At 36.0% G+C, this 72,089-nt stretch overlaps 1 long non-coding RNA gene across 1 annotated transcript; it reads right to left on the bottom strand.

Annotated features, from left to right (window-relative positions):
* Positions 1-26,055: 26,055 nt before the first annotated feature.
* On the bottom strand, positions 26,056-71,854 carry LOC125960434 (uncharacterized). Its single transcript, XR_007470102.1, has 3 exons — positions 71,822-71,854; positions 39,826-39,905; positions 26,056-26,107 (listed from the first exon to the last, which is right to left on the bottom strand). It is a non-coding gene; the product is annotated as an uncharacterized LOC125960434 (long non-coding RNA).
* Positions 71,855-72,089: the final 235 nt, after the last annotated feature.

The raw sequence follows: 72,089 nt of genomic DNA, 5'->3' as shown, positions 1-72,089 counted from the left end.
AATGTTACAATACCTCAACGTTATAGTTTAGGTTGCTGGCTAACAGTCCATAATGTAATAATATAGCACAGTAGGATCACTCAATAACTTACCTTCACCATGTAAAGGGGTTTTACAGCACAGTAAAACAGTCTTTTATTTGACCTAAAATATTCATTTTTATGATACAACAGATTGGCACCAAATAATTCTGTGCACACACAGACTAAACTCACCAACGCCAAATATGAACCTCAATTAAAATTTAATATGTTTGCCTTATTTGAAAATTTTCCTTAGATTTAAAACAGATGAAAAAGACTTGCTAGTTATATGACATTTGAAATGGTATCTGGCTAGAAGCCCCCAGTGCAACTTCTCCCCACCTCTCTATAAAAACTTATAAAGACAGAAATGAAAAATTAAAATTTTCAATAATACTGAAAAGAAAGACCATAGCCAAATGACAATCCCTAGATATTCTGAGGTAGATGACGTAAGTTTAGCAAAAACTATTAGTTTCACTTCTTGGCACACCTGGAAAAATGGGAAAAAGGATAACATGTACAAGTATTACATGTACATATTTACTTGTAAAATGTACAAATATACACATATTATAACAGATGCATACAACAGGTGGTTTTTAAAGAGCATTTTGGAAAGCCAGAACAATTTGTTTTGCTCAATCCCAAATAACATTTGAAAAATTCAATAGTGCATTTGCCATTCATAGTTTTGCATCTGAGAATGTTTAGCTGCAATTTCTAAATAGTTGCTTCCAATTATTCAGTAAGGGTGTTTAAATGTTTAACAATTAGCTTTCTAATCAACCAATCAAGCAATCCATTTGTGACCCTATAGCTTAGCATAGAGCTTGCCACAGTGTAGGTATTTAATGTTTCTTAATATCATTGCAAAGAAAAAGTTTTCTCAATTTAAAAAAAAGGTAAATACAAGGAGTTTTATAATCTTATTCAAGAATTCCACGATAACTGAATTTTAAAATATAGAAAAATAAATAAATACATATAGAAAAATATTTCAGAACCAACTTTCTTAATCATTATGTCATTATTGTGAATTAATTACCAGAGTCATATTGTTAGATTTGTGAAAACCACACTTTAACTTTTTGAATTGATATCAAAACGAGACAATTTATACAAATTTAGTAAAATTTCTAAAAAACATCCAATGTAAAATTTAGGTTTTAATTAGTCCTATAATTTAGGACGAATTCAAGAAAGCACAATTGCCATGACTAACTAATTTGAACTCTGACAATCTTGGGCTCCTCATTCTTTCCTGCTCTTTTTTTGGTTAATCCGTTATGTCTTATTCACCTTTTTGTTGTTTCCTGCCTTAATTCCACCACTCCAATCCAGGCTCCTCAAACCTGAATTATAATATCATTTGATCAACACTTCAAGATCACAATATTCCATTTCTTCCTATTTATAGCTGACAAATTAATCCTTGTTATTCTGTTTCTTCATTTTATTCTTATATTTGAAAATCTTCCAGGGTTTCCTTTGTTCACAGGATAAATAAAGTCCAAAGTCCGTGGTCACCTTTAAGACCCACGTGATTTGGAACCAATGGATCTTTAAAACTAACTCTCACCAATCCTCCAGTACATTAGGTTTGGTTTTCTCTTTGGTTTCCCAAATATGCCCCGCTTGTTCTGTCTCTTGCTTTCCTCTTCTTTTGTCGATTTGAATCCCATTCATTTTTCAGCTGCATCGAGTTAAATAGCTAATTTACACTGTTACTTTTAACTCCTCTATTTTGTTAACATTTTTAGTACACACTGTTGGTACCCCACTCATGTCTCCTTTGCACTCATTATTTCAATGCATCCCTACTGCATCCTAGTGCAAGAACCATTGGTGCTCTCTCTCTCAGTTCACACAGGGTAGAAATCACATCCTGGAGGAGGTGGTGGTTAATATTCCCAGCACCCACCCTTAGCCAAGGTTGGATGGCAGTTAGAGGATAAACACTCCATTTTTCTCCCCTCTCAGGAGGAATAATTCTGAGTTATAGTCTAGCGTCTCTTAGAGTTCCCCAGTTGATCACAGTGGGAACTGGCTATGGGAACCCACTAGATAACATACCCCTTCTTGGCTTCCCTCTCTTCCCCATCTCATGTTTCTTCCTCCTTACCAGTGTTTCTTGTGATTACCTCCCCAAGGCACTATTTACTCTCAAATCCTTGTCTATGTGGGGGGACTCTAACCTAAGATGACACTCCAGGATAGTAGAATCCTCTTTTCTTCCAGACTGCTGCATTGTTTACTCTTTGTATCAATCATTTAGCATGTAATTCTTTTCATCAACAGCATTTATCAACTATGTGTCTTTCACTGTTCTAAGCATTAGGGATACTATGCTGAGCAAGACTGGGGAAAGTTCTTCCCTCCTTATCTAGTGGGGGGGAGACAGAGATGCAAACTAATAAATGACAATAAAATGTCAGCATATACTGTCATACATAGGCATATTGCATTATATGCTGCCTCGTATTGAGCTGATTTGTTATAACCCTGATCAAAGCACGGTATGGTAGAATAAACACTGGTCCATCTGGATTCTCCCTCATTGAGAGTCAATGACTCATATCATGCTTTCCTCAGTTTGAGAGGCCACTTGCCAATCAATTTGGTTTGTTTATTCTGCTAGGGTCTTTCTTTTTACAACTAATATCTTATTTTCTTTCAGACAAGCTTTTAATTCAAGCTGGGTTAATAAGGCTAGTACTCTAGGTCTAACGGGCTCTATCGTTAGAACAACTCTAAAATATACTGAAAAGATAAAACCATAAGCCAGTAAAGGTGTAATTTGTTGATTGGAGGATAAATTCCAGTGTCAGGTATACATCTCCCTGGGGACTAGGAAATAATGACCCCATATAGATCTGATTGAATTACTGAGCTCATTTCCTGGAACATGTTGGACCTTTGGCTGATAGTTATATGCCTTTGGTGTTACTTAAATTTTAGACTGCCATCTCTCTGACTAGATTTTTAGTTTAAGGGATTGAATAGTACCTTTATAATTTTCCCACCACAGTATTTGGCACAATCTTCTTTAAATAGGCCTGTTGTAGGTACTCATTATTTTTGAAAGAATGGATTGATGAATAATATTAATATAAAGATCTCAGATGTATAACTGAATTACATTAGGAAAATTTTAACTGATAGGTCACATTCCATCTGTATTTTATGTTAACGGAAGACATAATGGCTAATACAGCTCTTTAAAATGTATATTATTTGCTTTCTTATCTGAACCTCACCTACCTTCAAATGATTTAGACATGAAATATACAGTTTTAAATTATGTCAAATTCAATAACAGAATAAAAAAAGAAGAGAGACAAGCTTAGAGAAGCATAAGGGGTTTATGTCACCAGATTTCTCAGATGACCTCATTACTACTGCTGGGCACAAAATCTGGCTTAGTTTCCTGGCAGCTAAGGCAAAAAAGGAAACATACTGGGCTAAGTAATATTCATGTCTGATAACAAAGGCATAAAAATTCCTCTGCAGGGGCAACTTATTTCTTGGAAATAAATTTAGTGAGACGTATATCATAGAGGTTTATGCACAATGGGCAGCCTGTAGATTTGATAATATCTTCGTTTTTGGTCGTATCAAAGGAATAAAAACACTGTCAGATAAAGAGTTTTTGTTTGACCTCTTATAAAGGTTTAGAGCAGAGTATTAAGTCAGAGGAAGGAACAGCAAATAACTCAGGCAAGGCATTTCTATGGGACACTAAGCTATTTTGGTTCAGGTACTTCATGTGACCCATGTCTAATTTATTACAGAGACAGGATTGACCAAGTCCAGATGAATGGTGACTTACCATCTTATGAAACTGTCATTCTCATATATCTATATTTTAAGATAGTCTTTAACAAGTGCTCTTGACAACTTTAACCATCAGATGTGAAGGGGCAAAGTTCTCATTCTTCTATGATTCTAAAACCTGAATTAATATTCTTACCTGAACAAAGGGCTCACTTACTTTGTTATGGATGTGGGTAGGAGGCACGTCTACAGAGGCCTATTTTCCTCTGCAAAAGAACAGCATATTCTCACTAACTCTCAAGAGTTCCTAATCTTATAACATGGAAGAAAATTTGGATGGGAAATGTTGAGGGAGTGTATGTTGACCGACTTCATAGTTCCAAGAATTTAAGGGTGGCCTCTTTAGAACAATCTGATTTCAAAAGATTTGCCTCTTGACTCAAATCTGCCAACTTTCTAGCTGGCATAATCTACTGTTGGGTTATTGAATGAATTTTTACCTTTACTTATTTAATTCTGTACTCCTATGTTCCATTTCATTTTTTTGTATAGAGATATCTTACCAATAAAGTAAGTTCAATTTATTGTCAATTCAGACATTCATTCATCAAACATTTACTGAGCATCCAGTGTTGAGGACATATCAGTCAACTAGACAGTCCCAGCTGCTATATTCACAGAGATACAATCAAACAGGGAAAATACATATTGAACAGTAACTATACTTCATTTTCCAGTAACATAATACATCAGAAGCCTAGAGAAATCCTTTTCATATGCAACCTAAAATTTATAAATAAAATATTTTTAAAATATAAGCCACAGTGATATTTACCATGAAGTTTATTGAAGCTTAAGTTTCAGGGCCCCTTCTAAGGTCCTAGCAAATTTGTATTTATTCTTCGGTATCCTTTATCTTAACAAGTCTCCTCCAAATTATACAATGCTCAGGTCCTACCAAAGTGATTCTTGCCTGTATCTATTCATCGATAAGTGAATGAGAACATAAGAAAAATATCTCAGAGGTAACATACATGGACAAGGTGTGAATCCAGAAAGGTGAATATCATTAAAACAGAACTCATCCTGGAAACATCTATGCAACCTCTGTGGCCCTGGTGGGAGAGACACAGCACACTTTGGATGGAAGTTAGATAGGAAAATCCCTTCACAAAATCAGGATCCCTAAAGGCGATATCTTCATTGGGTAAACCCAAAACAAACAAATAAACATACAAACAAATAAAACTCCCCAAACCAAAAACACACTACAAAAAGGTACACTGATGATAGTTGTCTGTTTGGGATTTGTTCTGGTGGAGTGCAAAAAAGTACTTCTTAAGAATTCCTAACCTCAAGCCTGACCTCAGGAGGATTTGGGGCCAGAATTAAATGCATTCGTTTCACCCCATGCTTAAAATTTAGTTAAAATGGCACACCAAATTCTGTTCACACACTAAGCAGTTATTTCTTGGGGCTCTTCTTCTCTTCCTTTATCATATGTTGCTAAAAGAAGCTAATGGACAATTCCAACATTCAGCTTGGAAACTGGTCAGCCTAAATCCTCAAGTTCACTAGGAATATTTTATATTTTAAAGTTACTGTGGATAACAAAATTTACCAATTGTTTTGCTACTACAAAAGTACAGCTCACCATGCTTTCAGTCTCTAGCATTGGATTTCTTATGACTCATTCAACTATACCATTTCTTTGCTGCCTTTGCAGCCTCTGCCCACTGCCCAGTCTCAAAAGTAATGTCACACGTTCCAAGTTTCGTTCCCCAATTCTAGTACCAAATTCTGTATCAGTAATGTATTGCTGCAAACTACCAAATTCTGTATAAGTAATGTATTGCTGCAAACAAATAACTCCATAACTTAGTGACTTAATATAGTAATTTAATCATTCTTCATGATTCTGTGGTTTGGGTGGGTTGTTCTTCAGCTGGTTTCTTGTGGTTCACTCATGTAGATGTACTCACCTCAAGGACTGACTGGAGGCTGGTCTCTGTCTCACATGGTAGAGGTAGAATTCCAAGAGGGGAAGCTCCATGCATAAGTACTTAAACCTCTGCTTGTGTCACATTTGCTGATATCCATTGGCCAAAGCAAGTCCGATGGCTAAACCCAGAGTCAATGTGGGGACCACACAAGATTATGAATATTGGAAAGTGTGATTCACTGGGAGTGGTTAGTGTTAACAATCTACCACAATGAGACAGAAGCTGAGCTGCTGCTTTTATATAACTACATAGCCAACTAGTTTCAATTTCTTAAAATTATTCCTAGTTGGAGGATATAAGGTTAATCAAAATAAGAGAGCTGGTGAATAGTTGGATCCATCATATCTGATAAATTGTAAACAGTTTAGTAGCAATGAATCTTCTTTGGAGAATTTTATCAATACTAAGTGACTCTGGTAAAATATTCTACAGTGGCTCACTCCCAAAACACAAGCTCTTGAATTTAAGAAACATTATTTTATAGTGGAAGGAGTAGAATTTTGAGTCACTTATTTGAGTTTCGTTCCACTTAGTATATTGTAAAATGAGAATGCAAAGCTTCTGTTATTATCTCCTCTGCAGTGGTCATGCTAGAAAGTGTCTTCTGCAAATGGAGTACATTTTCCCAACAACAGATCCACAATATCTCATAATATATTCTGACACTAGTGAGTCATTGGTATCCTTAACTGGTTTTCCTCATTTCTTTCTTTCCTTCTTCGTTTTTCTTCATTTTTCTCTTTTTCTTTACACAGTAGCACAGATACACATATGGGAACAAAATTATTTATAATAGCAATAATTATCAGATTGGCTAATTTTCTTATTTCCCAGGCAAAAAAAAAGTTGTTAGTGATTTCAAATTTTCTACTGTAAATAATATGTACATAAAGAAAAACAGTTCAAAAATAAGCTATGAAAAAAGTGATCTCAAATTGCCTTGGCATTTTTAACTCTTTTCCCAGAAATTTCACCACCACTCAATTATATTTGTGACGGCAATGAGAATGAATAATGCTGATAATTAAAATAAGATAAAGGCCAAAATGCTTAATTTCAGCATGGTTAAATATATTAATTTCCAAGATGAATAATCATAAAAGACAATATTTGAGAGCTTACCATGTGCCAGATACTATGTTTAGTTCTTTATATACATTATTTTATTTGATTCTTAAAAACAGGCCTATGAGTTATCATTTACAGTTTTTATTGTTTGTTTTACTTAAAAAAATTGAATATAGTGATTTACAACGTCATTAGTTTCAGGTGTACAACATAGTGATTTGATGTTTTTATAGATTATACTCCATTTAAAGTTATTATAAATAATTGGTTATATTCCCTGTGCTGTACATTACATTCTTGTATCTTACTGATTTTATACCTAGTAGTTTGTATCTCTTAATCTCTTTCCCCTATCTTGCTCCTCCCCCGATTCCTCTCCCTACTGGTAACCATTAGTTTGTTCTCTGTATCTAGGAGTCTGTTTCTGTTTTGTTATATTCATTCATTTTATTTTTTAGATTCCACATATAAATAAAAATATATGGTATTTGTCTTTCTCTGTTTGAGTTACTTCACTAAGCGTAATAGCCTCCAGGTTCATTCATGTTGTTGCAAATGGCAAAATCTCATTCTTTGTTAGGGCTGAGTAATATCCTTGCTGAATTCACTTATTAGCACTAATAGATTTTTAGTAGAAACTTTAGGGTTTTCTATATACAGTATCATGCCATCTGCAAACAGGGACAGTTCTACCTTTTCCTTTCCAATTTTAATGCCATTTATTATTATTATTTTTGCTGACTGCTATTGCTAGGACTATGGCCAATACTATGTCAAATAGAAATGGCGAGAGGGGGCGTCCTTGTCATTTTCCTGATTTTAGAGGAAAAGCTTTCAGTTTTTCACCATTGAGTATAATGTTAGCTATGAGTTTGTCATAAATGACCTTTATTATGTTGAGATGTGTTCCTTCTACACCAGCTTTGTCAAGAGTTTTTATCATGAACTGGTGTCGAATTTTGTCAAATGCTTTTTCTGCATCTATTAAGATGATAACGTGATATTTATCTTTTTAAAAGACTATACAAACTCAGGTTTAGCTAGCTTAAATAAAATACTGAAGGTCACAGCTGGTAATTGGTAGTGACCAAAATGTACTCAATTCTAATTTTAAGCTAACTGCCTTAACTCCTAAGCTCTATTATCATAAGGACTAATTAGTAAACAGTAAATAAATTTTGGCTTCTCTTTTAGAAAAGTATCCTTGAGACTTATCTTACTTAACATTATTAAATTGTATCTCATTGTATAAGTTACATGGTGATAAGTTACAGATTTCTTTGTACGCAAACAAAAGATGATTCCTATGAACAAACATTTCCTGAGTAATCTGTGCCACTATCTCTAACCCCCCCTTCCACACCTTTTCCTTGTTAGAGCAAAGGTGCTAGAAAAGTAGTGGAAAAAACAATTATAGTCCCTATCCTCATGGAGCTTACAGTCCAGTGGGGATACAAACAATATGTAAGCAAAAACTAATACATGTACAATCATAAAAATATAGTACATGCTCTGAAGCCAACACTCTGACCTGGAAATGTTCTTATCAATCTAGGTGAATCTGTTTCAGGTGGTCTGGGGACTTCACAGGGAAGATCCTGGGAGGCCTAAACCAAGGGTTACCAGACATGACTATTTAGCAAGGTCAATTGGCCAGCTTCCAGAAAAGGAAGATATTAGGGTTCCATCCCAATCAGCTAAAGCAGTGTGCTCCCAGAATCTGTATTTGTATTTACAGCAAGAACTGTTGAAAGAGTAAGGTTTAGGAAATGCTAGCATAAACAATCTCCTATGAAATACTTGTATAGCTACTTCCTGTTTAGTATGAAGGTTTTAAGTAAGTACAATAAAGAAAACATACAAGAGTACACTGAGTACTCACTGAAGGCTAAATGTTACTCCAAATAAAGATTGAAAGGAGGTATAAAGTTGTTAAGGTATTTACCTGGAGATTTTAAAGGCTAGAGCTAGATTTCTAGGAGATACTAGAAAACAAAAAATTTGATGAAGTAAGAATGCTTGAGGTCCTGAGCTCTGACAGAGATAAGGGAACAGGAAAAACATGCCCAGCTTCTAGTAAGAAAAACTACTCATCTGTACCAGGGCCCAATAATAGTAGTTCTTTCTAATAATAACCCTTAAAGTACCAGTGAATTAGCTATTGTTTGTTACAGCTCTGTACAACGTTAAGCATTTTGAAGGCACTGACTTTTTGATCTGTAAAGTTTTTTGAAGCAGTTTACTCTTATTATCCTCATTTTTTTAAGATGAACAAACTGAGGCTTGGAGAGATCAAATAACTTTCCAGAGGTCATACAACTTATATGTGGCAGAGCCACAATTTCAATTTGTCCGATTTACTACAAGGACAGGTTTGAAGGCTTGAAGGAATTGTATTCTTTCACTGATTTTAAGTTGCACATTGTTTCCATATTTTAATACCTAAAAAAATTAGACGATGTTTTATAATTACAATCGATAGCATTTTGGTCTTTCTTGGTGGAACATAAAATTGATAGTGCTGTTGCAATCACTGGCATTTTCAATTCAATAAATTGAGGTAGCAGGTCACCTTATGCAAATATTACCACACTAATAGTGAATAATCTGCCTCTCTCCATGCCTAGCTTGCTATTCTTTATTTTCTAATCACAATCTATTTTATTCAGAATTTTACTTACTTTCACGTTATTTTCATAAACATTTTGATACAAGCTTAATGTATCTTCTTGCAGACCTCAGCTGCAACTGTGAGGGATTGTTGATTACCATCAATCTACAGACAGTATTTAAACTGATTCCATTATATAAGGAGCTCAGTTTTTTTTTATAAGCCTACTACCCACCTACTCACTTTCCAGATAAAGAAACTGAAAATCAGAGAAAGTAAATTATATGCCCAAAGTCAGGTAGCTAATAAGTGACAAAACTAGATCTTAATCTTAGTTGACTAGCTCTTTGTTAAAGCGCTTTCTAATGTACAACACTACTTTCTACATCAAGATGTTGAAACTCATGTATATTATACTCCCTGTTCATTATTTAAGGAAAAGTCTTAAAAAATGTCACTATTTGTAGATAAAGACAAACTTATTTTAAAATTTTATGGAGTTCAAAGGAATTAAAATAGCTGGAACCATTTTGAAAAACAAGAATAAAGTTGGAGGAATCCTATTACTCAATTTTTTTTTTTCCAGTATGCGGGCCTGTCACTGTTGTGGCCTCTCCCGTTGCGGAGCACAGGCTCTGGACGCGCAGGCTCAGCGGCCATGGTTCACGGGCGCAGCCGCTCCGCGGCATGTGGGATCCTCCCGGACCGGGGCACAAACCCGTGTCCCCTGCATCGGCAGGCGGACTCTCAACCACTGCGCCACCAGGGAAGCCCCCTATTACTCAATTTTAAGACTTACCATGTAGCTACAGTAATTAAGACTGTGTAGTAGTGGAGGAATAAACTCATGTACTAATAGAATAGAATAGAAAACATAAATATACCCACAAAAACATGACCAATTTCACTCTGACAAAGAAGCAAAAGTATTCAAGGAAGAATAACTTTTTCAACAAATGCCACTGGAACAATTGGACACTGATTGGCAGAAAAATTAACCTTGACCTAGACCTTACACTGTACAAAAATTAACTCAAAATGAATCATAAATCTAAATGTAAAATGCAAAACTGTAAAACCTGTAGAAGAGAACATATCTAAAAAGTCATCATATACTTTTCCATTAAACAGATAACTTTTAGTGTTCTATTTTAGTTCGCTTATTTCTGTTACTATATATTTTTTAAGTTATTTTCTTAGTAGTTGCCCTGGGGATTATAATTAGCATCTTAATCTGCTTCACATTAATAACAACTTAATTTTAATACTATACTAAAACTTTGCTCCTAAATAGTGCCTTTCCCAACCTTCTTTGTGCTATTCTTGTCATGCAAAATACTTCTTATATATTATAAGCCTATTAACAAAATTTTATAATTATGGCTTTATGTTATCTTTTAAATCAGATAGCAGGAGTAAAGAGTGCAAACAAAAATACATATATACTGTATTTTTTTTTTTTTTTTTTTGCAGCACGTGGGCCTCTCACTGTTGTGGCCTCTCCCGTTGCGGAGCACAGGCTCCGGACGTGGAGGCTCAGCGGCCATGGCTCACGGGCCTAGCCGCTCCGCGGCACCTGGGATCTTCCCAGACTGGGGCATGAACCCGTGTCCCCTGCATTGGCAGGCGGACTCTCAACCACCGCGCCACCAGGGAAACCCTATACTGTATTTTATATTACCTATGTAGTTACCTTTAGTGGTGTTCTTTATTTCTTCACGTGGATTTGAGTTACTATCTATTGTCATTTGATTGTTTTTAACAAACGCCCTGAGGATAGGGCTCTTTTCACTGAGCAAGCTTAGGTTAAATACAGATGAGTCCTGTGAATGGGGCTTTTCCAAAGAGATGACAGACATGTCAAATAGTGACAATTCTCTGGGAATTAGACTTTTGAGGAAGCTTCAAAACAATTCTTCCCCCTTCAGTGTCTGCTAGTCTTTTGGCTTGCTCACACCATGGTGTGAGTCTGCTAGTTTCAAGGCTATGGTGGAACTAAAAAGAGGGTCATGGGAATAAAGCAAGTTAAGAGGCTATGAAACTCACTGTTCTTACTGAGATTCAGCCCTTTTTCTTGAATACACGCTCCTTGGATTATTATAAGCCTTCTGTTTAATTTCAGAAGTTCTGAAATTTAGATTCTGACAATTTCTGATAGTGTTCTCATTGCCTTTATGGAGTAATGAATTTTGAAAGGTTTTTTTTCTCTGACATTCTGAAAGAGCTTCTCCTGTGTTCATTTTTAAAATGCAACAATTAGAAACTAATATACTTCCCCAAAAGCAATTAGTAGCTTTTGAGAATGTGGAATGGAAGAATGGATGCTGGGAAGTCAGTTGGCAAATATTCACTACAGCAAGTGGTTCCCGAGGGTTTTGGAACCTCTCTATTAAAACTTTCATTTTATTGGATATTGTTCCATCCCTATAGGGTGAGAACAAAGAATCTAACTAATATGCTTGTTGTCACGATATTTGTTAATACAATGATTTATACATTAGAATCAGACAGAACTAGGTAGCAATCACAATCCCTTTACTTATTAAGTATGTGTTCTTGGGCAAGTTATTTAACCTTTATTAATTTTACTTCCTTCATCTGAAAATTGGAGATTATCTGAGAAAATCATGATATATGACAGGCACTGTAAAAATGTTGGCAATTTTAAGCAATCATTCAAGTTAAGAACATCTTTTGCTAACAGGTAATGTTAGCAAATGTTGTGATGTCTTTTTATAGAACTTGGCAAGTATATTAAAATAATTTCAGGTAATAATTGTTCCTGATTCAAAATAGGGATCATGACTTGATAAAATATGTGTTTTTTCTAAATGGTGAATTTATTTATAAAAATATTTTTAAAGTATCAAAACATTTGGTAGCTAAATATCCTTTGTTTGAAAGAAACATAATTTAATGGAGGATTAAATTGGATTGTCTTGGACACCCTAGGACATAAAATATTTATTCTGAAATATAGGTCATGGTTTAGTGTCAAAAACTGATTAAAGAAACATAATAGCTAGTATGTTATTACTAACTCCTGGTAAATTTACTTATTCAAAACTGAATTTCCAAAAGACGCTCTTTTTGAATTCCAAAAAATACCCCAAAACTTTACTTGACATTTCATGTTATGCTGCTTCTTTTTTTATTTATTGTTTTTTTTACATCTTTATTGGAGTATAATTGCTTTACAATTGTGTGTTAGTTTCTGCTTTACAACAAAGTGAATCAGTTATACATATACATATGTTCCCATATCTCTTCCCTCTTGCGTCTCCCTCCCTCCAACCCTCCATATCCCACCCCTCTAGGTGGTCACAAAGCACCGAGCTGATCTCCTTGTGCTATGTGGCTGCTTCCCACTAGCTATCTATTTTACGTTTGGTAGTGTATATATGCCCATGCCACTCTCTCACTTGGTCACAGCTTACCCTTCCCCCTCCCCATATCCTTAAGTCCATTCTTTAGTAGGTCTGTGTCTTTATTCCTGTCTTACCCCTAGGTTCTTCATGACTTTTTTTTTTCTAAATTTCCATATATATGTGTTAGCATATGGTATTTGTCTTTCTCTTTCTGACTTACTTCACTCTGTACGACAGACTCTAAGTCCATTCACCTCAATACAAATAGCTCAATTTCGTTTCTTTTTATGGGTGAGTAATATTCCATTGTATATATGTGCCACATCTTCTTTATCCATTAATCTAATGATGGACACTTAGGTTGTTTCCATCTACTGGCTATTGTAAACAGAGTTGCAGTGAACATTTTGGTACATGACTCTTTTTGAATTATGGTTTTCTCAGGGTATATGCCCAGTAGTGGGATTCCTGGGTCATATGGTAGTTCTATTTGTAGTTTTTTAAGGAACCTCCATACTGTTCTCCATAATGGCTGTACCAATTCACATTCCCACCAGCAGTGCAAGAGGGTTCCCTTTTCTCCACACCCTCTCCAGCATTTATTGTTTCTAGATTTTTTGATGATGGCCATTCTGACTGGTGTGAGATGATATCTCATTCTAGTTTTGATTTACATTTCCCTAAAGATTAGTGATGTTGAGCATTCTTTCATGTGTTTGTTGGCAGTCTGTATATCTTCTTTGGAGGAATGTCTATTTAGGTCTTCTGACCATTTTTGGATTGGGTTGTTTGTTTTTTTGTTATTGAGCTGCATGAGCTGCTCTATAACTTTGGAGATTAATCCTTTGTCAGTTGCTTCATTTGCAAATATTTTCTCCCATTCTGAGGGTTGTCTTTTGGTCTTGTTTATGGTTTCCTTTGCTGTGCAAAAGCTCTGAAGGTTCATTAGGTCCCATTTGTTTATTTTTATTTATATTTCCATTTCTCTAGGGCATGGGTCAAAAAGGACCTTGCTGTGATTTATGTCATAGAGTGTTCTGCCTATGTTTTCCTCTAAGAGTTTGATAGTTTCTGGCCTTACATTTAGGTCTTTAATCCATTTTGAGCTTATTTTTGTGTATGGTGTTAGGGAGTGATCTAATCTCATACTTTTCCATGTACCTGTCCAGTTTTCCCAGCACCACTTATTGAAGAGGCTGTCCTTTCTCCACTGTGCATTCCTGCCTCCTTTATCAAAGATAAGGTGACCATATGTGCGTGGGTTTATCTCTGGGCTTTCTATCCTGTTCCATTGATCTATATTTCTGTTTTTCTGCCAGTACCATACTGTCTTGATTACTGTAGCTTTGTAGTATAGCCTGAAGTCAGGGAGCCTGATTCCTCCAGCTCCATTTTTCGTTCTCAAGATTGCTTTGGCTACTCGGGGTCTTTTGTGTTTCCATACAAATTGTGAAATTTTTTGTTCTAGTTCTGTGAAAAATGCCAGTGGTAGTTTGATAGGGATTGCACTGAATCAGTAGATTGCTTTGGGTAGTAATTTTCACAATGTTGATTCTTCCAATCCAAGAACATGGTATATCTCTCCATCTATTTGTATCATCTTTAATTTCTTTCATCAGTGTCTTATAATTTTCTGCACACAGGACTTTTGTCTCCTTAGGTAGGTTTATTCCTAGATATTTTATTCTTTTTGCTGCAGTGGTAAAAGGGAGTGTTTTCTTGATTTCACTTTCAGATTTTTCTTCATTAGTGTATAGAATGCCAGAGATTTCTGTGCATTAATTTTGTATCCTGTTATTTTACCAAATTCATTGATTAGCTCTAGTAGTTTTCTGGTAGCATCTTTAGGATTCTCTATGTATAGTATCATGTCATCTGCAAACAGTGACAGCTTTACTTCTTCTTTTCTGATTTGGATTCCTTTTATTTCCTTTTCTTCTCTGATTCCTATGGCTAAAACTTCCAAAACTGTTGAATAAGAGTGGTGAGAATGGGCAACCTTGTCTTGTTCCTGATCTTAGAGGAAATGCTTTCAGTTTTTCACCATTGAGGACGATGTTGGCTGTGGGTTTGTCATATATGGCCTTTATTATGTTGAGGAAAGTTCCCTCTATGCCTACTTTCTGCAGGGTTTTTATCATAACTGGGTGTTGAATTTTGTTGAAAGCTTTCTCTGCATGTATTGAGATGACCATATGGTTTTTCTCCTTCCATTTGTTAATATGGTGTATCACATTGATTGATTTGCGTATATTGAAGAATCCTTGCATTCCTGGGATAAACCCCACTTGATCATGGTGTATGATCCTTTTAATATGCTGTTGGATTCTGTCTGCTAGTATTTTGTTGAGGATTTTTGCATCTATGTTCATCAGTGATATTGGCCTGTAGTTTTCTTTCTTTGTGACATCCTTGTCTGGTTTTGTTATCAGGGTGATGGTGGCCTCGTAGAATGAGTTTGGGAGTGGCCCTCCCTCTGGTATATTTTGGAAGAGTTTGAGAAGGATAGGAGTTAGCTCTTCTCTAAATGTTTGATAGAATTTGCCTGTGAAGCCATTTGGTACTGGGCTTTTGTTTGTTGGAAGATTTTTAATCACAGTTTCAATTTCAGTGCTTGTGATTGGTCTGTTCATATTTTCTATTTCTTCCTGATTCAGTCTTGGCAGGTTGTGCATTTCTAAGAATTTGTCCATTTCTTCCAGGTTGTCCATTTTATGGGCATAGAGTTGCTTGTAGTAATCTCTCATGATCTTTTGTATTTCTTCAGTGTCAATTGTTACTTCTCCTTTTTCATTTCTAATACTATTGATTTGAGTCTTCTCCCTTTTTTTCTTGATGAGTCTGGCTAATGGTTTATCAATTTTGTTTATGTTCTCAAAGAACCAGCTTTTAGTTTTGTTGATCTTTGCTATCGTTTCCTTCATTTCTTTTTCATTTATTTCTGATCTGATCTTGATGATTTCCTTCCTTCTGCTAACTTTGGGTTTTTTTTGTTCTTCTTTCTCTAATTGCTTTAGGTGCAAGGTTAGGTTGTTTATTCTAGATGTTTTCTGTTTCTTCAGGTAGGATTGTATTGCTAGAAACTTCCCTCTCAGAGCTGCTTTTGCTGCATCCCATAGGTTTTGGGTCGTCGTTTCTCCATTGTCATTTGTTTCTAGGTATTCTTTTATTTCCTCTTTGATTTCTTCAGTGATCACTTCGTTATTAAGTGTTGTATTGTTTAGCCTCCATGTGTTTGTAGTTTTTACAGATCTTTTCCTGTAATTGATATCTAGTCTCATAGTGTTGTGGTCAGATAACATACTTGATATGATTTCAATTTTCTTAAATTTACCAAGGCTTGATTTGTGACCCAAGATATGATCTATCCTGGAGAATGTTCCATGAGCACTTGAGAAAAATGTGTATTCTGTTGTTTTTGGATGGAATGTCCTATAAATATCAATTAAGTCCATCTTGTTTAATGTATCATTTAAAGCTTGTGTTTCCTTATTTATTTTCATTTTGGATGATCTGTCCATTGGTGAAAGTGGGGTGTTAAAGTCCCCTACTATGAATGTGTTACTGTCGATTTCCCCTTTTATGGCTGTTAGTATTTGCCTTATGTATTGAGGTACTCCTATGTTGGGTGCATAAATATTTACAATTGTTATATCTTCTTCTTGGATCAATCCCTTGATCATTATGTTGTGTCCTTCTTTGTCTCTTCTAATAGTCTTTATTTTAAAGTCTATTTTGTCTGATATGAGAATTGCTACTCCAGCCTTCTTTTGGTTTCCATTTGCATGGAATATCTTTTTCCATCCCCTCACTTTCATTCTGTATCTGTCTCTAGGTCTGAAGTGGGTCTATTGTAGACAGCATATATATGGGTCTTGTTTTTGTATCCATTCAGCCAGTCTGTGTCTTTTGATGGGAGTATTTAATCCATTTACATTTAAGGTAATTATCGATATGTATGTTCCTATTCCCATTTTCTTAATTGTTTTGGGTTTGTTATTATAGGTCTTTTCCTTCTCTTGTGTTTCTTGCTTAGAGAAGATCCTTTAGCATTTGTTGTAAAGGTGGTGGTGCTGAACTCTCTCAGCTTTTGCTTGTCTGTATAGGTTTTAATTTCTCCATCAAATCTGAATGAGATCCTTGATGGGTAGAGTAATCTTGGTTGTAGGTTTTTCTCCTTCATCACTTTAAATATGTCCTGCCAGTCCCTTATGGCTTGCAGAGTTTCTGCTGAAAGATCAGCTGTTAACCTTATGGGGATTCCCTTGTGTGTTATTTGTTGTCTTTCCGTTGCTGCTTTTAATATGTTTTCTTTGTATTTAATTTTTGACAGTTTGATTAATATGTGTCTTGGTGTGTTTCTCCTTGGATTTATCCTGTATGAGACTCTCTGTGCTTCCTGGACTTGATTAACTATTTCCTTCCCCATATTAGGGAAGTTTTCAACTGTAATCTCTTCAAATATTTTCTCTATCCCTTTCTTTTTCTCTTCTTCTTCTGGAACCCCTATAATTCGAATGTTGTTGCATTTAATGTTGTCCCAGAGGTCTCTGAGACTGTCCTCAGTTCTTTTCATTCTTTTTTCTTTATTCTGCTCTGCAGTAGGTATTTCCACTATTTTATCTTCCAGGTCACCTATCCGTTCTTCTGCCTCAGTTATTCTGCTATTGACCCCTTCTAGAGTATTTTTAATTTCATTTATTGTGCTGTTCATCATTGCTTGATTCATCTTTAGTTCTTCTAGGTCCTTGTTAAATGTTTCTTGAATTTTGTCTATTCTATTCCAAGATTTTGGATCATCTTTACTATAATTATTCTGAATTCTTTTTCAGGTAGACTGCCTGTTTCCTCTTCATTTGTTAGGTCTTGTGGGTTTTTATCCTGCTCCTTCATCTGCTGTGTGTTTTTCTGTCTTCTCATTTTGCTTATCTTATTGTGTTTGGGGTCTCCATTTTGCAGGCTGCAGGTTTGTATTTCCCGTTGTTTTTCGTGTCTGTCCCCAGTTGCTAAAGTTGGTTCAGTGGGTTGTGTAGGCTTCCTGGTGGAAGGGACTAGTGCCTGTGTTCTGGTGGATGAAGCTGGATCTTGTCTTTCTGCTGGGCAGGTCCACGCCTGGTGGTGTGTTTTGGTGTGTCTGTGGCCTTATTATGATTTTAGGCAGCCTCTCTGCTAATGGGTGGGGTTGCGCTCCTGTCTTGCTAGTTGTTTGGCATAGGGTGTCCAGCACTGTAGCTTGCTGGTCATTGAGTGAAGCTGGGTGTTGGTGTTGAGATGGAGAACTCTGGGAGATTTTTGACGTTTGATATTACGTGGAGCTGGGAGGTCTCTTGTGGACCAGTGTCCTGAAGTTGGCCCTCCCACCTCAGAGACACAGTAGTGACTCCTGACTGGAGCACCAAGAGCCTTTCATCCACACGACTCATAAAATATCTTCATGACACGTTCATGTTATGTTTATAATATCCTATCTTCTTTCAAGTGGCCAATCTTTGCAGCAAAATTTTCTTAGTGAATCTTGATGAATTTCATTAATAATTTTTGAGATTTATTTTCCAAAGGCCTGATATGCTTCTTCTTTTAAAAACAAAGAACTCAATAATTAGTATCTATCTATCAAACTTTTTTTTTTTTGCGGTACATGGGCCTCTCACTGTTGTGGCCTCTCCCGTTGCAGAGCACAGGCTCTGGACGCGCAGGCTCAGCAGCCATGGCTTACAGGCCCAGCCGCTCCACAGCATGTGGGATCTTCCCAGACCGGCGCACGAACCTGTGTCCCCTGCATTGGCAGGCAGACTCTCAACCACTGCACCACCAGGGAAGCCCTTGTAGGCTATTTTTGAGCCCAACAACATGAGGTCTGATTTAGCTAATGAATGTCCAAATTTACAGCAGCAGAGACCATTTTTGAGCCTCTAATATGATACCATTCTACATGAGGCTACTTCTAGGAAAGGCCAGCAATTTGATCTGGCAGGAAAAATACCTTTTCTGAGTATGATTTGCCTTTCTTACCTGCAGATCCTCAACCAATCTAATATCACTATCTGAGGGTTTATGGAGTATTTAATTTCTGTCCTAGGATCTCACATAACATTGCATCAAACCAGGGGACCCAGTTTATTGCAAATGAGGACTGTGATCATGGGATCTACTAGCTGAATCACATACTGCACCATGCAGCACCTTTCTGAGAACTGGAATGTCCTGCTGGAGGCATACCTGAGGCACCAGCTTGGAGTTGATATCTTATAATGATGGGACACCATACTCCATGGCACAGTGCATGTCATGAATCAAAGACCTTTCTATGGCACCAGCCATGCTTACTCTAACTCCCAATGGCCCACTTGGGGATGTGTGCTGCCTGTACCAACAACTATGAGCTCTGCATGTTAGGGAACACTTTCACCAGGGGACACATGAGAGAAGCATTGAACTCTAAGTTATGACTGCCATGGCACTTCAGGATGTTTGTGTCCAGGGACCAGTAGGCAAGAGGAGGAGTTACCATCTTGCAGGGGTTATTTGCCCCAATTATCAGGAAGAGTTAGGGCTGCTGTTACTCAGTGGAAGTGGAGAGAACATGTTTGGCACCCAGGCAATCTGCTTAGGTGCCTCTTTTTACTCTCCTGTCTGTTGTGAGGGTAAATAGCTAAGTTCAGCATCCCCAACCTGAGAAGATCTTGGTGATTAGGGGCTCAGCCCTCTTAGGATGAAGGTAAGGTCTGGGTTGTGCCACCATATAAACCAGCAAAGGTAGTAAGGGGAATCTAGAATGGATGGTGATGAGAGATAAGTTTCAGTTACTGTGTGAGACCAGCTGCAGTACAATTTGAATTCCAAATAAACAGCAAACCTTTTTTTTTAGTATTATTACAAGCATGCTTTATGCAATACTTATACAAAAATTATTAGGTATTCTGTTTTTCACTTGCTAAAAATGGTAACCCTACCTCTGATGGACAAGGGGTATGCCTGTGTGCCTCCCAGATGTCTCATCAAAAGACTTGTCCCCGGTGCTGGGAATGCTGTCAGCAGATGCCTTCAGCTGTGGGCCCTTTTAGAGATTGCCTCAGATACAGAGACTTCAGCTCAACTGAGCTCACACCCGTCCAGGAATGTCTCACATCCCATCACTCACCGGAGCAGATAGATAAAAGTCTGGCCACTTTTACCCAATGGGCACAACTCTGATAGGACACTTCAGCTTGAGAGGTCCTGGTGGGGTCAGCTGGTGCTGTTGGGCCTCTGCTACATTCAAATAGTTCTGCTGCTGAATCCTGCTTCCCCCTTCTCCTTTCCACAGGTGTCGATCCCAAAGGAACCCCCAAATAAACATCCTTCACACACCAAACTCTGTCTCAGAATCTGCTTTCTGGTGGAAGTGAACTGCTACATTCTATTCCCCTGGACTTCCTTGTATAAGAGACAGAAAAAATACCTGTCTTTCCTTAAGTAATTTTTTATTGAGATATAATTTATTTGCATTAAAATTCAGAGATTGTAGGTGTAAAGTTCAATTAGTTTTGACAAACATACACTCATGTAACCCACACCGCCATCAAGATACAGAACATTTCCATCAACCAAGAAAGTTTCCTTTTGTATCTTCCCGATCATTTCCCTGACCTCCACAAGAAGCAACCACTGATTTGATTTCTATCACTGCAGATCAGCTTCATTGATTCTCAAATTTAATATAAATAGTCATGAACTATGTATTATTTTGTATCTGGCTTCTTTTATTCAGATTAAGGCTTTTGAGATCCGTCCATGTTATTAACAGTATCAATATTAGACTTGTTATTGCTGAGTTATTATTCCATTGAATCACAGCTAGTTAATCATTCTCCTCTTAATGGATGTTTCCCACTTGGGGCTCTCATGAGTAAAATTACTAGGAATACTTTTATCCATAGACTTATGTAGGTGCATGTTTTCATTCCCATTGGACAAATATGTAGTAATGAAAAAGTGCTGGCCCATATGTTAAATATGTTTTATTTTTAAAGAAACTGTTAGTTTTCCAAAGTAGTTGTACTATTTTGTATTCCCATCAGCAAGGTTGGAGGTTCTGGTGGCTGTACGTCCTCTCCAACATTTGGTACTGTCAATATTTTTCATTTTAACTACACTGGTGGAAATATACTTATGTCTTGTTGTGGTTTTGATTTGTATATACCTGATATCTAATAATGTTGAACACTTTTCATGTACTTATTGACCATTTGTATATGTTTTTTTGTGAAGTGTTTGCTCAAATCTTCTTATTTTTGAAACAGGCAAAAGATAAACATATATATGATGTATATAAGATATACATTATAAATATATGATATGTCATTTGTCATATACATGTGTTGTGTATATTTTCTCCCAATCTGTAATTCACCTGTACATTTTCTTAATGATGGATTTTGATGAAGAGAAGTTTAAAAATTTTGTTGGTGTCAAAATTATCAATTTTTCCTTTTATAATTGGTGCTCTCTGTGTCTTTTTAAAAGCCATATTTATTTTGAGTTCTCTTCATAAGAAGCTAAAATTTGTCCTAGCTGATATGCTTTTTCATAGTAACAAAATAAAATTTAAATATTTCAATTTTTAGTTTAAAACAAATATATATGTTCCTTAAGTGTGAATTTCTTTAATTTTTCTTAATCATTTTAGGTCTCAGTTGATAACTGGTATATGTGATTTCATATTTAAGCATATTTCATCATATCAGAAAAGAAAAACAGATTTTTAAACCTCATAAAATTTATATAGCATATTTAATTAACTAAACAATGTATTCTACTATTAGTGTAAATATTTGAGGACTGAGTATATAGTCAATATTTTGGAAATGTTTGTGTTTGACATACTTATTATATTATTAGTCTTTCCCTATATTATAAATGCTAAATAAATTTTCAACATTATAAATTTTCTGATAATGGTGTGTGTGTGTGTGTGAGTGTGTGTGTGTGTGAGTGTGTGCGTGTATTTGAAATGTGTGCATTTGAAGTGGAAAAATCCACTAAAGATTTTAAAATGAGTACTATATTTTTATACAATGGAAAAAAATAACTCAGTCTAAGAATATGTTCATTAGATAAGAAAAGCAAATGATAAGAAAGTTGTGCTCAGTAACATTATGCAGAAGAAATCTGCTTACATGCTAAAAATAGAAGACATGATATTGAGCAGGATAATATTTTCCATTGATTTACATACAACACTTGCATTTGTGCTGAAATGGGAGGCACTTACTTATAAAAGCACTAAGATGCCTTTAAGTAAAGCACTGAAGGAGGTTGGTAGTAAGTTAATAAAATACATTTCAAAAGGAAACACTTAAAATTTATCCTTTAAAAATTTATCTAACCACCAGTTTTTAATTTATAAGGTGACACCTATGGCTGATTTAAAAAATATACATAAAATATCTTTTCTCTAGGTCTCAATTTCCACAATGCCTTTCTTTCAGTTTTAAAAAATATATATTTTATGGTGAAGTTTATTTACACCCATTTTTTCCTGCTTTCTTCTTTTTTGCTATTATTAGTTTATCTTGAACTTATTTATTTATCTTGTACAAGTTCAAATCCTGGCTCCACTGAGCATCAGCTATGTGAATGTGAACAATTGATTAACATATGACACTGATATAATAATAATGCATAACTCACAAAATTGTGGTGGAAAGCAAATGAAATTATTCATGTAACTAGCTTAAAATAGCACCTGGGGCATTAAATAAATGTCAACCATTGTTACCAGTATTATATATGCATACATATATCTTAGTCTGCTTGAGCTGACATAACAAAATATTATTATAGACTGTTTATTTTATAGACTAGTTAGTTTATTATAGACTGAGTGGTTTGAAAAATAGAAATTTATTTCTCACTCTTCTAGAGGCTAAGAAGTCCAAGATCAAGGTGCAACTGATTTGGTTTCTGGTGAAAGACCTCTTCTTGGCTTACAGTTGGCTGACTCCTCACTGTGTCCTCACATAGTAGAGACAAAGAGAACTCTCTCTCTCTCTTCCTCTTCCTTTAAGGCCACAGTCTTATCTGATCAGGGCCCCACCTTTATGACTTCATTTAACCTTAATTACCTCCTAGAGACCTTGCTTCCAGATTCAGTTACATTGGGGGTTAGGGCTATGACATGTGAATTTTGGGGGAATACAGTTTAGTCCATAGGAACATATTTATAAAATATCTATCAATTATATTTATTTTATGGAAGGAGTCATATGCATATAATATGAATATATGTATATATATACAAAATATATAAATATTCCTTATAGAAATAAAAATATAATATACATTTGTATATAGTTTTGTTTATATTTGTATTTAATATATAAAGTAATAAATATTTCTTATAGAAATATAATTATTTCTACAATGAAAACTAGATTTTTTGCATCTATTTATCTACAATGATATATATACATATAGTTGATTCACTTTGTTGCACAGCAGAAACTAACACAACATTGTAAAGCAATTATACTCCACGATATAAAAGAAAAAACTACAATGACTGATTTTTAAAGGATGCCATAAAAGATGCTATTGAAATGCCTATAATGTTTATACAAGGCTAGATGACTCACACACCATTTCCTCCTCTTATTTTTTTCTCTTTTTTCCCCCACTTTTTTCACCAACATAGCAGTTTGCTATAAATGACAACACACTGGTGAAGAATTGTTCTATATGTTACTAATTTTTTCATAAAAAACCATATGCTCATATACTTCCAACTTCAAAAATAATCTCAAAAATAGATGGTCATTCTCTTCCTGGTGAATGGTGAGAAAGAAAATAAAAGCAGTTTGTGGTGGATGATGAAAGCAAATAATCACCCAGTATGTGTATTTGGGGTCAAATAAAGTAGTTTTTTCAAAATGATTTCAAAACTGTCCTAACACCTCTGTTTTATATCTGATAGGAATCCAAAGGGGTGCCAGTCGAGCTGAGCTGCTTGATGTGTTTAGAACATTTCTGGGTATGGATGCTGTTAACCCAACAGTGAATGTATCATAAAATTAACTTCCATTCCTAAATTTTTAAAAATAATATTTCTTATTCTTTGGGGTACTGGATTTTTTTCTCCATGTAGTTTTTATGGCTAAAATCAGGAGATTAATATAAAGTATTTCCTCCCATGGGCACAGTGGAAAAGTACAAAGTAAAGTATGCCATACATTAGAGAGAAGAAATATGGGTGATAGCTGGAGGTCTAAAGTCTAGAGTTTTTTATTTTTAAAATGTTTATTGAAATATAGTTGATTTACAATGTTGTGTTAGTTTCAGATCTCTCTCTCTCTCTCTCTCTCTCTCTCTATAGATATTCTTTCTTTGATTCTTTTCCAATACAGGTTATTACAAGATGTTGAGTATAGTTCCCTGTACTATACAGTAGGTCCTTGTTGTTTATTTTATATATAGTAGTGTGTATATTTTAATCCCAAACTCCTCATTTATCCCTTTCTCTCACTTGCCTTTGGTACCCATAAGTTAGTTTTCTATGTCTGTGAATCTATTTCTGATTTGTAAATAAATTCATTTGTATCATCTTTTTAGATTCCACATATAAGTGGTATCATATGATATTTGTCTTTCTCTGTCCGACTCACTTCCCTTAGTATGATAATCTCTAGGACCATCCATGTTGCTGCAAGTGGCATCATTTCATTCTTTTTTTATGGCTGAGTAATATTTCACTGTATATATGTACCACATCTTCTTTATTCATTCATCTGTTGATGGACCCTTAGGTTGCTTCCATGTCTTGGCTATTGTAAATATTGCTGCTATGAATATTGGGGTGCATGTATCTTTTCAAATTATAGTTTTCTCTGGATATATGCCCGGAAGTGGGATTGCTAGATCATATGGTAACTCTATTTTTAGTTTTTTAAGGAACCTCCATACTGTTCTCCACAGTAACAGCACCAATATTCCCACCAACAGTGTAGGAGGATTCCTTTTTCTCCACACCCTCTCCAGCATTTATTATTCGTAGACTTTTTGTTGATGGCCATTCTGACTGGTGTGAGGTGATTCAGACAAAATGAGGTGGCAGAGGAATATGTTTCAGATGAGGGAACAAGATAAAATCCCAGAAGAACTAAGTGATGTGGAGATAGGCAATCTACTTGAGAAAGAGTTCAAGTAATGATCATAAAGATGATCCAAGAACTTGGGAGAAGAATGGATGCACAGAGAGAGAAATTAGAAGTTATTACAAAGAGTTAGAAAATATAAAGAACAACCAAACATATCCAATGTATCATTGAAGACTACAACAAGTGAAATGAAAAACACACTAGAAGAAATCAATAGTAAAATAAATGAAGCAGAAGAATGGATCAGTGGGCTGGAAGACAGAGTGGTGGAAATCACTACTGCAGAGCAGAAAAAGGAATGAAAAGAAATGGGGACAGTTTAAGAGACCTCTGGAACAACATCAAGCACACTAACATTTGCATTGTAGGGGTCCCAGAAGGAGGAGAGAGAGAGAAAGTGCCTGAGAAAATGTTTGAAGAGATAATAGCTGAAAATTTCCCTAACCTGGGAAAGGAAAGTGTCACCCAAGTACAGGAAGTGCAGAGTCCCATACAGGATTAACCCACAGAGGAATATATCATGACACATTTTAGTCAAATGACAAAAATTAAAGATGAAGAGAAAATATTAAAAGCAACAAGGGAAAAGCAACAAATAACATACAGTGGAACTCCAGTATGGTTATCAGCTGATTTTTCAGCAGAATCTCTGCAGGCCAGAAAGCAGAGGCACAATGTACTTAAAGTGATGAAAGGGAAAAACCTACAACCAAGAATACTCTACCCAGCAAGGCTGTCGTCCAGATTTGACAGAGAAATCAAAAGGTTCACAGACAAGCAAAAGCTAAAAGAATTCAGCACCACCAAACCAGCTCTACAACAAATGCTAAAGGAATTTCCCTAGGCAGAAAAGAAAAGGCCACATTTAGAAACAAGAAAATTACAAAATGGAAAAGCTCACCAGTAAAGATAAACATACAGTAAAGGCAGGGTTTTAGATTTTTCCAGAATCATTATTTTTGGACAAAGCTGTTTGTAGAAGGATCTAAATATATATATATTTATCTGTCCACCATGTATATTTAATGATTGTACTGTAAGGTCAGACTACCTGAATTGTGTCTTGAATTTGCTCCTCATTGCTCTGTCACTTTCTCAGTCCTTCTGCCCTTGGTGTCCTCACCTGTAAAAGAGGAATAACAGTAGTACTTCTGTGTTAGGCTTATTATATCAATCAGTCCTTGAGATTATACCAAGCAGCCTGCCTGACGCTAAATAAAACAGTAGTGTTACATATTATTGTTAGCTTATTAACCATGTTTTCTTTACTGACTTCTCTGTTAAATCTGGTAACAGAGGTAGGTCGGTAATTCCGACCCTGGACAATCAGAATATTCCATTCTTCTTGTTGCACTCATGGGTTTGTTTGAAAATATTATCTGAAATGGACCAATCAGAGTCTCCTGTGGACTTATTTTATTTCTAAACTTTATTTTTCTTAAACTGAGATTCAAGCTTAGGGATTGTACCACTAGTATCCATCTTCCAAGGAGAGCAAGGAGAGAGGGTCTCGGTGGGGAAAGAGAGAATCTGATAATATTTGAATATCTAAATCCATTTATACCAGAAGGGAGGACAATTTACTCCTAGACCACTTAGTTAGTGGGCCATTAATTTTCTACCCTCCTGTCTTCCCTCCTTCCTTCCCTCCCTCTATTTCTACCTCCCTTTCTCCCTTCTTCCTTTTACTTTTCTTTTTCCTCTCTTCTTTTATTTATGCTCGTTTAAATTGGTTTTCTATCACTTGCCATTTGACCAATATATAATGAAGAAATTATAATAATAATAATTTTAATATAGATTTAAAAGATTTGAATGGGGACTAATGCAGTGCAGACACAGCACTGGAATCTGAGGTAATTGGGTTTTTTTACATAATATTGAATCAGTCTTGTGAAACAGTAGGGCATATTGCTTAATAAAAATTATTTATAGGACAAAAATCACCCTAAACATTGCCTGCTTATATAATGAAATTTATCTTGCTTCTTCAACTTATTTCTGCTTATTATGAAGGAAATCATTATGTGATAAACATTTATTCAAAGAATTCACTCTTGTGTATTATACATATTGAAGTTTAATGTCATTAATTGAATTTCAGTAAATTGTAGCCTCTTGTTTAGATGAGAATCAATCACTGAAGAAAAAGTCATTGATTTTCCCCCATAAGCATCAGATTAATATTTACAAAGGTAAAGTATACCAAGTTTGGAATCTTGTAGGCTTGGACTTATGATTAAAAATACATGACATACTTATAGACTCACAACAGCCAGATGGAGTGAGGTAATTATCTGATAACAGTTTTCACAGAAGATATCTTGGCATTTACCAAGATTCGTGGAAAACCTACTAGGATGATTACTATGGCAGTGAATGCAGAACATGACATTCAAAGTAACTGACAAAGTTCACTTTTCTTTGTGCGCTTGCAAGAAAAAGGACTTAGAAGAAGAAGGCTTACAATGGATCAGATTGAGTACCTTAAAATGTTGCTAGCACATAATGCCATATTGGATCTCACTCAAGGTCTCTTCACTGCCACATTGTTTAATGGAATATGTCTGTATGTGCATGGATCTGGCATATGTTCAACACATCCTTGTTAAGCCATCAAGAAAAATAATGGTTTCGTATTACAGGGAAGCAAGGAACGTTACATTTCAGGACTTAACATTTCGTGACTGTCAAAACCTCTCGGTTAGCTCATTGACTTTTCCATATCTTTTTTGTCTTTATTTTATTAAGAAGATACAGTTTCAGAAAATTTTTTGCTGATTTTACTTAGAAGAGATACTAAAAATGTTTATAACTCTAAGTCTCATTTATCTTTCAAATCTGAGGTTAAGTTCTACCTACTTCCCAAATCTTTGTCTGATTTACAGTAATCTTTCTTTGTTGAGATCCTCAGATAATTGTAAAGGTCAATTATCTTTACTAATTGTTTAGTACTCATTGTTGAGGCCACTGGAGGTGGCAACAGAAATCACATCTCTACCCCACCCAAATTCTGAAGCAATTAAAAAACAAGACAAATGGGGCAGACAGGGGATAAAAAATATCATCTTCATTACTGATAGACTTGATATAGGTAAATGTGTCTTATATCTTAGAGGCAAACAAGTTTACTGACAGTGCTCACCAGAATATTATAAATCTACTGTAGCAGAGATATCAGCTGCTTACCAAATCTGCACATGCTTTCAATATTCCCCTAGCTCCCTTGCAGTTAAACTGAATAATGTGATGAGTTCCAGACAATGCCTTATGACATATATGGTATGTCACTTCCAGGTTAAAGCATCTAAAAGCTGCTGTGCAATGTTTTGTCTTCACCTTAGCAACATTACCAGAAAGTCATATGCTCAAGTGGTACAATGGCAAGACATAAGCTGACTGGATTTCTGACTCATTGCTTGGAAGTGAATAGCTCTTGGAGAGCTGCTGAAGTCACTGAGATTTTGTTACCTCAGCATTGCCTATTTCAACAAAACAAAAACTCATTCCCAGCTAGTTCTGTATACAACTTGTAGAATGGGGCAGCAGAGTGGAACACATTTTTTCTGTAGGGAGAAAGGACAGCAAATGGCTGGGCTAAACATGCCCAACTTCTTTTCACCCACTCATGGATCATTGGTGGGGTGGAATGAGTGAAGAGATGCAATGATAGTGGAGCTCCTGCTACACATAAATAAATATCAAGAGTGTGAAAAAGAGTTCAGTTCCCCTAACATCCAGCTACTCTTGTTCTATTAGTCTACTGGGTTTATCTAATAAGCCTGTGGATCACCGGTGTTCCCTTTGGAGGGAAAACATATTTCCTTTGGAGGCCACAATAGAGGCCCGCGTACTGCAAAAAAAAAAATAATAATAATAAAATAAATAACAAAACGAAACAAGATGGCTCAATTTGAGGCTTTAATTCATTTGGATTTTGATGTCTTTAATTTTTGTCTCTTAATTTCTTCCTTGGAATATAAAATTGAGAGAAAATTTATTTCACATTTGGGAATGTCTACTGGCTACTATTATTGGAATATCCTAATTTGATTCTATTTGTAGAATCTTAGATAGTTTATGTTGGACAATATGAGTGGGTTTAATTTGAGATGGGAAGTAGAAATGAGAGGGTCCTGTTGGATTTAAGTACAAAATGGCCTTGGAGTTAATTCCTAGTGGAACAGGAAATGAGCAATCCTCCACTGCAATTAGTTGTACACAAGGAGAAAATCATCAAGTTCAACTTGTGATGGTACTGTGCCTTCAGTTTGGACATTGTGCAGTTTTATACAGTTATATAATTTTACTTATCACAGGAATGATTGGACTACTAAAAGTATTTTGCACCATAGATCATTTCTCTGATTAAATAAAAAAGAGTAGTTGCCTGGCTAAGTGGGTCATTAGCTGAAATTTTGCGAGTAGTTTCTTCAAGTTTGATTTGCAAGTTCGGCTGTAAGACTTCTAGATAAATCTGAGTTAAGTTTTTAAAAATTTCTGGGCCTAAGAATAAAGATTTTTCTTTCTCGTCATCAAAAGTAGTCTGTAAATATCCCTATTTCATAATAATTAGATTAGCCTTAAACTTTTCATTTTGGAGGGATTAGTCATAATTCTAAAATTTTTCTCAACCTATTTAATTAATTGGTATTTTAAATCATTTCAGAAATCTTGAGGAGCAAAATCTACACTGTCCACCAATGATTCCAGGAAGGTACTAAAAGAAGTAAAGTTTGGTAAAGGGAGAAGTCGCCTCATGAAATAGGAAAACTGTCAGGATCCTCCTGTAATCTCCATCAAAGGGGACAGGTAAATCCCCATTTAATCATAAGCTTAAGGTTTAAACTCAATAGGTTAGGAGAATTAATGGCTAAAGAAGATTAGTAGGGGGATGCTTCTTCCCTACCCCTGATATTTCCTTCTATCTGGAGGGAGTTCCAAAAGTGTAACCTTCCTAGCCTCTCTCCTAATCCCCCTCACTCACTTCTTCCCACAAACGTGGAGTGAGTTATTTTACTGGAGAGCTTGGAAAAAGGTAGTGTGCATGTGTATTTTAGTTCCCTTCTCTCTCTCTCTCTCTCTAATTCAGGTGATTTTAAAATTACTTAAAGATGCTCTTTAAAAATTTCTGGTCCCCCTTTCCAGAGATTTAATTCAGTAGGTCTAAGGTGGGCCCATGATTTTGCATTTTTAACAAATTCCCAGGTGGTGCTGATGCTGCCAGTCCAGGAACACCACTTTGAGAACCACTGCTGAAATACAACTCTGCCCAAAGAAAGTGCACATTCTGCTCTGCTCCTCCACCACTAACAGTTATGCAAAGGCAGCTTCTGTCCCTGTGGTAGGCTCAGCACTAGGATTACCTCCAACAAGGTTGGTGTCTGGCCAATCCTGGGTCAATATACGAATGCCTCCTTTGTCCCAAATGGAAGTGCTCTCCCTGATTTTGATTTTCTAGCTGTCTTAACATTTTGTCTATATTTTAACTTGATCAGAATTTGAGTAGGAAAGAAGGGTGCTATTGCTGCCTCTCCTCAAAATCTCAAAATTAATATCTATGCCCTCATGTAGTCTACCTGCCTGTATTTTAGGAAATGTAGAAAGATGATAGTTCTCTATCTTTGTAAAGTCAGTATGCAATCCAGTAATGCCCTTTGTGCACTTGAACCCAATGCTGATTAAAGAAAATCTTACAGACAAATATTATTGTCACCTCCCAGACAATGAAATATTTCATTGTTAGCTAGAATTTTAGAAGTTATCTCAAACACATGAAACTCTTTTTCTGTAGAGTGAACTATTAGCAACCTGTTTTGAAGAGCTAATGCTGCTGAAATCATTAGGATGGGACTTTCGGGAATGATGTCTAGTGCTCAGTGAGTAAGCCTTCTTGATATATGCTATCCCGGGAAGTTAATTTTTCAAGTTTGATTAATCATCGACTTTATTCCTTCAAGGTTTTCCATCTCATGCTGGGTGGATTACAGTCCAGTGACTACTCCTAGCAGCTAGCCAGCTGGTGATAATTGCTGTTAATTTCCTGGTATTTGGCAACCAATTGCTCCTTGACAACTGGAGGGAGATAACATAAGAAAGTGTCAGACGGGAACTGCAAAATAACATTTATTGTTTTTGCTTGATTATAAAAAGTGATACATTCTTACAGTTGAAAGTTTTAAAAACATGGAAAATAAAAGGAAAAAGTAAGAATTTAAACACAATCCTTTTATTCAGAGAAAAGCATAATTTTTGCATAATTTTAGTGAATTTCTCATCTCTCCATCATCTTTCCTTACACAACCTGATATGTACGTACGTACCACCACCATCACTACTACCACTTCTACTAAAAATTTAGTATCGTTCTGTTTTTCCAGCTCTGAATTCTACTTTTTTTCTATTTAAAAATCAATCCTCAGCATTTTCCATCTTTAGTTTTCAGAAGAATTATTTTTCATGGCACTACAATATTCTATTATATGGTTGTGGAGTATAAACCAGGAGCAAAAAGGTAATCAAACTGGCAATTTATCCTGAAATTCTTTGTAGAATCCAGGAGGAGTGATTCTCAAAGCAGTCAGATAATGTTATTTCACTTGATATACTTTAGCCTAAGGAGGGCCTATGCAGCCAAAGAAACAAGTCTAGTGTTGTGGGACATACGTTACGTTTTTACTGTATATATTAATCAGTCAAAAACCCAGACTTGAGGAAATGAGAATTTCTTTATTTTTTAGTAACTATATCTGAGTCTCACCTAGATCTATCTTTCTGAGTTATAAATAAATTCAGTCATTATTAGGAATTCCCTTTCTCCAGGTATACAGTGTTTCCATAGTCCAATGCAATATCAAGATATTTTCTACGTGTAAGTGCTGATTGAGGTATAATGCTTGTTTGTCCAGCCTACAGGAGCTCCTCCGATGCTTAAAAATTACTCTGAAAGATTGGTACTTGTATTAGTCAGGGCTCCTCAGAGAAGTAGAACTAATAGAATCCATAGAGATAAATGTGAGGAGATTTATTATAGGAATTGGCTCATGTGGTTATGAAAGCTGAGAAGTCCCACAATATGTCATCTGCAAGCTGGAGAACCCAAAAAGCTGTGGAATAATTCAGTCCTATCTAACGCCCGAGAGCCAGGAACTTTGATACCTGAGGGCAGGAGAAGATGGATGTCCCAGCTCAATAAGAGCGTCAATTTGCCCTTCCTTTGTCTGTTTTCCATTAGGGTTCCCAGTGGATTGAACGATGACACCCACATTGGTGAGGGGGGATCTTCTTTACCCAGTTTACTGAATTAAATTCTAATCTCTCCCGGAAATACCCTCACAGAAACACCTGGAAATAATGTTTTACCAGCTATCTGGGCATCCCTTAGGCCTGTCAAGTCCACACATAAAATTAACCATTACTGCACTCATTGGTGCTCCTGGGTGCCTATTCTTTGGGTGCATATCACAAGTATTTCTTTAGAGTCTTACCAACCTCCCCAGCTACTGCCCTAAAGTACCTAGGGGTGGAACGTACCTTCTGCCCTCCAAATTTATTTTAGTCTGTGGGAAATATCTCCTTTTATTTTCATGCTCTTTGAAGATATAATATTTTTAATGAAATACGTTGTTAATTAAAATAGGAAAAAGCACTGTTTTCCAATAGTTCCTGTTTTGGTGATCAAAAATCTCTAAGACAAGGAAGTATCAAGGACTTGGACCGAAGTGAAAAGGACGTTATATAAAGTTTGATATATATTTTTGAATACAAGAATGGATGAATGAATGGTTACCAAACTATGAATAACAAGGATTTCTATAATGTGTTATTATTTAAAAAATCACATGTATTGTCTTATTTTACTTCACAATGACTCTGAGGTACAGAGATCATTATTCCCATTTTTTAGAGAAATTGGTGCTCAAAATAGTTTTGACCTGCCCAGGGCAGGAGTTTTGATCCTAGGATAAATGTTCATTTTGCCAAACATGATTCATACAATGGAGTAACCACTAGAGAAAGAAGAAATAGTACAAAAGTCTAAGGAAATTGAGTATATAAAAATCCATAGCAAGCATTCAGAGAATGGAGACTGATGACTCAGGAATGAAGAGAACAACTGTGTACATTTCTAACTAGTACCTATGCTACTTGTTGCATCAAGGGAGACACTCAGGAGAAAATGTGCTTTGTAAAATAGGATGAGAAAATATTTGGAAATCAAAACAAAGCCACACAGATAAAGAAATTTAAAAAGTGATGTAAGTAGGAGAGTAGAGAAACAAACTGTTCTACTGGAGCTCTAAAAATCAATAAGCATGTTCTATTATAGGAAATCTAGATTTCTGGGAAAAACAATGTAACAATGTAATAAATCCCCTGAGTGCCATTGATTCCAAGAATTCAGTATAGTTCCTGGAAGGTACCTATGGTTGATTATTGACTCTCGACTGAGGGTTGTAGACCTAACATGAGCCACTGGGAGTTGTGCTCGTTGACAATAGGATGTAACAGACAGCCTGCCCCTCCTTAATCTAATCTGCTGGATGCTAGTTGTCCCTGCTAATTTACAAGGAGGTGAATGATATTTCCAGAGAAGGGCTCCCAAAATCTTAAAGAACTGTGCAAAGTGACTTTGAACAGAAAACTGAAGTACTTCAAAGAACAGTGATGTTTTTCAGTGAATTCAGGTATTACAAGAGGTACTGAAAAAGGGCATTTGGAGTCTAAATCATAATGTCAGAATCCTTGGCGTAGAAATTAGCTCACCTCACAGGAGTCAGAGAATGTGTTTGTTTTTTGCCTGCAGACTGCATGGCTTGTCCAAGAATGCACTGAGCTGAATAGGGAGGAGAGATTCAAATTCTAAGATAAAGGAACAAAACTGTGCAGAATAGAAATACTGGCTATTAATAAACATAAATAATTATTTAGAAGAGGCTAAAAAATAAACTTTATGGTCTCAAATGTCTATAATATACCAATTTTTAGCATATGGATAATAAAAAAACTAAACATGAGATTATTGCTTAAGGTGTAATGTTTAACCTCAGTGATGTCATAAGAGTTGTTGGAGTGGATTCACAAAGGAAATAAGTAACTGGAGCTAGTTAAAAAGCAAATACAAATCAGGAGAGGAGAACCAGCAGTAACTAACATCAGGAAGACATATGCTAATGTGTTGGATTGTAGAGTGGATTAGGGCTGTTACTGATACATAGATGTGAGTACATTCTCTTCCTAATGGCAGTATATATACTTTTACATCCATTCATCTTCATGGGGTTAGGACCTTCTTGGAGAAAACAATATCAACTATAGAAAAATGAAACAAATTAAAAACCAAACAAGCCTTGACTTTTTCAGTACTTAGAGTGTCAGCTAGGTAAGCACTACTGGTGAATTGAGGCATCAGGAGGCATCAGAAGACAAACTGTAAAGGAGTAGGGGGCTGGGAGTGGAATGTTTGGCACCTGAGAAAGAATTCTTTTAAAGGAAAGAAAATTTCTGATCATCAAAAGACAGCAGTGGCTTAAACTATAATTGGGAACTGGAAGAAAAGTGAATCTGTAACTCACTTCCTCCCATTTCCCCCAAGGCAGGCAATTTTGACTGGACCAGATCTCCTTGTGAATATTCTGGTGAAATTTGCCAGCTGGAAGATAAATGAAGGTCTTCCAGGAGCTGCTGTGTACTGATCAGGTATCCTTTTAGCAGACGATTTCTGTTTTTTTAGGGCTGTTTATTATAAATAAACCTACAATGGATTTATGAGACATGACTGTATTGGAGAACAGAAGTTAGTCACATAATCTTTGCAGTTGCATGATTAATAGTATATAAAGCCTGAGAGAACCCCAAGCTAAGTACCTTCTCTGTAAAATTTGTAACAGTCTTTGTCAGTGCTGGTTACTCTAACCTAAAACACACTTCAGAGTGAAAGCGATTTTAGGAAGGTGAATCTGATGGGGTTAGTGCATCCCAAATTTTGATTTGGCGTTGATTGTGGCTCCTCTCTTGTGACCTTTGTGGACTAGGAGTAAAGCTCAGTGCTGGATAAGACTTATTCTGTGTGAGTCTGATGGAGAATTGTGCCCTTTGGAGGAGGGCAGTGCTATTACTTGAACTAAAGATGAACTGAGGCCCCATAGCCAGGTATGTGGGATAAATGGGCTAGCAAAATCTAAGTCTCTATGATTTAGTGTTAAAGTGACTTCAAACTAGGGAGCATTTATGAGAAGGTAAAAGGAGAGAAGTGCTGAAGAAATATCATTATCATTTCAGAGCCAAGTACATAAATGCTGCTTCTCTACAATCCTTACATTTGAAGGTGACAGACTAACAGATGGAAGGAATGCATGATGCATTCCTGACACAAACTACAGAACTGGCACAGAGGCAAACTGAGGGACTTACTGAACATCTGCTGGAAGTCTCAGTTGGCTAAAATCAGAGTATCTGACAAGTTCTCGACCTGCTTTGCTGGTGACTTCATCTCCCAAAGGGTAAAGAGAGCAAGAACAGAAACTGCTATTCCAATTTTGACCCTCTCTTCAAAAGAATTGGTGGAATAGAAGAGATGGAAAGCCTTGAGGAAAAGAAACAATATTATTTTGTAAATTACTGTGCCATGAAGGGAAGACTGGGCCTAAACTGACCTATAATCTAGATATTGTGAAGGCCAGCTCCATAAAAGTCAGGGGAAAATAGGCTCACTTCCATGAGATAGAGCTCTACAAGGGAAGAGAGTTGTGAGTGTATTGGTTTTCTATTGCCGCTATAACAAAATTACTGCATAATTGATGGCTTAAAGCAATGTCCATTTATTACCTCACAGGTTTGTGGGTTAGAAGTCTGGGCACAGTGTGGCTAAACAGGATTCTCTGCTCAAGTCATTGGAAGGTCAAAATTAACATGTTGTTTGGGCTGAAGTCTTACCTGAAAGGTCTGGTGAAAATTTCACTTCCCAGCTCATTCAGGTTGTTGACCAAATTCATTTCTTTGAGGTTATAGGACTAACGTTTCTATTTCCTTGCTGGCTGTCAGCCAAGGGCTAGCCTTTGCTTTTAGAGGTTGCCTGTGTTCCTTCTCCTGCTTTTTATGTGGCTCCTTTCAGTAACACCAGATTGAGTCCTCTGACTTCTGCTGCATATTTCTGACTCCATCTGGAGAAAATTCTCTGCTTTTAAGGGCTCATGTGATTAGATTGGGTACACATGGATCACCCAGAGTAATCACCCTTTCTTCAGGTCTGTAACTTTAATTATGTCTGCAAAGTCCCTTTTTCATGTAAAAGGGGAGGGATTAGTGCATGGATATCTTCAGGGCAGCCATTCGGCACATTAAATGAGAATTTTCTTGATAAGATCTAAACAATACATAGGATCAAAGTAAGGCATGGAAAGTGCAGATAAAATTTCCCTTGAGCTAAAAATTTTAAAGAATATGTGTACAAAGTTTTTAGAAACTTACATTTTAAGAACAGTGTCAGGAAGACTAATACCCTAAATGAGCTATGCATCTGAAAATGTTTAATAAATACCAAAAGGACAATTACATTTATATTTTCATTAAGAAGGTAGAGAATTTTAGGCTTGGAGCCAGCTGAAAGAAAAGTATTAATGAATATCCAAGAGATGAGGGAATTTTCCTTTAAAATAAATTGTCTTCACACTGGAAAACAATTCATTCAGGAAGTATATGAAATAATTGTTTTAGCTGTTCAAAGGAGTTGCATCTCGATCTACTCTAGCTGAATTATATGCTAGGGCAGTGAGAGGATTTAAGAAAAAAAACACCAAACATAATCTTTGAGAAATCATATTGAATGGGAGAGATTCAAGAAATACAAAGCATGAAAACACTGACTCTGTCTTGTTCTGTTTAGTATGTTAGACAAGGACTTACACAAGAATACAGAAAGGTTTGCTTAGAATTATCTTGTTCTTTAGTTAGGAAGGGGAAAGTTAACACACATTAAACCTTCCCAAAACTCTGATTTGAATGTTTATTATTGGAAACTAACAATGAATACTCATTCAGATGTTATAAACTGATGTGGACACAAATGGTGGCCAGATAATATTCTTAAAAAGATAAGGGAGGATTGACAGTGCCTGCAGACTCGTTTTTTATGTGTGTGAAACAGAAATATAAAGATGATATATAACAAGTTCTCATATCAATCACTAGTTTTTCCACATTAAGGAACCAAAAACTTTTAACCAGAATGGAGAAAATAAATTTTCTCTGGTCTGACCTGTAGTTTTTTTTTCCAGAATTTGGTAATTAAAAAAAGATTGTGTCATGCTCTTGTCCTGAACAATTTGTATTTAGTAACCATTTTTTATTTCAAATTGAAAATTAAAATAATGTGTTCATTTTTTAGCAAGTGATTTTTGAATACCTGTTATAGATCAGAGTTGGCTCCAGGCAGAGTTGTACTCTTTCTTGAATCTCTGCTTGTTTGTGGGATCAGTTTTCTTATTACTGAAATGCATTACTAGGATAATTTCCCCCAGTGAAGGTCTGTTGAAGGTAAACTTCCTCAATTCTTATATGTCTGAAAACACCTCTATTTCACAAGCACACTTAGATGATAGTTTAGCTGGGTATAAAACAATATAATTTTATTATAAATAAAATTCTCTTAATTTATTTCAGATATTGAAAGGTATAATTCCTTTGTCATGAATTTTTTTGTTGCTGTTGAGAGTTCTGTCATCTATTAATTGTTATTGTTTTCTTGATAATCTGTTTTCTCTCTTTGGTTGCTTCTCCTTGTCTTTAGCATTCTGCAATTTCATTTTGAAGTATCAAAGTATGGATTTGGTTTTGTTTCATTTTTCCTAAATTGTTTTTATACTTCTTGATTGCTGATTTTTGATATCCTTTATCAATTCTGTATATTTGTTAGCTATTTTTTCCTTGAAAATTTGTCTATCCCCCACTCTCTCTACTTTTTACATTGTATACCTTTACAATTTGTCTTTTAGAGTCCTTAATCTTTTTATAGAAAACTTTTCTCTTCATCTCTGCCTACTACATTTCAGATAATTTCTCCAGTTCTAACTTCCATTTTACTAATTATCTCTTTTATTTCTTCCAGTTTTATTGAGATATAGTTGACACACAACACTGTATAAGTTTAAGGTATACAGCATAATGATTTGATTTACATACATCATGAAGTGATTATCACAATAAGTTTAGTGAACATCGATTCTCTCATATAGATACAAAATTAAAGAAATGGAAAAATGTTTCTTTCTCGTGATGAGAACTCAGGATTTACTCTCTTAACAACTATCATATATAACATAGAGCAGTGTTAATTATATTTATCATGTTGTACATTACATCCTTAGTACTTATTTATCTTATAACTGGAAGTTTATACTTTTTAACTACCTTCATCCGATTCTCCTTCTTTCCCATCCCTCACCTCTGGTGATGAAAAATCTGATCTCTTTTTCTATGAGTTTGTTTGCTTGTTTGTTTTTGAATTACAATTGACCTGCAACACTATGTTAGCTCCTGTTACACAACATAGTGATTCGTTATTTCTATACAACTAATTATCTCTTGAGCAATTGGTCTACTATTTGACCAAGTCATTAAAGTTTATTTTTATTTCAATGACTACATTTTCAATTTTTATAAGTCCTTTGGCTTCTCTTCCAAAGTTGCCTGGTTTTGTTTTCTATAGATTTCTTTCTCATATTTTCAATTTTATCTGTATAATTATTTAAAACATCCATTTGATAATATTTAAACTAATAATTACATAATCTGAAATTCATGAGAGTAATTACCATATGTGTTGCTTCCACTGACTCTCACAATGTTTGTTTCCTCCTATGTTATGGAAATTTGCATATTTATGTTTATTTTCATGAGAGCTTTATCTATGGAAATCCTACGGGACTCAATTGAATATTTGCTTCTGTTAGGCACCTATGGAATTTTATATATATATGAAATTCATACCCTGAAATTATATGATGGCAGGACTGGGAATTTTTAGGGGGAAACTTATTTGTTACTACCAGGATTCTAGACTGGACAATGTTTTATTTGTTAGGAATTAGTGATTTTTTGGATATGAATGTAAGAACCCAAGCTGGCTTATGCAGGAAAGTGGGGTTTAGTGGGGACAGATGAGTTACAGAAAATCCATAGAGTTAGTTACTGGTGGATAGATAAAACCCAGCTCACCTGTCTGTCTGTCTGTCTCCTTCTTTTCTCTCATTATGAATTATTGAAAAAGGGCATATTGGGTCAATTCATATGGTCTGAAAGCATGTTCACATCATATGAAATGGATTTTAGAGGACCTGCTCTTTAGGTAGGTAGAAAATTAAGGAAGGAATAATAATAATTTTGAGAGACTGGAAACTATTTTTTGGTGTAATGTAAGTTGACTATTAGCTCTCAGTTCCCAAATACTAGGCTTATTTAGCAAATCATATTGGACAATTGATGGTATCAGCACATGAACAGATATACCCAGTGAACATAAAAATTAGAGAGCAGAAACATCATGAAAAATCTAAATTATTATACCTAAGAAAAGAATGGAGATGGATTAAGTGTGACTATCCCAGAGGACTCCCTCATACATGGCATAGAGCCTATGGAGGGGGTAGTGATTCTCTGGGTGCCAGTAGTGAGCAACATACAGAGGAAAGTGTGCCTGTCATCACCCTCAGATGCTGCAGCACAGTGGCCAGAACACAGATGTATGAGATATGACACATGATTCCAACATAAATCCAACACATGAGCTCAAGCCAAAGGGTTGGTCAGCAGTATACTGTTGGTAGCTCAAAGCCCTGAACTCACCATGTGCCCCATGTCAGTGAGCATCACACACAATCAGCTTGTCAAGGCCATTCTGGAAGCTTAATCTTATATAAATAATCCTGTGAAAGAAATAATACACTGGCTTGCAGGGAGCAATTGTCTTTTTAGGCCACCCTCTAGGAAATAAGCCCCAGCCCAGTGGGCCCTGAAATGACTTCATAGGCATGAGGCCTGGAGCTCCTTGGGGCCTCTGGTTGAACCCATGCATAGGATTGAAATTTGGAAAGTGCCTGGAAAGGAGACATGGGGACCAGGGGCTATACAGGTCCTAATCTAGGCCTGAGACTTTCTATCTGTATATCACTGCAGACTTCAGCTGGCACAGGCACAGGAGGAGGACTTTGACAATTTTGAGAAAGATTCTTTAATATCTAGGGCCCCTTGAAGAGCAGAGCCTGAGGCAGGGTCCCCACTTGCCTGGAGCTAAAGGAGTTACTGGTCTCCATTATGAACTCCAAGAGGGCAGGAAAGAGAATGTTTTCTTCACTGTTTCCTCAGTACCAAACACTTGATAAATATTCAGAGAAGGAATGGACTGGAACTTGATTGCCACACACATGAAAGATTAATTAATCATGACAAAATTTTAACTTAGGGTCCTAGCCCTTAAATGTAAAGTATATATCATAATACCTTTCTCATAAGATTTAAAAAATATTACTGTGATAATTCATGTAAAGTACTTAGAAGAGTTACTGGCAGAAATGTATAATTAATACATATTAATTGAACATATAAATTATTTAATCCATGAATGAAAACGAAAGTTTTTTAGATTTTCTGCTTGTAGAGATTTAATTCGTCATTTAATTCATGACTTCTGACTCTAATGTGACTTAAAAAATTAATTTCAGAAAGGTAGGTCCTGGCCCTGATTTACCCTGCTTGGGTAAAGGCCCAGCCTTTACCTGGAGAGAATGTAGACTTTGCTGGAGAATACGTAGACTTCGTCTCCTGTCCTTTTTAATTTTTTCTTTATCAAAGAAAGGAACCTCTGGGGTGCCAGGCACCAGTATTTAGCTTAGTGTTTATATACAGTAGGGGCTTAATAAGTTTTTGTAGAACTTAGTTGATTTTACTGAAATAAAATTGATTGGTTATATTGATGTTGCTCTGGTCTTAGAATCTGCCAGGGTCTGTATAGAAGTTCCTAGCATTTTCTTATCTGCCCTATTTGTGTAGAGGCCTTGAAGATTCTGAGAAAAATCTGGGTCTAGGTTTAGAGACTTCCCACTAGAAAAGCTAGAAGTGAACTTAGAGGGGTTAATTTCCTTGGAGTATTTCCATTTTTTTCATATTAAAAATAGCACTCTCAAAGGCTCAAAGATTACAGGAAACATAACTTAAATATTTGAAGCATGTAGAATAATGCTAATTTTTCTTTTATTCTTAAGTTATGTACATTGTATAACAAACAGATAAATGTTGGATATTTAATTTATCTGTAGGACTCTAACTCATATTAATAAAAAATATGCTGAGAGTTGTTCATATCATACCTTTCCTTGGAAAGTCTTTGAGGGCTAAGATTATTCTTTTATACATACATAAAACCCTCATTCTCTGGTGTATTTTATCTTAAAATAACAACCACCGTCTGAAAAAAATGTATAATTCCTTTGTAGCTAAAAGCTAGATATATCTCTGCAGAGGTCTGGCATATTCCGGAGGAGAATAAAAGAAAGTCTGTAATTTTATTTGAATTTGAGATTAAAATAACCAAAATATGTACTCCTTTAAATTAAAAAATCTTTTTACTGTTTTTGTATTTAAAGTGTCATTAGTATATAATGACACACAACTAGTATCGTAAAACTTTGGTTACATGTTTCTCACCTTACATTGGACTGCATTAAGATAACAGCTGTCAGTATGATCTGACATAAATTGAGGAGTCTGCTCTTTTCCACTGTAGTCCCAGCTACCCATAAAGTCCCAGATACCCATGAAGATGGTGTCAACTTCAATAATAAGTACAAAACTGTCTTCCCCCGAGCATGTCATGATCCTCTTTATCACAAAGATTCAATCTGAACATTAATATCATGCTAACTGGCAACGTGAAGTTGATATTAGAGAGTTTACTTTGTTTCCTTTTCTAAGGAATAAAGGAAAATAAATAGATGAGTTGCACCATGAAGAATGCATAGCTGGACAACAGCTATTGTTCCCTTGATTGCTGATGACTAATAGGCATAGGAATTTCCCATCAACTAATTTAAAATCACTGTTTGAACAGTATAGCTTAAAATAATTCCCTAAATACTTTCTTATTTAGAAATCCTGAAACAGTGGCAATGGTCTCTATGCTTTTGATTGTTATAATGATCATCACTTTTAGGCTTAATTAATCTGAAATGGAGAGCACTTTTTGGCAAATGGCATTCGTTTCTATTGAGTCTCACCATCAGACCCGTGAAATATATCAGTACACCATGCATTGAATCACCTGTTAAGGTGGAATATGCTCAAAGATTGAGGGAGGGTGTCTTTTAGCTGCTTTTCTTGTTGTAATTGAATTTTGATAACTGAAAGCCTCTACATTCAAAATGTCTTCAAATGCCAATTGCTCCACACTGTATGCTTTTTATTCTTTCTTGAAATTGTAACTGGTTATAACATCAATAACTGACTTTTAGTTCACTTGTGTTCATTTGAGCTATTCCGATGTTGTGTGCACGCAATATGAATTATAAATGAAGAATTCAAAGCAATGATCTCACTAACTAACTAATTAGATCTTGCTTTTTAAATTCTATTGCTATTAAATGCAGTAGGTGTGTGTATGTGTGGGGTCAAATAGGAAAGAAAGCTACCATTATTGATACCATTCTTCTGGAACAATGTCATCAATTCAACCCAATGCATATTACCCACATCTAGACATGCCTAATGTTAAAGATATATGGGTATTTACAAAAAAGTAATAACATCTAAGTGAACAGCAGAAAAATTAGTGTCTATTTAAAGCAGATTAATAGATGAAAAGGAAGTTCTAAGCAGGTATTTGCTCCCTACATGTCTTACAGATTTCTGGATCTTATTTTTAGAAAAATGTCACCATTATTCCAGGCCATTCATCACTGAAATAAGTAAGATTACAGACAAAATGCAGCTGTAGTAACCTACTTTAGGCTTAACATATATTGGAAATTTAGGCTTAAAATTAATTTGGAAAAATTTAGAATTAAGATTGCTCCATCCCCAAGCTCCTTCAATATCCTTAGCAGAGGATATTCAAGAAGCTTTAAAGCAGCAGCTTGGCATCTAACTACTTTTGCTATTAGTCATGCTCTAATCTTTGCCTCAAAGCCTATATACATCTGAGCTCTTGCCTGAAGTCCATCTCTCCTAGGTGGGTCCCTGCCACAGTTTTGTGCCAATCTCTTTCATGTTGAATTTAACACTGACCTTTTACTATATTTTCTGGTTATCTTGTATTTCCCACCTTTTGGTCCCTGTATTAGCTTGCTGGGGCTGCCATAACAAAGCACCACAGACCGGGTGGCCTAAACAACTGAAATTTATTTTCTCACAGTTCTGGAGGCTGTAAGTCTAAGATTAAAGTGTCAGCAGGGTTGGTTTCTTCTGAGGCCTCTCTCCTTCACTTATAGATGGCTGTCACTTCCCTGTGTCTTCACATGGTCCTTCCTCTATATTGCGTTCTGTACATGTCTGTGTTGAAATTTTCCCCTCTTATAAGGATACCAGTTATATTGGATTAGAGATCACCCTAGTGACTTCATTTTAACTTAATTACCTCTTTAAAGACCCTATCTCCAGATACAGTTACATTCTGAGGTACTGGGGTTAGGATTTCAACATATAAATTTGGAGGAGGGCTATAAAAAGTTCCCATCCTTTCTTCTCCTTTTACAACAGCAACAACAGTTATGATTTTCATAGCTAACATTCATTGAGCGCTTATTAGAGACCAGACACTATTCTAACTGCTTCACTTCTACTGTGCCATAAAGACTAGAGCTCTGATCCCACACTTTAGATTGCCAACCTTGTGACATGAGTCTTGTTACCCTCTGCCAGAGTCTCTGATGTTAGCTGGTTGATACTTGACTTCGTAGAGACAGGATTGCCTAGTAGTTATAAGTGTGGACCTTAGAGCTGGACAGCATGAATTTTAATTATGGATCTGCCCTTTATTGGTTGATTGCTCTTGGGAAAGTTACTAACCTCATTGTATTTCAGTTTTCTCATCTGTGTGAAAGAGGAAATAATATTAGCTATAGAGTTGTTGTTGATGGTTAAATGCGTTAGTACAAGTAAAGTTCTTAGTTTTACTGGGTGTGTGGTAGGCACAGAGAAACAATAAGATTAGTGCATCCTACAGTAATGCAATTTTGGATAAAATGTGATTGGCAATCAGTTCCCATCCTCTGCAGAAGCCTTAGCCCAGTCATTTCATTAACTTCAAATATTTTAACTTCACATTGTACAGGTTATATTTTTTGGATCTCACATATGGTATTATGATGGAGTTTCACTGTACTTGCTATATTTTTTTTTTGTTTGTTTGTTTTGGGTTTTTTTTTTGCGGTATGCGGGCCTCTCATTGCTGTGGCCTCTCCCGTTGCAGAGCACAGGCTCTGGACACGCAGGCTCAGCGGCCATGGCTCACAGGCCCAGCCGCTCCATGGCATATGGGATCTTCCCAGACCGGGGCACGAACCCGTGTCCCCTGCATCGGCAGGCGGACTCTCAACCACTGCGCCACCAGGGAAGCCCTGTACTTGCTATATTTTAACTCTTATTACGGTTTCATTTTTTCCTGACACCGGGATTCCTGCTTCTGTTTCTATACTTGCCTTGATAACATCTGTTATTACCTTTTATGTAGGTATCACCTTCCTGAATTGCCACCTAACTGTTACTCTGTGAACACTATACCAGCCTGCTTTTGCTTCTGACTACTGCCTGTAATAGGTTTGCCCTACTCCATTGAATATGTCTAATTCCTCACCTGGTTTGGTCATTCTAGTGCTGACATCCCATACTGGAATAAGGCATGAGCCCTTAAGATTCACCATCTGCTGCAAAGAATTTTGCTATCTCTGTGTAAACACAAATAACCAGTAGGTGATCATGTTCACTGGACTGATAAAATTAGTTTACTCCAATTACTCAGCAATGTATGTCTTCAAGGCTCTACCATCTCTCAGTGTCTCATCCAATAGTTAGCTGTCAATAAAACTCTTTGTTGCCCTATGCTCGAAGTTGTGGGCATGGTAATAATATGTTTAGAAGGTGTTATAGTACATGAGTTAAGTCTATCACCTCTGGCGTCATATTGATGGGTCTGAGGATCAGCTCCACCATTTACTAGCCTAATGATTTTAGCCTCGGTTTTCTCATCTGTAAAACTGGCATATTTGGACCTATGGAGAAGATGCAGTGAAATAATTTACTAATCAATTACATGTGCCAAGTGCTCTACAAACATTATCTTATTTGATAACCATAACAACTCTCTGTGTTAGTTATTATTATTCTTGTTTCATTTACAGAAGTGTTGTGATCCAACCAGAGTAGACCCTGCCATTATTTCTACACTTTGGTACTTACTGTTTTCTTGTAAAATATCTTCTATTATTTGGATGTTCAGATATTATTTATGAGCTTTCTGGACAATGAAAATATGTTATGTTTTGCATCATGCTAAAACCAGCTCTTACTCCTGATAATTACATACTATATATTTTTTTAATAAGTAAATTAATAAATTTCCTGAAAGTGATTTTATAACAAAGTTTTATCACATGGGATCTGTCATGGCAAATAAAGAGAATTGTATTTTTTTACTTTTCTAACAGAACAGTCATATTTGAGAAGGTGTAGAAAGCCCATGAATAAGAAGGATGAAAGCAAAAGACACTGACCAGAAAAGATCATTGTTTTCAGTAGAGGTCATATTGGGACTATCTTTTTTTCTGGAAAAAAGTTGCATAGCTTTTAAAAAAAGGTCATTCATGGGATGGCACACCTCAAATTTAATTTTGTCTTATTTTAAAAAATGACAGTAGAAATCTTTTCAGAAAAACAACTATAGTAGAAATGTCACATATTAGAAAAAGGTGATACTATAATTGGCATCAGAACCATAGTCTATTTGGGCTGAGAATGGACTTGAGTGATGATCCAATCAAAGCTCTCAAGATAAAATGAGGAAACTGAGCTCTGACTATGCCATGTGCCTTGCTCAAAATCACACATATAGCGTCAGAGCTAGGTTTAGGAACTTGGTTCTATGTCCTTAAAAAATATAATATTAATGGATGTTGAGAAAAATGGTCCTTAAAACTTTGTGTACCTTGTACAGATTTATTCTACTATAACAAATATGTTAGACTTGCCTCATTAGGCTCACTTGCCATTAATGTAATTAATTCACCTACTGGTATGTGTATTTGTATCACAGTCACTCTCAGTTCTGCACTGTAGCTTCTTTGTCAAAACACTCATTTATGCTATGTGCAGTCAGTTTGCTCTTGATTGTACTTTCTTTTTTTTGTTCTATAAAGGTTACCTTCCTTTTATTTATTTATTTATTTTAAACATCTTTATTGGAGTATAATTGCTTTACAGTGTTCTGTTAGTTTCTGCTTTATAACAAAGTGAATCATCTATATGTACACATATATCCCCATATCCCCTCCCTCTTGCACCTCCCTATCCCACTTCTCTAGGTGGTCACAAAGCACTGAGCTGATCTCCCTGCGCTATGTGGCTTCTTCCCACTAGCTATCTATTTTGCATTTGGTAGTGTATATATGTCAATGCCACTCTCTCATTTCGTCCCAGCTTATCCTTCCCCCTCCCCGTGTCCTCAAGTCCATTGATTGTATTTTTGAATACATGAATGATGTTATGTAAACATAATTTCAATTTGAATTCCTTTAGAATAAAACCTAAAGCTAATTGAAGGGAAGCTGCCATGACATATGGAACCTGGAACACCTGTCTTTCTTCTTGAGAAGATGGTGATCATCTATCCAGGAATCGGTAGAAGGAGTCATTGTTAGGTTGACCACATTTCCTGCTATTGTTCCTGTTCTTATTCTCCTCAGTATCACCACATATGGACATTTCAGTGTATTAGACTTTTCTGAAGATGTGGGATTTAATACTATACCAATGAAAATAGCTTATAATTGAATATTAAATACGCTTTGTTCTAAAACATTCCCTTTAGCCACAAGAAAGTTCTCCTCTGGTTACTCTGTTGCATTCTCATTCTCTCTCACTCTCATCTCTTCCCTCCCCTCTCTGCACCATTCCCCCCACCAATCTCCCGTCTCATTCTCCTCCTCCCCCACCTTCTTATCTTCCTCCTCCTTCTCACCCTGGTCCTCCCCCTTTCTTCTTTCTTCTCTGTTCTTTTACCTTGAAATTCTCATCGATTTATTATGAAGTTCAGTTTAGCTATGGCTTTTGTCTACTTCATTATTGTATAACCTAGATTCAGCTTCCTCCCTAATGAGGTTACATCCCTCTACCAAATTTGGAAACAAGGAGTTTTGCTTCACATCTGCTGCTGAATCAGTTCCATGCTGCAGCTGCTAATCTTACTGCCTAGCCCTCTTCCTCCAAGTGATGTTTCAGGTAGATATTGACCTACACAAAGATGCCCCCCTTTTTTTACAAGCATCTAGGGCATCCATGTTGCAATAATAATGTTTTTCCATCTTGAATTTTAAAAATCTTGCTTTACTTTCTCTTTGTATGTGTCATTACTTGACCTTGATATTATCTAATCCACTGCTTGCTCCTCTGTTTACTGAATCAGGATATTTCTAATTCTTATTCTACTTGATTTCCACACCATTACAGCAGGTGGTATTTGATAGGCATTTATGTTTCTTGTTAGAGGAAAACACAGATGACTTATTATATGCTTCTGGTCTCTTAATTTTATCTCCTAACCTTTGGCTTTGGCAAATAGCATCAAGATTTAGTAATTATGGAGCAAGAACTTAAATACAAAAAGGAAATGGGTCCTTTGCTAATAATTAGTAAATGTTATATCTAATTTTATAGTTTTATGTCTATTATAGAATTACATAACATCTTTAACATCTTCTGAAAATGGCAAGACCCTGAGAACTCAAACAACTTCAAGGTTATAACCTGTAGACATGTCAAACTCATATCCAAAACCCAACTCATCATTCCTACTACAAGTTGCTTTTCCTCCTTGGTTTCTATGGTACTACCATACATGTTCCCTTGACCAACTGTAACACATGGGTTCATCCTTGACTTTGGTTTCTCCTTCACTTCTTAAATCCAAATCTTCTCCAGTGTCTGCCTATTCTAACTGTTGACTATCTCTTGAACCTTTTATTGTCAGTCTATCCCTACTGATAACACCTTGCAACAACCTGCTAACTGGCTTCCCTGTTTCTAGTCTTGATTTTGTTCATTCTATTCTTCACATTGAAAGAGGAATATTTTTAACATGAAAATCTAAGTGGCTTCTTCCTTTACTCAATTCAATGGTTCTTAGTTGCTTTTATGATACAATCTAATGTTACATGGTGAATACAACAGCTTAGCTGCTCATGCATTCAATTTTCCTTTTCCCATATCCCAAAACCCTTGGTTCTATTGGTTCCCTATGGTTTTAGTGATACTGATTCCAACCAGGCTCCAAGCATTGAGCAGGAGACATGGGTGAGACAAATCAGTCCCTTCTAATACCTAGCTTTCATATGACCTAAATTGACCCAACCAAAGTGAATTTCAGGATTTTTCTGTAAATAGGACTCACCTTCCCCCCCTTTTCTTTTTTTTTAATGCTGGCCGTGAAGAGGAAGCAAGTAGATTTGCAGAGCTGCTTACAGTTACTTTAAGACTATCAGTACCGGTATTGGGTTGCCAAAAGTGAATCAGTGGCGAAGTATTGGATCTGAGGAGAGGAAAGAATAAAATGGGTCCTACTTTAATTGTCTGCCCACCCAGCTGATGATTTAGAGGTGATTTTTCTGTTACTTGGTGCTGAAAGCATCTTAACTGATACCTCTTACCCTTAATTTAATCTCTACAATAGAATTGTATAGAATTTCATTCAGGTCACTCCTTCTCTCCTTTCTGGGTCATTGCACATATAGCTCGCCGCTGTTGAAGAGTTTTCTCTCTTTTATGTTCACCTTTTAAAAACTTGGCTAATCTCCAAACATTTTTAGGTCTGAGTTTTGATTTCAGAAAGCCTTCCTCCAATATCAGAGTTGGTACCGCTGTTTTGTTCTCCTCTCCCACAATATTTGTGATATTGGTTCCTGTAATTATAGACTTGTCTGTACCTTCAGTAAAATTAAGTGTTTTCATGATAGGGATCATGTCTATATGGTTCATTACTGCATCTTTGGCACCTGGTTCAGTGCATGGCACGTGATAAACATTTATTCATTCACTCAGTAAATATTTATAAAGTACCTAATATAAACCTGGGAGTCTTCTAAGATCTGGATTTAGAACTGTGTATATTACAGATCTTATATTAAGATCTGGGTTTAGAAGTTAGTGAGTTAGTGAGGTTAATGACTCCTCTTCTCATACAGTTTATATTCTAGTGGGTCGATATGAAAAATACCCCAACAAAACAATAAATATATAATAGGTTAGGTGGTGATAATTGCTGTGCAAATGAATAAATCAGAGCAAATGAATGAATAAACTTCAAGAAGTTGGGCTTTTGTTTTATGTTTATTATGGTATATGTTTATTATGCTAATTTAAGAAACTTAATTGTTCTGGTCACTGTTGACCTAAAATAGATTGCCAGATATTTCTCCAGCAAAGATGGGTTCATTTGGGATCAGCAGAAAATTGCAGTTTATGGTATGCAACCATGGCCAGCTATGTGTAAGTAACCCCACGGCAAAGGGAGGAGAACACTTTTATAGAGGGGAAAAGGAAGTTGGGAGGGCTGTAGCAAACAGAATCCATGGCTTTTCATTGGCTGGAAAGAAGAGTCTTTCTTCTTGCTGTTGGGCTCTGCTATTGTTAAAGGGAGTGAGAGCTCCCCCTTCTGGTCTCCTGACTACTTGAGGTTTCTGATTATTAATTTTTTACACATTTAAACTGTCCCTGACAGTTATTTTCTAAAGAAAATGCTTTACTTTTAAAAATAAATGTTCAGTAGTTGGAAGAGCATTGTTTAATCATCACCTCCCAACATTTCTCTTAAACCTCCCTCCAAGTCTACATTTTTAAAGCAATAACATTGTGAAGTAATATTTCTAAGAATCTGTTAGCCATCTTCTTAGCCTTTTATTCATTGTGTTTGAATAGTTCAGATTATTATTAAAGTATAGGTTATTATAACTTAAAATAATAAATCCTAGAGATTATTTATGAATATTTAAATTCCTCAATCATATCTTTGAACAAGTTGTCACTTTAAAATTGCCTTTAAAATGATATCTCAAAGTGACTTTTTCATTTTCTTTCCAGAATCATGAATTATAAATTATAGTATAGAAATATCTATGAGACAAGACTGAAAAAGAGGTAGTTCATAACATCTTTGAAGTGGTTTTAAATTACCGTAATTTCAGCTTTTGAGTCCTGATATAATTTTCATTGAAACTAGATACATATGCTATCATAAAGGAAAGAGGTTTTTGTTGTTATTTTTATGAATGTTGACCTTTCAAAAAGATACAAAAAAATTTCCATTTCTTTAAATTATAGGTATTTGGAAATATAAGTTTTTAGTTTGACAGCAATATTTGCTTCTTGTGTATGTGTTTCTTTTAAAATTTATGTACATATTTATTGATGTATAGTTTTTTTTAGAAAGTCCACTTTCCTTTGCAATATTAACAAAAATATCTAACATATCACCATATTTTATTTTGTTATTTTATATAAAAAGGAGTAGAAGGGTGTATTTATTTAATCAATAAATATTTAGAATGCCTAATGTGTGCCAATTACTGTGTGCTCTTTACTCTCAATTATTAAAATCAGAATATAACTATAACATTATTAAAAAGTATCAGCTAGAGTCTCATCAAGCTATCTCATTGAAAAAAAATTCTAACATTGTTTGGAAATCCTTCTGTACAACTTAGATGGATTCTGTAGCTCAGAGATTTAAAGAGCAGAGAGGCAAAGGATGTTTCTTCCAGAGGATAAACATGACTAAACTGGAGAACCCCCAAGAGTATCTAGAATTAAATGGACATGAGACAGTATAAAAAGTTTGCTTTAATATTTACTTACTTGGTAACAACTGAGAGGTGTAGTGCTAAACTGACATTTTGTGCTATTCTACTCTTTCAACTTTGCAACAGTGAAGCTTTCAGATATCTCTGCTGGTTTTGCATTATACTCTTAGGTTAGAATAAAACCTATGCCTCTGTCTGCCTTACAGCAGCACAGCGCAGGGAGATCAGCTCGGTGCTTTGCCATGACCTAGAGGGGTGGAATAGGGAAGATGGGAGGGAGGCTCACAAGGGAGGGGATGTGGGGACATGTGTATACATATGGCTGATTCACTTTGTTGTACAACACAAAGTAACACAGTATTGTGAAGCAATTATACCCCAATAAAGATCTATTTAAAAAACCAAAACCTATGCCTCTAAAGTTTCCTGCTTGCTCAGCACACCTTGTCTGGGCCATTGGGACAAGTAGGGCTCAGCTTACAAGGTGCATCATAGCAGTTTGGTAGCCAGCCTCTAAGATGGTGCCCAATGATTTCTGCCTCTTTGTATCTATACCTTTATGATTGCACCAGGGTTGTCTCTGTGATCAATAGCAATTAGAAGAAATGATGGTATGTCACAAGGTTAGGTGTAAAAGACTGGAGCTTCTGTCTTTTTCTCTCAATCACCACTTGCTTTAGGGAAAGTCATAATGTTGTGTGAGCAGGAGAGGCCTCTGCAGAGAGGTCCATGTGGTAAAGAATTGAAACCTCCATCAGAGGTCACATGAGTGAACTTGGAAATGGATTTTCAGCCCCTTAAGAGGATAGCAACTTTGGTTGACTTGACTACAATCTCATAAGAGATTCTGAGCCAGAACCATGCAGCTAATCCCTGCCTGAATTCCTGACCCTCTTAAATAGAGTTGAGATAATACATGTTGGTCAACGTAAGCTGATAATTTGGGGGGTATTTTGTTACACAGTAATAGATAACTAAAACACCTGTAAATTATTTTTGTCTTTTGGTTTTACAAACTAGGCTATGGGTTCAGCACAATGAATTTTCAATAATTGAAATCTATTCTTAGGAAAACTCAGGAAAATTTATAGAGACTTGCCATTTTTTCCATGAAGTAGAAATGCTTGTCATTTTATTTTTTCAGGCTTCCTTTTCTTAAACCTATGGACATGTCTTTAAGGAAGGAAAAGAAGGAGAGAGGACATGAAAGAGGGACAGTGGGGCAGCATCTTGAGTGCTTGCTATATTTCAGGACTCTGCTAGGCAACCTATCTAATCTTGTCAACAATGTCAACAAATCTTGCCAACACCCTTTTTACTTAGAAAAGTTAGATGACATCATGCAGCTAAAACACTTCACAACCAGAATTCAAACGTGACTATGCTTGAGTCCAATGACTGATTTTACATTATACAAAGCTACTAAATAAAAACATCAAAGACTTAAGTCCATAATGTGTGAATGCTATTCTGTCCAGTTCAGTTAAAATATTTGGGGAATCCACTCTAAATATCTGTATCGAGAAAAATATCTGTCTTGACAGATTTGTTGTAAGGATAAAATGATAAAGCAAGTGCAAACAAAGCTTTCACCACTGCAAAGCACAAGGCAATATAAGACCTGGTATGATTTTTATAGGTCTTGTGATGGATGATCTGTTCATAGATAAAGTTGTGAACAGAAGTAGATTTTATCATTTTGTATGTAAAATGAGTTTTTAATACACATTAGCTTGATAATCTGCATGTTTCTACATGACTGCATAGATTTAAATTTTTTCCTATACATGTACCCAATATATATTTATTTCTTGCATTGAGAATCTATTTTTGAAATATTTCTATGTATATAAAATTTGTGAGAGAAAAATAATCTTCAAGTTGAGTGTATAGAATGTTACCACTCTACATTGTCTGAAGTGCAAGAGTGTAGATGGAATAGTTTTAAATTGCTAAAAATATATGTGTTAATGTCAGTTTTGGTTACTTTATCTTATATTTGCCAATTGGTTTTAGATATGTATATCATTTTGTGACTGCTTAATGTTAGCTGAGGCATTACCAATGTGCATTTCTAGGAGTGATCTGTTTCGATTAATACCAAAATAGATTTGCAATTGTTCCTTTCAACTTAATTTGTTGGTGGCATGTTTATACTTTTGTTTTACTGCCTTACTAATGTCAATTCTAAAAGCAGCCATATTTACTAACAAAGATTACTAACTTATGGTTATAGCTAGTTAAATAAGGGAACAACTGGATAATTCTACGTGCAAGCTATTGGTTTCTCAAAGGGAAATGAAGAATCAAGTGAAAAAAACCTGAAAATGGAGGTTTGGCTGGCCCTCAATGATTGCTTTGTAATACTGATGAGCCACAGATTAGATCTCAGTATCCTTATATGTTACAGAAATGTTTGTTAAATTCTTTTTGAAATTATTTTGAGTTTCATGACATAGAAGACCAGAAATTAATTTTGTATCTACACATAATGAGTTAAGACTAGAGCCCACGCAGCTGACTGGTTAAGGCTTCTAACATGGGATCTGGGGTAAGGTACATACTTTGGGCCAAAGAATGGGAAATTGTGATTAAAAAGGAAACTACATGGTGATAGGCTTGTGTTGGCCCCTTATTTATTAGATCCTTAAAAAAAATATATATATATATATATGATAAATTTAAAGCAATATAAAATTTTTTATATTTTTTATTTTAGAATAAAATAATTAATAAAAAATAAATGAATTAATGAAACTGGAGAAGCAATCATGTGCCAGTCTTTCAGGTTATGACAAGGTTTTGAATTTTATCCTAATAGAACTGGGGAACCACTGAAGGGTCTTAAAGAGGAGGTAAACAGATTTTAGATTATAGAAAGATGATCTGATGGCAAATGGATTAAACTAGAGGCAAGAAGTCTGATCATATGGCTGATCCGGGCAAGAGATGCCGGTTTGTTAATAAGAATCGTTAGAGTGGGATGCAATTCTGAACAGTTGGTATATTAACTAGAAAGTAATATAAATAAAGTAATATGCCAATGTTTGGCTGCAAGTAGTAGAAAACCTATCTTGCAGTGGTAAATATCTAGTTTATTTTTTAACAGACTCCTAGAAGTAGATGGTGGCTAATGTTGGCTCAGGATCTCAGTGATCTCAGTGATATAAGGACCAGTGTCTTTGTAGTTCTTTGGAAAATCTCATGTTTGTTTTCTCTTGAATACAAAAGTGATGTGGGATAATGGCTGAAGAGAAAAGTGTTCTGCTAGGTACATATATCCCTTTTTATCATGAAAGGAAAAGCTTTCCCAGAAACTCCTTCAGCAGACTTCCTTTTAAGTCTTTTTGGCCAGAGCTAGATCCCATAGCCATCCTAGCTTGACGGGAGGTTGGGAAATCAGGGAAAAATATGGTCATGATTTATTATCATGATCCATCACTAGGGGGACATATTGCTTCCCTAATTAAAATCATGATGTTAGTAAAGAAGAAGGGAGAATTAACAGTGTCTTCCACAGTTAGCCATTTTGACCACAGTGGCACAGTGAAATAGGTTTCTGTGACTCTCTCTGTATTTAGGTGTAAATGTGCTGCTTCATTGGCTGATTCATGTCCATGATTGTTTGTGATAGCCTTAATTAGTGAATATATAATCTAAATGGATGTGAAAATTCAATTAAAAAATAAAGTTTCTCAAGCAATTTAATCTTCCTTATCTCCCATTTTTATTTATATCATCCATACCCACAACCTGTACCAACTAAAGCATCTCTCTCTTTAGCCAGACTGTCATAGACATTTTTGGTTCCATGACGATAAAATGTATGATTTTCATTTCAATGAGAAGGAATTGAAATACAGGCTTCAGAACTAGAATGTCAAAGGATACCATACTACTGACCTGCATTTAAAATTTTTCATTATTCAGAATTCTATTATTTTAAACTTTTTTCATCAAGGCAGTTGATTTTTCTCGTGTCAGTAGTTCCTCAATAGGAGAAAAATCATATGATTATGCAGCCTTCACAATCTGCTTCAGTTCTTTGGCAACAACGGCTGAAAGGATATTAACTCCAGGGAGCCTTCATCAGGCTTGAAGAACTGTGGCATCTGGTGTGTTAATCAGGGATTTTTGTAAAGTCAGTAAAAACAAAATATCTCCCATGTATTTTTAATTCATTTAAAAAAATTAAATGCCTTGGACCTTTAAATGTTATCAATTTAGTAACTGAATAACAGTAATCAAGCTCTTTGTCTGTTGAAGTGAAGGTATTATGTGATTCCCTAAGAGGTAGTGAAAAGAGCTTGCTTCTCAATTTATCTTTAAGGGAGAATTGAATACCTTAAGCAGTTTTGTTACAGAGTAATTTTTTGGATAGAAACTAAAAACTATGCGACTAAAATATATAATCAGAAAAAAAGAAAAGCTAATAATCTTAGCCAACGAAATTAAATGTATGTCATGTACTATTTTCTATTGTTTTCTATTTTATATTTACATATGATATATTTTTATTGTTATGTACTATAAATAAAAACTAAGATGCAAATAAATATGTCCTATTCCACAAATTGCTTACATGTTAGAATATAGGCAAAATAAAAATATCTTACTCATCAGAAAAACAAAACAATTGACAATGTAATTCTTAGAGTCATTGAATTTTAGATTACAGAGATGGTTTGAGAGATCAATTGCTTAAACCTATTCATTTCTCAGATAAAGAAATACATTGCTCAGGTCATTGAGTTACCTGTTCAAGATCTCACAGCTTATTAGGAACAGTCAGTACTAGGGTCACAGGCTCCCAATATTCAGTGTTTTCTCATGATCCCAAATGCATATTCCTAAATGTACAGATATAGTCATTGCTCAAAAAAGGAAATCCTTCAACTGTACACTAACATCAGACAGATGGTGTTGGTCTATTATGCACCAAAGAGCCCCTTACGTAGTTACTCTTTGAACCTCAATTTGTAGAAGGGTGGAATCTGTGGCAGGGTGGGAGATAGTTGACTGGAAATCATTTGAGGTTTGCCTCATTCATTCATTCATAAAACAGATATACATGAGTACTTGTCAAGTGCCATGTATTGAGGCGCTGGGGTTATAATAATGTACAAGACATAAAATTCTTCTCTTAGCATTTGCATGTAGAGAAGATAAGTAAGGATTAAGCAGACAAAAGAATAAACAAGAAATGTATCTACCTGGATATGTTCATTCTTAAAACCTTTAATTTTCCAACTCTGAGAGATCTTACTCATTCTTTGAAGTACATGCAAAATCCCCTATTCTTCAATATTTTTAAAGTTTGTAGAAATTTCTTTAGTAAGGGAATTATCTAGCCTTCTTCCGGCATTGCACATTAGAAAACTGTGGGCTTTGGAATAAAAAACACCTGGGTTCCTATCTACACTCAAGCACACATCATATTTGTGACTTAACTTTCATAAGCTTATCTCCTCACCTGCAATACAGACCTAACACTATGCCCAGCACATATTATTAAATAGGTACTCAATAGATGCTATTTCCATTTACTCCCATTATTCTTAGGGTTCGCTCTACACTGAGAAATATAGATTCAGTGTCTGAGTTAAGCCTGAATAAATCTCCTATCTAAGGAACTTCTATCCAGAATCTAATTCTGTTAGAAGTATAGAGTGAGTAATTACTAAGAGTTGGTGGACAGCAATGTCTTGATATTATGTCCTCTAGCTGAGGACATAATCAAGTCTTCACTAGGCCTTTCTACTATTTTACGGGTGATAAGACCAATAAATCCCATGGATATTAGCCCTTTGTCTATGTCTTTTGTCATTTGTCTGGTGATTAGAAGTAGTGTTGTGTGGGACAAAATGTTGATGCATTAGTAAGTCCACAGATGGTGGCTCAGATAGAAGCATGATGGGTAAGGAAAGCAAATTCAAAAGCATAATGTGTCTATTTCCACAAAGATTATTTACTGCTTCCTTCATGATGGAAGAGATCCAGTGTAGTCAATCTGTCGTCTTCTAGCTGGCTGATTTTATTAAGGCTTGATAGCATGATGAGGTTCTAGATTTAGTCATCACATCTAAAAAACTAGGTGACAGTGGTGGAAGAGAGATAAGTCTTCATGAAGAGAACTCCATGGTGCTATGTCCACGTGTGTTCTATATCCATGCCAGCCTGGCCACCCACCTTGTTATGAGTCCACTGAGAAAGTTCTAGTTTGCTGGGAAGGAGGCTAACCTACTTCCAGAGTAGTTGAACAGGTGCATCAGATTATTAATGGTCTGCTTCACTGTGAAAGTGTTTTGTTGAGTATTTCTTCCCTAATGTTCTAGTCACAAGTCTTTAATCTTGTTTCTTACAAGTCCCTAATCATTAGCCACAGCCCAATAATAATTGGTACAGCTCCTTCCCTCAAGCCATCTATCTTTGCAGACAAAGTGGACAATGAGATATATGGCTAATATTCCACCGGCTGAAAGAATTTTCTTTAGTCTCTGACCTTCAGTCTTTCAGAATGTGGCTAAAATAGTCCACTTTTGGATCTGTGTCTGGGCTTTAGACATCTTCTATCTATTGGTCTATGTCATGTGGTTTTGATTATATTTACTTCATGGCAATTTTAATAAATATTAGTATATACTTCCTTTCAGCATTTTTCTTTAAAAATATTACTGCCAATACTTGCATATTTCTTCTTCTACGTGATCTTTTATATTAATTTAGTAAAACTAGGTAGTTCTATTGTTTAACTCAGTTACTCAGGGCCTATTTTAAGACTTTTATTAGAACTGAGTATATATTTTGCCTGGTTTTGAAGGTCCTCCATAATAGAACCTCACTCAAACTATTTAACTTTGCCTCAGTGATCAATCAGACTCTTTTCCTTAGAGTAACTCACACAGCTATTTAAATTAATAACAGCAATAAAATATTTTGAACGTACTATATGCTAGTTGCCAAGAAGTTCACAGAGTTGGTCAAATATGCTCCCTTTTCTCTAATAATTTGCAATGTAGTAGAGAATATTTGTTATTCATGAGTAACAATGGCACAAGCTAATCTGTAATATATGTTCCATAGTAAAAGTGTGAATGAATTATGGACCCAGCCTGCCCATACTCTCTCCATCACTTTCTCAGTGTTACCCATCTTCAAAGCCAGGATGAAAATAATTTCTACATGAGGTCTTCTGTCATGACTATACTTCACAGTGATCTCATTCATTCCACTATATTTCATAATATTAACTATATAACTAACACTGAATGCATTTCCACTTTGTGCTAGATATTGTAGTAGTTCTTTAGAAAAGTTTATTCTCCAAATCTTATATGGGAGGATGCATTACAATCATTCTCATTTTATTTATGAAAGAATTGAGGCTTGAAGAATTTTCATACTCCAAAGTCATTCAATTAAAAACTGGTAGAGTTAGAATTTGATCCTATATTTGTTTGGCTTCAAGGTTCAGACATTTGCCAACTTATTTTCTCTTTACTCAGATTAACACTAATTTAATAGTCATATGTTTGTCATTTTTTTTTACCTTCCCATTGAGCCATGTATATTATTTTATTCCCTCAAGGGCCATTTGTCACTAAAATTCTATCAACATGTTGGCTAAGCTTATTATAAACATTATATAAACATTATAAGCATTATAAACAATTATTTTATACATTCAACAAATTTTGAGGTCCATTTCTCCCTTAAAAAAACTCCTTTTTTCCTCATTTATTTATTTATTAACATTTTTGTTGGAGTATAATTGCTTTACAATGTTGTGTTACTTTCGGCTGTATAACAAAGTGAATCAGCTATACGTATACATATATCCCCATATCCCCTCCCTCTTGCATCTAGCTCCCATCCATCCTATCCCACCCATCTAAGATGTCATAAAGCACCAAGCTGATCTCCCTGTGCGATGCAGCCACTTCTCACTAGCTATCTATTTTACATTTGGTAGCGTATATACATCAGTGCTACTCTCTAACTTCGTCCTACCTTACCCTTCCCCATCCCTGTGTCCTCAAGTCCATACTCTACGTCTGCGTCTTTATTCCTGTCATGCCTCTAGGTTCATCAGAACCTTTTTTTTTTTTAGATTCCATATATATGTGTTGGCATACGGTATTTGTTTTTCTCTTTCTGACTTACTTCACTCTGTATGACAGACTCTAGGTCCAACCACCGCACTACAAATAACTCAATTTTGTTTCTTTTTATGGCTGAGTAATATTCCATTGTATATATGTGTCACATCTTCTTTATCCATTCATCTGTCAATGGACGCTTAAGTTGCTTCCATGTCCAGGCTATTTTAAATAGAGCTGCAATGAACATTGTGGTACAGTACTCTTTTTGAATTCTGGTTTTCTCAGGGTATATGCCCAGTAGTGGGATTGCTGGGTCATATGGCAGTTCTACTTTTAGTTTTTTAAGGAACCTCCATACTGTTCTCCATAGTGGTTGTATCACTTTACATTCCCACCAACAGTGCAAGGGGTTCCTTTTTCTCCACAACCACTCCAGCATTTATTGTTTGTAGATTTTTTGATGATGTCCATTCTGACTGGTGTGAGGTGATACTTCACGGTAGTTTTGATTTGCATTTCTCTAGTGATTAGTGATGTTGAGCATCCTTTCATGTGTTTGTTGACAATCTGTATATTTTCTTTGGAGAAATGTCTATTTAGGTCTTCTGCCCATTTTTGGATTGGGTTGTTTGTTTTTTTGTTATTGAGCTTCATGAGCTGCTTGTAAATTTTGGAGATTAACCCTTTGTCAGTTGCTTCATTTGCAAATATTTTCTCCCATTCTGAGGGCTGTCTTTTGGTCTTGTTTATGGTTTCCTTTGCTGTGCAAAAGCTTTTAAGTTTCATTAGGTCCCATTTGTTTATTTTTGTTTTTATTTCCATTTCTCTAGGAGGTGGGTCAAAAAGGATCTTGCTGTGATTTATGTCATAGAGTATACTGCCTATCATTTCCTCTAAGAGTTTTATAGTGTCCAGCCTTACATTAAGGTCTTTAATCCATTTTGAGTTTATTTTTGTATACGGTGTTAGGGAGTGTTCTAATTTCATTCTTTTACATGTAGCTATCCAGTTTTCCCAGCATCACTTATTGAAGAGACTGTCTTTTCTCCATTGTATATTCTTGGCTCCTTTATCAAAGATAAGGTGACATATATGGATGGGTTTATCTCTGGGCTGTCTATCCTGTTCCATTTATCTATATTTCTATTTTTGTGCCAGTACCATACTGTCTTAATTACTATTATTTTGTAGTATAGTCTGAAGTCAGGGAGCCTGAATCCTCCAGCTCCATTTTTCTTTCTCAAGATTGCTTTGGCTATTTGGGGCCTTTTGTGTTTACATACAAATTGTGGAAGTATTTTTATAGTTCTGTGAAAAATGCCATTGGTAGTATCATAGGGACTGCATTGAACCTGTAGATTGCTTTGGGTAGTATAGTCATTTTCACAATGTTCATTCTTCCAATCCAAGAAAATGGTATATCTCTCCATCTGTTTGTATCATCTTTAATTTCTTTCATCAGTGTCCTATAGTTTTCTACATACAGGTCTTTTTTCTCCTTAGGTAGGTTTATTCCTAGGTATTTTATTCTTTTTGTTGCAATGGTAAATGAGAGTGTTTCCTTAATTTCTCTTTCAGATTTTTCATCATTAGTGTATAGAAATACAAGAGATTTCTAGGCATTAATTTTGTATCCTGCTGCTTTACCAGATTCACTGATTAGGTCTAGTAGTTTTCTGGTAGCATCTTTAGGATTCTCTATGTATACTATCATGTCATCTGCAAACAGTGATATGTTTACTTCTTTTCCGACTTGGATTCCTTTTATTTGTTTTTCTTCTCTGATTGCTGTGGCTAAAACTTTCAAAACTATGTTGAATAATAGCGGTGAGAGTGAGCAACCTTGTCTTCTTCCTGATCTTAGTGGAAATAGTTTCAGTTTTTCACCACTGAGAACGATGTTGGCTGTGGGTTTGTCATATAAGGCCTTTATTATGTTGACGTAGGTTCCCTCTGTGCCCACTTTCTGGAGAGTTTTTATCATAAATTGGTGTTGAGGTTTGTTGAAAGCTTTTTCTGCATTTATTGAGATGATCATATGGTTTTCACCCTTCAATTTGTTAATATGGTGTATCGCATTGATTGATTTGTGAATATTGAAGAATCATTGCATTCCTGGGATAAACCCCACTTGATCATGGTGTATGATCCTTTTAATATGCTGTTGGATATGTTTGTTCAGTCACAGAAGGTTCTGCTTTTCTAAGAATTTGTCCATTTCTTCCAGGTTGTCCATCTTATTGGCATATACTTGCTTGTAGTAATCTCTCATGATCCTTTGTATTTCTGCAGTGTCAGTTGTTACTTCTCCTTTTTCATTTCCAATTCTATTGATTTGAGTCTTCTCCCTTTTTTTCTTGATGAGTCCGGTTAATGGTTTTTAAATTTTGTTTATCTTCTCAAAGAACCAGCTTTTAGTTTTATTGATCTTTGCTACTATTTCCTTCATTTATTTTACATTTATTTCTGTTCTCATCTTTATGATTTCTTTCCTTCTGCTAACTCTGGGTTTTCTTTGTTCTTCTTTCTCTGTTTGCTTTAGGTGTAAAGTTAGGTTGTTTATTTGAGATGTTTCTTATTTCTTGAGGTAGGACTGTATTGCTATAAACCTCTCAGAACTGCTTTTGCTGCATCCCATATGCTTTGGGTCGTTGTGTTTTCATTGTCATTTGTTTCTAGGTATTGTTTGATTTCCTCTTTGATTTCTTCAGTGATCTCTTGGTTATTTAGTAGTGTATTGTTTAGCCTCCATGTGTTTGTATTTTTTACAGTTTTTTTCCTGTAATGGATATCTAGTCTCATAGCATTGTGGTCGGAAAAGATATTTGATACGATTTTAATTTTCTTAAATTTACCAAGCCTTGCTTTGTGACCCAAGATATGATCTATCCTGGAGAATGTTCCATGAGCACTTGAGAAGAAAGTGTATTCTGTTGTTTTTGGATGGAATGTCCTATAAATATCAATTAAGTCTATCTGGTCTAATGTGTCTTTTAAAGCTTGTGTTTCCTTATTTATTTTCATTTTGGATGATCTGTCCATTGGTGAAAGTGGGGTGTTAAATTCCCCTACTATGACTGTGTTACTGTCGATTTCCCCTTTTATGGCTCTTAGCATTTGCCTTATGTACTGAGGTACTCCTATGTTGGGTGCATAAATATTTACAATTGTTATATCTTCTTCTTGGATTGATCCTTTGATCATTATGTAGTGTCCTTCTTTGTCTCTTGTAATAGTCTTTATTTTAAAGTCTACTTTGTCTGATATGAGAATTGCTACTCCAGCTTTCTTTTGATATCCATTTGCATGGAATATCATTTTCCATCCCCTCACTTTCAGTCTGTATGTGTCCCTATGTCTGAAGTGGGTCTCTTGTAGACAGCATAAATATGGGTCTTGTTTTTGTATCCATTCAGCCAATCTGTGTCTTTTGGTTGGAGCTTTTAATCCATTTACATTTAAAGATACGTAGGTTCCTATTACCATTTTCTTAATTGTTTTGGGTTTGTTGTAGGTCTTTTCCTTCTCTTGTGTTTCCTGCCTAGAGAAGTTCCTTTAGCATTTGTTGTAAAGGTGGTTTGGTGGTGCTGAATTGTCTTAACTTTTGCTTGTCTGTAAAGGTTTTAATTTCTCCATTAAATCTGAATAAGATCCTTGCTGGGTAGAGTAATCTTAGTTGCAGGTTTTTCCCTTACATCACTTTAAATATGTTCCGCCAGTCCCTTCTGGCTTGCAGAGTTTCTGCTTAAAGATCAGCTGTTAACCTTATGGGGAATCCCTTGTATGCTATTTGTTGCTTTTCCTTTGCTGCTTTTAATATTTTTTCTTTGTATTTAATTTTTGATAGTTTGATTAATATGTGTCTTGGCATGTTTTTCCTTGGATTTATCCTGTATGGGACTCTCTGTGCTTCCTAGATTTGATTGACTACTTCCTTTCCCATGTTAGGGAAGTTTTCGACTATAATCAGTTCAAATATTTTCTCAGACCCTTTCTTTTTTTTTCTTCTTCTGGGACCCCTATAATTCGAATATTGGTGTGTTTAATGTTGTCCCAGAGGTGTCTGAAACTGTTCTCAATTCTTTTCATTCTATTTTCTTTATTCTGCTCTGCGGTAGTTATTTCTACTATTTTATCTTCCAGGTCACTTATCCGTTCTTCTTCCTCAGTTATTCTGCTATTGAGTACTTGTAGAGAATTTGTAATTTTATTAATTGTGTTTTTCATCGTTTGTTTGCTCTTTAGTTCTTCTAGGTCCTTGTTAAATGTTTCTTGTATTTTCTCCATTCTACTTCCAAGATTTTGTATCCTCTTTACTATCATTACTCTGAATTCTTTTCCAGGTAGACTGCCTATTTTCTCTTCTTTTGTTTGGTCTGGTGGGTCTTTATCTTGTTCCTTCATCTGCTGCATAGTTCTCTGTCTTCTCATTTTGTTTAACGTACTGTGTTTGAGGTCTCCTTTTGCAGGCTGCAGGTTCATATTTCCTTTTGTTTTTGGTGTCTGCCCCCCGTGGGTGAGGTTGGTTCATTGGCTTGTGTAGGCTTCCTGGTGGAGGGGACTGGTGCCTGTGTTCTGGTGGGTGGGGCTGGATCTTGTCTTCCTGGTGGGCAAGGCCACATCTGGTGGCATGTTTTGGGGTGTCTATGAACTTAGTGATGTTAGGCACCCTCTCTGCTAATGGATGTGGTTGTGTTCCTGTCTTCCTTGTTGTTTGGCATGGGGCATCCAGCACTGGAGTTTTCTGGCCATTGGGTGGAGCTGGGTCTCAGCGTTGAGACAGAGAGCTCTGGGAGAGCTCTCACCAACTGACATTACATGGGGCTGGGCAGTCTCTGGTGGTCCAATGTCCTGAACCTGGCTCTCCCACCTTGGAGTCTTAGGCCTGACACCAGGACGGACCAGCAAGACCCTGTCAGCCACATGGCTCAGAAGAAAAGTGAGAAAAAAAAAGAAAGAAAAAAATAATAATAAATAAAAATATTATTAAAATAAAAAAATAATAATTAAAAAGAGAGAAACGAAACCAATAAAAAAATCCAGCAATAACAAGCACTAAAAACTATACTAAGATAAACATAAAAATCAAAAACAAATCAGTGGTAGACAGCAAACCCCAAGTCTACAGTTGCTCCTAAAGTCTACTGCCTCAATTTGGAGATAATTCATTGTCTATTCAGGTATTCCACAGATGCAGGGTACATCAAGTTGACTGTGGGGATTTAATCCACTGCTCCTGAGCCTGCACTGAGATACTTCCCTTTCTCTTCTTTGTTCGCACAGCTTTTGATGTTCAGCTTTGGTTTTGGCCGCACCTCTGTGTGTAGGTCACCCTCAGGCTTCTGTTCCCACCCAGACAGAATGGGGTTAAAGCAGCGGTTGATTAGCAGGCTCTTGCTCACTCAGGCCGGGGGGAGGCAGGGGTATGGTATTTATAATTGGAATGCAGGGTGAGTCTGCGGCGGCAGAAGCCGGCGTGATGTTGCAACAGTCTGAGGTGCACCGTGTATTCTCCTGGGGAACTTTTCCCTGGATCATGGGACCCTGGCAGTGGCGGGCTTCACAGGCTCCTGGGGGAAGTTGTGGGTGTAGATAGTGACCTGTGTTTGTACACAGGAGTTTTGGTGGCTGTAGCAGCAGTGTTAGCGTTTCATGCCCATCTCTGGAGTCCAAACTGATAGCTGCGGCTTGTCCCATCTCTGGAGCTCTTTTAGGCCGTGCTCTGCCTTCTGTGGGCAGAAGGGGGAAGGAATCCCCTCTCCTTGTGCAACCCAAACAATGGTCTCTTGCCTCTTTGGTAGTTCCAGACTTTTTCCCAGACTCCCTCGCAGCTAGCTGTGGCACAGTAGCCCCCTTCAGGCTATGTTCACGCAGCCAACCCCAGTCCTCTCCCTGGGATCTGACCTCCGAAGCCCTAGCCTCAGCTCCCAGCACCCACCTGCCCCGGTGGGTGAGCAGACAAGCCTCTCAGGCTGGTGAGAGCTGGTCGGCAGTGATCCTCTGTGCGGGAATCTCTCCACTTTGCCCTCTGCACCCCTGATGCTGCACTCTCCTTCGTGGTTCTGAAGCTTCCCCCCGCCCACCCCCTGTCTCCACCAGTGAAGGGTCTTCCTAGTGTGTGGAAACTTTTCCTCCTTCACAGCTCCCTCCCAGGGGTGCAGGTCCCATCCCTATTCTTCTGTCTCTGTTTTTTCTTTTTACTTTTGCCCTACCCAGGTATGTGTGGATTTTCTTGCCTTTTGGGAAGTCTGAGGTCTTCCGCCACTGTTCAGTAGGTGTTCTTTAGGAGTTATTCCATATGTAGACATATTTTTTATGTATTTGTGGAGAGGAAGGTGATCTCCACTTCTTACACCTCTGCCATCTTGAAGGTGCCCCCTCAAAATCTCTGCTTTTACCTTGAGAATTTTTCAGTACACACCTTTCTATTTTATCACTAAGTGATCCTATAAAATAGTGAGTTTAGAAAGTGATTCATAAATATTCTAGTTTAAAATGTAATGAGAGTCACATTTTGATTGACTATACATGACAATTTTGTCTGAAATATTCATTTCCTTCATTGTTCATTTTTTTCAGTGTCTTTTTGTTAAATGCCTAATTTATTATCTTTTTTCTAGACTGGGGATATGGTGGCAACTAAGTGAGGGTAAGATGAGGGCACACAGGCAGGAAACCCATTCTAGTTTGCAGTATTCCCAGAGAATGTGACACCTAACCTGAGATCTGATGGATAAGGATTAGCTAGACAAAATAGAGGAAGAGCACTTTAAACAATGGAAAAAGTATGTGTAGAAGTTCAGTGGTCTAGGAGAGCATGGAGAATTATTGAAGCAGAATACATGCATTGGTATGGAGTGGGACGTGGGAGTCTGTGATAGGAAATGGGTAGAGAAAAGACCTGAGTTGTGTGGAGGGGAATGGTTATCCAGCTTTTGAAAAGACTGGACTCAGTTGCGAAGTCAGTGAAATGCTAGGATACTTCAAGAGGAGTATGATACGCAGAGCATGGTAGGAGAAAGATTATTTTACTCTGGCTGAACTTTGGAGGATGCATTGGGTTGCAGAAGGTGTTAAGATTAAAAGCAGATAGCCCAGTCAAGTGGACAAGTTAAAAAGATACTGGAGGTGGAACCGGCAGGACTTTGTGATTGAATGAATGCAGAGATTCAGGAGTACCGCACACTAGAAACAGTAGACCAGCCATATGCAACCTGAAGCTACAATTTTTGAAGAAAATATTAAAGCATAATAAATGCAAACATGATTATAATTATGTGTTATTTCCTGATAAGTTACACAGTGGAAATGAAATATTTTATAAACAGTATTTAAAAATAATTTCTAGGCAACACATCAAATGTTAAAATGGCCTTCAGATGTGATCAACATGTAAAGGCTGTTTGAGATTTTTGAAGTGCCATTTGCTCCATTCCTGGTTTTATTTACAAACAATATTTACTTAGCCAAAGATACTCAGGAAGACAGTGATTCTTTCTTATACACAGTGGATTTGGCTAGTTCAAACCTAACTAACTGCTATATTAACATTTTTCTGACAATGTAGAATGTGATATGGTGTTTTTAGATATATGTATTTCATTGCTATTACATGTTCTTGTTGCTATGAGACATTAGTACTACCCAGAAATCCTTCTTTCTTATTTGCTATTCATTTCCTCATTGCTATCAAACCTCAAATCTTTACAAATTATTGCATTAACATTTTGTTTTTTTTCCCTCAGATTATTCCATTATCCCTATAGGTGAAATGTACAAGATGAAAATTAAACTAAAATTAAACATAATCAAACATGATTTCATCAAACCTCAGCACATATTCTTTAATGAATGGAAATATTTTGTCTCCTTATACACTAATGTCCTAAGAATGAAAGTAAATTACATAGAAAAATTGCCAATAAAGGGGAAATGAATAAACTAATTGCAATGAGAGGACAAATGATTATGAATATTGTTATGTTATTTAATTTCGGTGTACTCTTTTGGTGCCAGTATTACTCAGTTATTTAATCCAAGTTACTGTCATTTGAAGTAATGCTTATTCCAGGGTAGAATAGAAGGCAAACACCAGTGGTATAGTAACACTAATTAGAATTTTTTCATCATATTGGTGAGTTAAATTTGTTTTTGATGTTTTATTTATATTCTAGCTACCTTTGAGAGTATTTGGATATCTCATTTGATAAACACTTTCATATTCTTTACCTTTTTTGATCCTACTAATAATACTGTTAGAAAATTATTTTTATCATCATGTTATGTAAGAGAAAAATTGAGACTTGGTGAGGTTTAGTGACTTTTCTGACAACATCAAGCTGGTAACTATCAGAGCTGGCACTTGAGCTTAGATGTTCTGACTCTAAATCCTATTTTTTTTCCTATATCATCATTATGCTTAAAAAAATGATGAAATGTAGCGGCTCATTTTCAATTCCACTGACATTCATTAAACGCCTAATTAGGTGCTGAATGTTAGTTACGTGCTACACCACTCCAGTTGCGGAGGCTAACAGCAGATCTAGTCTCAGATACAGGTAACTTCAATACATTTTGATATATACCTTTTAATTTACATTTTTGTTGAGTTAGTATATTCTTTGAAAATGCAAAAGAAATGCCATCCACTGTGAAAAATGTGAAGAATAGAATTACAATTCAGATTGTTTTCATTAGATTCCGGTGGTAAGATAGGAGGTGACAGTCTATATTGGCAACTCAACTGTGAACAAAGGTTTCCCTACCCTGCCTCGCTGTGGTACTAAAGAAAAGGGTTCAGTGAATCCAATAAGCATAAGAACCCAAGTATGGTCCTCTGCCATTTGTCAGATTTTGCACAGCTTTATTCAGCCAAACAACTTGGCACACCTCATTGCCCTAGATCACAGGAACTAGTGGACTATTCCAAGTGCCACATTTAAAGTAACCTCTTTTTAAACAAAGAGGACCTATCTTTTTCAGTGGTTTGAGAGATGAACTCTAAGTAGCTTTTCACAAATAAAAAGAAACAAATACATATTTCTAACAGGCTTCCATATAGTTTGGGGAGAAGCTTATTTTTGAACTAGAAATGGGACTTATTGTTTTTGTCCTTCAAAAGTAGTCTTAAAAGGAAGAATAATGTTAGAACTACTTTCTTTCATTGGAGTTCAACATTAAATCTAAATTTCTTGCATTAAAAAATTTTCCCCGTTGGGACTTCCCTGGTGGTCCAGTGCTTAAGAATCTGCCTTACAATGCAGGGGACAGGGGTTCGATCCCTGATCGGGGAACTAAGATCCCACATGCCATGGGGCAACTAAGCCTGCGAGCCGCAACTACTGAGCCTGCACGCTCTGGAGTCCGTGCGCCACAACTAGAGAGAAGCCTGCACACTGCAACAAAAGATCTCATATGCTGCAACAAAGATCCCGCGTGCTGCAACTAAGATCCGACGCAGGTAAAAAAAAAAAAAAAAAAATATATATATATATATATATATATATATATATATATATATATATATATATTTCCTCCGTTATATCAGCTTGAGTCTTGGGTGAGTTTAGATAATGTTTTCAATTACAAATATTGATTTATTAGGAATTTACTAAAAATGAAATGATTGCTGATAGAGCAAGCATTGCTCCCAGTTTGCAGCAAGTTGATTATTAGGTTAATAGACTTTAAGTAGAAATCCTCATAGGTAAATAGTCAAATACAAATTATAATGCTCTGAATGAAATTATCTTGGGGAATGTGAACATTTTAATATGCTTGAGATTTTTATTCATAGCATTCTTTTTCCAGTTTACTTCTTTTCATAGCCAGAGAGAGAGGAAAAAACTGCTTGTTGATCTTTGGAAGCCTAGTTTTTAGTTAGTGCTATTTGCTGTTGAAATTCCACTGGAACCGATTTAAAGCTTAAAGGATATTGAAAACCTTTCTTTCTGTCTGAGCATGAGGTCTCTGAAGCATAAACAAGCTTCAAGAAACTACCATACAAATCCCAAATTATTGAACTAAGGTAAGGAGCTCCAGTTTTATAACCTGAGCAGATTCTCTGTACTTATTAAAGAATTTTTAAAGAATGTAGCCCTGGAAAGTACCAGTGAATTTACCCTATCTTTAAATGCTTATAAATGCCCTGTATTGGGCTGATGGAAGATTTGAAAGCATTTGTGAGTGGGGAAAATGTTATCTAGTGCTGCTGATGGCAGCTGAGGAGACTGCCTGCGTTTGGTTTGTAAGGGGGCTATGTCTGAGGGAACACTGATAGTGCTGCCAAACAGGTTTGTCTGCCAGACACTCAGCAAGCCAAACTGAGATGCAGAGGTTTGCAGGAAAGAGTTTATTCACCAGGCAACAAAGTGAGGAAATGGGAGAACAAGTCTCAAATTTGCCTCCCCAAAGGAGAGGGGCTAAAGATTATATATGAGTTTAAGAAGCAGGGTGGTCTGAGGCGTGGGCAAAGATGATTGGAGATAAGAAAAAGGTGAGGTAATCGTCATTCTGCACAGGGTCAATTAAGCTACAGGCTTCTTCATGGGATGCATGTTTAGAAAATTTCTTAGGTCCCTTGATTCATCCAACTTTTCCTTTGAAACCCAACTCCTTCACTAAAGCAACTCCCTCCTCCATTTCCTCCTTCCTCAGATTTTTGAGTATGTTCAACATATTCTGCTGTCTGAACATGATGCTTGAAGACATTCTATGCTAATTGTGGCCATTGATACACAGCACACAATGTTCCCTAGTTACTGCAAAAAGATTATATTGTACCCTGGTATCATGGTAAAGCTTTCTAGAATCAAATATATTTCTACAATTTTTGCTAACTTTCTTACTCATATGTAGGTCCAAGTTTACCCCTTTCATGTGCTTTCCTCTATCTTTATAACTTTATTAACCTTCAAATATAAGTTTTTATTCTAGCACATGAGCTTTTCTAGCGCTCTTAATTCAGTTAGTTTCCTTAAAGCCTTTTACCTGTTTTTGAAGACTTTTTTTAACTTAATAATGTGGGGGAGATTATAGCCAAAATACAAAACACATTTAAATGACAGAAGTACAAAACATGATCCTGTTGGAAGAAAAGCTGAGATATGATGACAAGTTAATCTTACATTTTCTTTTCAGACTCACAGGCAATTTATGTTTTTGTTAACACATGCATATAGATTCACTGTAAAGCTTTTTGATTTGGATACAGAAAATTGAATCTACATGACAGTACTCCATGGAAGCATATATTCAGATAGAGAAACTTCAGCTACAGAGAATGTAGCTAACTGGATTTTTGTTCCAGCTCTTCACTCTCTCTCCTGTAACAGGATTATACATCCATACCCTTTACCATGCAACTTTACAGTGCCCTCCAACTCTGGGAAGGCTGTCCTCCCCTGTCCCTTATCTGGGTTCAGCAAGTGACTTGCTTTGGCCAGATATTGGCAGATATAATAAAAAGAACCATGAAAAACATATGTGTGATTGTGCCTCCTTTTCCACTGTCATGGGAAGAACATGCCAGGTCAGCACTCTGGTCCCAGGAGGAGGATGACAGATACATGGAGCAGAGCCAACCAAACCAGGTTGACCCCAGATCAGCCAACCCCCATCCTCTCCAGTGAATGAGCCCTGTTGAGACCAGCAGAGGCACTCAGTGAAGCCTAGACTAGAACAGACAAACTCTAGCCAACCCACAATTTGTGGGCTAAAAAAGAATTTATTGTATGCTGATGAAATTTAGTTGCTTTTTTTTTAAAATGTAGAATTATTGTGGCCATAGTTAACAGATATAGAGGAATACTTACATAAATAACTGAAACATAAGTTTCACATAACAACTCTTTTTGTATGCTAGCTTAACGTTATTAAATGCTATGCACTCTGATTTTTTCTATAATTATGCTATTTTTATTTTTCCCTCATTTTGTTTCTATTTAATTATTTAAAAGTGATGGTTATAATCAACTAGAATATATTACATGGCCACTACAGGATCTCCATCCAAAATATCTTTATCATTTTATTGTTTCAGTTCTCCTGGACTCCTTCCATATTCCTCATGACATCTCATGTTCTGTCCTTAAATGTGACATAGTCAATTTGGAGGTCTTGTTACTGTCAAGCTAACACATAAGATTGGCAAGGCCAAGCCCAAGGCTTGATTGATCCAGCTGGTAAAGATACAATGAGCCACTTACAGATTTAGACCATTTATTACTTACATAGACAATGGAAAGAAGATTAAACCAAAGGTGCCAGTTCCCTGTGATTCTTGTTCCACACACTAAGAAGGATAATATTGAAACAAAAGGGGCTGGATGATGGCAATGAGATCTGTTGGAGACACCATTGCTGAGGAACCAAAGACAGACTGTAGCTATGTGGGTTTATATTCTGACACTATACTGAGGGGGATGGGGTAGAAATCCCCATACTTCATCAAAACCCAGAGACCATGAGAAACTGTTTTGTAGATTGCCTCCCAGAGGAAAAAAGGTGAGTAGGAAATGGCCTCATAACAGCTCCTTAGAGGCATCCTATCCTCTTGTACTCCAAGAGAATCATAAGGCATCCTGCCAAGACTCAGATAAGCTGTGATTCAAACCTCTACCTACTTGGATTGTGCAAGGTAACCAGAACTTCATGGCAGTTATTCCCCTAGAGTTAACACTGTACCTGATTTTGTTACAGCAAATGCTCAAAGTTCACAGACTTTGCAGAAGTGTGACATGCTCCAGGAGTCTATGTAAAAATAGTAATGGCCTGTTTTACTTGTTATCACAAATGGCTACACAATAAATATATTAGCATCAAAAAATATATATATTAGCATCTTTCTTATAAGTGCACTTAGTAACTGATTTTTACCTCTGACCTAATAATTGTTTTCTCCTGCATAATTAGCATTATGTACATGCTGGTAATTAAAGGGTTACTTAAACCT

Source organism: Orcinus orca, chromosome 11 (assembly GCF_937001465.1).
Source record: "Orcinus orca chromosome 11, mOrcOrc1.1, whole genome shotgun sequence".
NCBI classification, from domain to species: Eukaryota; Metazoa; Chordata; class Mammalia; order Artiodactyla; family Delphinidae; genus Orcinus; species Orcinus orca.
This window is presented reverse-complemented; position numbering and strand designations above follow the sequence as displayed.